The following is a 72,089-nucleotide window of genomic DNA, read 5'->3' as shown; positions in this document are numbered from 1 at the left end:
TATTGAAAGCTGTGAAACTGTGAAGGATATTGACACATCACACCTGCATTATTTAGCTAAGCAAGATATTGATAAACTGCTATCTCAATGGGCGCCAATATTTACAGACCAACCAGGTAGAACGACTAACCTAAAACACACAATCCAACTGTCTGATACGAAGCCCACAAAAGCCAAACCATATCCAGTTTCCTTACACCATGAAGAGATACTGAAAAAGGAAATTGAAACGCTGCTAAAAATGGGAATAACTGATGCATCCACATCTCCATACTCAGCTCCAGCAGTCCTAGTGAAACAAAAAGAAACAACCGGAAAGATGCGTCTATGTGTAGACTACCGGAATCTTAACGCCATAACAGTAAAAAAAATATATCCAAGTCGACCGGTGGCGTAGCATACGCCTCTATTTTGCAGGGCTGGCCTTAGGCGCCTGCAACGTATGCGACCGCAGTGGGCCCTGCACTATCATAGGGCCCTCTCTAATTCAAATTGTAGAAATTATTAAATTAAACCATTTTATAACTTAAAACAGATTTCCCGCGCAATCCTGTGGATTTACCAGGAGCACTTTCATAGGACCCGCACTTTCATAGGACCCGCGCTAACCAAGGTGCATACATTAATTAATTAAACCATTTTATAACTTAAAACAGATTTCCCGCCCCCTCCTGGCGATTTACCAGGAGCTCCTGGAAATCTCAAGAAATCGAAAAATATAAGAAAAAGTTCTTAAAATATACGTAAATATATACACAAAAATTATCATTTTGGGTGTCATTCAATATGGAAAACGCCAATCTTACGCGCGACATTATGCATTAGACGTAATTGTGTAATCTAGTGAAAGAAACTTCTCGCACCTCAAACTAATGAAGAATTACTTGAGGTCAACAATTCTCAAAGATAGAAACATTTGGTAATTCTTGCTATTGAGCTTGATCTATGCAGGAAACAGAATCATTATGATATACTGTATGACTTCAGGTCAGGTTTCAAAAATAACTTTTGTTTTCTGCACTATAAAATATCAGTAAATTTTAACATGCTACTAAAACAATATTTTTCTTTAGCATGTGAAAAAGGAACCTGGGGTTTAAACTGCAACGAGACATGCAGCAACAGTTGTTTTAATTCATCGTGTGACAACAGTAGCGGGTTGTGTGACACAGGATGCTATGGTTATAGTAATCCTCCGCACTGTACTAAAGGTAAGATACTTTGAAACATTAATATAGACCACTAGCGGTTTTAGAATTTTGAGGTGGGGAACGATTTTTTTTGCAAACCATAACACTAACGCCCACTAAACCCTAACCCTATGCATAAACGTGCATACAATATATATATATATATGCTGTGTCAGGTCTTTGTGAATTATTATTATAAATTAATGTGTTCATGTATTAATAAAGTATATATTGCGAAATGTGTCTAGGTATTACAGTTATTTTAGAATTAAATATCTCGATTTTTCTTGTTTTATTGATATTAATTACTAACTTGTAATAAATTTAGGCCCGAGCTCAGCCCGACAGTCATACCATACACATTCAGTTATGCATAAAGTAATAAACAATGTGTATGATGATTTTAAATAAACTTATGAATTTAATACAATGAATTATATACACTGAGTGGGTATGAATGCTAATAATGAGATGAGTTAACAATAAGGTATATAAATACTTGATATGAAATTATATGCTCTAATTCATCCCAAGTAATTGACTATTTCAATACAAATAATATAATCACTTAACTTCAATAACTCAATCAGTATGCCTATGTAATTGTCCAAATAACAACTAGCAATACGCGTTTAGCAATCTTCATCAATAGTCCACAGCGAAGGTCACAATACCATCAAAGGCTGGAACTTCATAATCCAACAACAGGTCTGAATATAGTCACTCGCAGTCTGGAACGGTACCCTTCGCCTTACCACCACACATCAGACAGAGATCCCCAAGATGAAAACTTAGTTCAATAGTCCAAGGCTAGAACCAATCTGAAGCCTGAAACTAAGACCTAAACTAAGACCCTGTAGAGAGATAAAAGAACGGAGTCTTCTAATTTTCTAGTCTACCAATAGAATAACAAATACGATCGAATCAGATAGAATAATTATTCAATGGGAAAATTAAACTCACCCTACACAGGGGTCAAGATAATCCAATTCAAGAATAATCTGAATATCAACCAAGACACAACAATAAGGCTATCCGGTATTGAAGTATATGCCGAAAATCAGAGCTCCCTCAAGAAAAACGTCTTGTCTCTAGACTACAAGATGGGAAAGAGATAGACAGACCGTTCGCTACGTCACTAGTAGCGTGTGAGTATTAGTCAAAAAATTGATGACCAGTAACCAAGGGACACAACCTGCTAAACAAAATACTTGGAGGAAAATAAACACAATGACGTCATCAAACGTGTTGAACTCGGCATTATTTACATTTGATTGTCCTGACTACCGTATGCAGTTACTTTAGTAACTGCGACATGCTGCTTATGCCTTATTTCATGTTTACTTATTTTACAAATAATAAAATTTGAGAATAGAGAGTGGTGCGACATAATATATAAATGGGTTTAAATAGCAACATGAAGCTTATATTATATAGATATTTAACTAATTTTGTTTACAAACTATGATTCCTCCATAAAAATAGGACCGACACCCAATTTTAAGGCTAGAATGGGGAGGGCAGCAGATGCAATCGCCCCCTCCCCTGACCCTACCGAATAGGCAAAGATACCAGAAGGGGAGCGACATAATATTAAAATTACATAGTAATTCAACTAATTTTGTTCACAATTTATGATTTCTCCATTAAAGTAGGACCGACACACACACACTCAAAGGGAAGGGCAGTGGGTGTATTTGCAGCACCCACCCCACCCAATCGGCCAACAGAGGAATGACATATTATAAAGATCCGTAATATTATCCATAACAAGTTTTAATCATATAAATATTTATATGATTCTGTTAGAAGGTTGTGATTTCTACAAAAATATGGACGGCCAACATACTAGAGTGGGGCGAAATAATCTAAAAATAGGTTGAAATATGAATAACTAGAATATATTATTAACATTAGTAATAAATTCGTATACAAATTGTGTAATTTTTATTCTAAAGCTCGTCTGAGTGTGGGGGGGGGGGGCGATCACCGGTACCCCCCCCCCTGAATCCGCCAGTGGTATAGACATGACTTTATTTTACAAAGTTTATATCAACTCACACTGTCCGTCTGTCTGGTAAAAAGTTTGAACATGTTATTTCTCCCATTTCCCATTCTCGGATCAAGCTGAAACTTAGCACAATTATTTATTGAACATGTGACAAGACAAGAAAAATTAAAAAAAATAATAAAACAATTATTTAATTATTTTCTTGAGATTAATTATTTTGTTAGATAGCAAAATAAGTGAAATAAATGCTACTTGATGAGAGATGTGAAGTTACAAATAGATTTAATCCCCTTTTTAAGTTTTGACACGTTTATTCTGTCACTTCTCATTGTCGGATCAAGTTGAAATTTTGCATAATTATTTATAGACGCTTACAATTAACGAATCAATCCAAAAATTAACCAACTAGTTAGTCATTTAGAACTAATTAATTAATTTTGTTTTATATATCGGAAACCATTTAATTTCAGTATAAGATAGTAATTAGCAGTTCTTTCTCTCTCTCTCTCTCTTTTTTGTTGCTTGTTTTGTGTGTGTTTAAAATATCAATTTTACACCAATAAAAACAACAACGATGAAGCAAACCAGGGCAGAGTACCAAAGGACTGGAAAGAAGCTAATGTCACCCCCCTATTTAAAAAAGGAGAAAAATCAGACCCAGAAAACTACAGATCAGTATCACTTACCAGCATCACATGTAAAATCCAAAAACACATAATATGTAGCAACATCATAAACCACTTAGACAAACATAATGTCCTCACCCCATACCAACATGGCTTTAGGAAATATAGATCATGTGCAACACAACTAATAGGACTATTTGATGATTTTTCAAAAGGTTTAGATAATAGTGAACAAATAGATGCTTTCTTACTAGATTTTTCCAAGGCTTTTGACAAAGTTCACCACCATAGTTTGCTTAAAAAATTAAAATATTTCGGCATTAATGGTCCACTGCATCAGTGGATTAACCCTCTATTGCGAACATTTTGAAATACATCTCTAAAAAATTTTTTTTACTGATTAATGTTATCATATAAGGTCTACAACATGGGTGAAACCATTTTTTTCGTGAAAAAATGTATAATTTTGACTTTGTAGCTTCGTAGCCAATTTGCAACATAGAGCATAAGTGGGTAATTTTATCATTTGTTGTAAAAATGTAACATACCACTAAAACAGAACAAAATATATATAAAAAATATTTCAAAAGCATATGAAATGGGTATATAATGAAAACATTTATTGTGTAACAAGAAACAATGATAGAATATCAATTTGTAAAAAAAAATGAAAATTATTATAAAATAATACTAATATAGTTGTTTATTCTACTGTAAACAGTTACAAACATGCCATCTTACTTACAGGCCCAAACACACACATTTATAATATTATTTTTAATACAAGAATACAAATATTATGCTAAAAGAAAACAACATTCAAAATTTTAAGAAAAAATTTAGCATTTAGAAACTTCCCAGAGAAACACACATTTCAATAAATCAAGCTTCATGAAAAGACATAAAACAATTGGACTTTTTTGTCAAGCATAAAAAAACATTGCATTTAATGCATTTGATAGTGGAAAACCCACTGCAGCCAGGCATTTTACAACGACCTCTGCTTTCTGGAAGAACGGGATAGTGGCCAACATTGTCTGTTCGTATGGGGTGGGGAGGAATAACAGCAACAGGACCTTTTTTTCTTTTGGCTTGCAATAGGTTTTCAACTTCAAAAGATGGACGGCCTCTCTTTTTCCCATTCTTTCCCTCCTTGTTTTGCTTTAACAAGCATAAAGAAATCTCTAATTTAAAAGCCAACAAAGCAAGCTTACTGGTATTGAAGTGGACCATTAATGCCGAAATATTTTAATTTTTTAAGCAAACTATGGTGGTGAACTTTGTCAAAAGCCTTGGAAAAATCTAGTAAGATAGCATTTATTTGTTCACTATTATCTAATCCTTTTGAAAAATCATCAATTAGTCCTATTAGTTGTGTTTCACATGATCTATATTTCCTAAAGCCATGTTGGTATGGTGTGAGGACATTATGTTTGTCTAAGTGGTTTATGATGTTGCTACATATTATGTGTTTTTGGATTTTACATGTGATGCTGGTAAGTGATACTGGTCTGTAGTTTCCTGGGTCAGATTTTTCTCCTTTTTTAAATAGGGGGGTGACATTAGCTTCTTTCCAGTCCTTTGGTACTCTGCCCTGGTTAAGTGAAGCCTGGAAGAGTATTTTGAACACTGGGGCTAGCTCATTGCTTAGTTCTTTGAGTAATCTAGCTGGAATTCCATCAGGTCCAGAAGCTTTATTTGGTTTGGTGTTGGCTAATAGTTTTTGAATTCCATTTTCTTGTACTACTATATCTTCTATGTTGTCTACTTGGTTCAAATTCAGTAATATGTCTTTGTCTCCTGGGGCTGAGAATGCTGATGCAAAGTATTTGTTTAGGATGTTTGCTTTAGTTTCATTATCATTATGTATTATGTTATGTTCATCTTTTAATGGCGCTATGCCTGTTGTTTCCATTTTCTTAGACTTAATGTATGACCATAGGTTTTTGTTGTTATCTTTAGATATTACATTGTTTATGTATTCACTCTTCAGCTGTCTGCTTACTTTTTGGGTTAAGTGTTTAATTTGTGTATACTTTTTGTAAACTCTTTCTGCATTAGTTTCTTTAAAGTTTCTATATATGTTTTCCTTCTGTTTACAAAGCTTCTTTAGTCTATTATTAAACCAGCATTTATTTATTTTGTTTGATTTGTATTTAGTTGGTATATGATTTTCTATAATGCTTTTAAGATGGTTTTTAATGAAATTCCAGAGGTCATCGACTGGTTGGTTAATGTCTTTTTCTAATAAGAATGTTTGTTGAAAGTTTAATGCAGCTTGGTGTAGTTGTGTTAGGTTACATTTATTCCAGAGTACATATATTTTATTAAAGTATGAAATGAATAGACTTTATTTTGTACCAGTTTATCTGTGGGGACAGGGCATTTGTCTTGGTGTAGACTGCTATTGAACAATGTATTTTTTTAAAATTATTATGTATAAAGTGTAAGTTAATAAGTAGATCTAGACTTTCTAGATCTAGAATCTATATATTTCTAGTATAAGAATCATCTAAAGGCTACATAGATGACATACATAGATGGCTTACCCAAGCGGAGATGGATTGTGTACAGATCTATATTCTAGACCTATTTTAGGTTCATTTATAAAATACTTTTTTTTTTCCAATTATGAAAGCTACATGTAGACAAATAGAAAATGAAATGTTTTCTGTATAATAGTGTTGATCTATAATTAGTAAAGATATATCTAGATCTAGTAAAGATATCGCTGTCTTGTTTACGTTTTATAAAATGAAAGTAGGTTTTTTAAAATGTGTATTCTCCAAACGTATATTTAAGAGAGTAAAATATTGAACTCTCAATGATTTAAATCTAAAAAAATAACGCAAAATTGAGTTTATTCAATTTATTATTAGCCAATATATGTTTTTAATTTTATTTAGAGCCGAAAGTTCCTGACCTCAATACGCGTTGCCTTGGTAAATACTGTAAACTGTAGGTGACAAAATGCAATAAAAATATGTTTAATAATCAAATCGAACGCGCGAATGTAATTGTTTATAAAACATTTTTAGTTAAATTTTATTTAGATTTAGGTCTAGATCTTGAATTTAAACCATTTGAATGCCACAGTAGTCTAGTCAATAAATAAAAACTTTGAGCCTATTATAGTAAAAGACTATACACTTCGTGTTGCCCTAGAAAATAGCCTACATTAGTAGATACAGTAGGGTATACTCAGTTATAGTGTTGACATAGAAACCGCGCCATGATGAATGAAAAATGTTTGTCAACACGACAAATGTATATGTGTGGCTATGTTGGTAAGAGGTCTAAATGCGCATAAGTAAATATGAAAAAAAAAAGTAAATTAAAAAAAAAAAAGATTTAAAATTAAACCTAATCGGTAGTTGTAGGGTAAAATAATTTAAAAACACAATGAAAAGTAAATTGTATTATGTTAGTAGTTTATAATTTTAAAAATATGCCTTTATAATGTGCAACATTATGACCTGTGACGTTAATTTCCTTCGTACCAGTACGCGCGAGTTCTGGAAAAGTGTGTCAATGCGGCTAAAACTATTTCCGCATTTAGAGCGAACGACTTTATGTAAAAAAATGTTTTGTAAACTCAATTTTGAAGGTTAATTTTCATTAAATAATTAAATGAATAGACACTAATTTGTATGTTTATGTGTAAAATTACAAAGTTATGTTTTCTTAAATAAGAGCTAATTTAGATCTAGCATCTCTGCGCATGTGTGACCTCTCCGTCTTTCATCATTTAGACACAGCATGTAAACAAAGCCTAGATCCATAAAATATTATAGCTGTAATAGAGTTAGTCTTTTTTTTTTTTTTTTGAGGGTCTTAAGTTTGTTTTAGGGCTACAATACATACACTTCGGTCTAAGTTAGTACCCAAGGAAATTTCTGCCAAATTTGATCAAAATTGGTCTAACGTTTTGATTTCTATTCGTCACATACATATATACGTACATACATACTGTTATAAACCTGGTGGTGGCACAGATGGAGGTAGTGGTGTGAGTGTAGTCAGCCGACGCAAATCGCCCCAGGCCAGCGCTAGACGAGCGGTCAACCGTGACGAGTTACGACGGTCGGCCGAGACGAGTGTCAACATGGTGGTTCGGGAAGGATCGACGTCGTGAACAGAGCTCAGAAGCGTCACGAGAGTTGTAGTCATCTGGCCACCTAGAAACGTAGAGCGGCGTTCTGTCCGGTTCGAGAAGGCCAGCAGGGACCCTATATAAGAGCGGAGGTGTCGCAGTCAAGACGGTCGAGAAAAGGGGCTCAATACAGCAAGGTTCAGAAAGGAGGTTCACGACAGAAGGTCCACTACAGCCCGGTCGACTACAGCACAGTTCAGCGGTGTGGTTCTGTACGGAGCATTACGACGGTTCAGTGCGGAGTACTGTCAAGTACAGTTCAGACGGCTGGCGTCTTGATCTTGGTCTGCGATCGAGTCCGACACAACGAGCCTAGTGTGTGAAGTCAGTCCTGAACTGTTGAACCTAGTGCAAGCCCGGAACGAGACGGAGAGGCCAGTGCAAGAGTTGAAACGGCGGTACGGTGTTATCGGAGAGATATTTGTGCAGTATTGGCTGTTCTTTATTCAACTATTAAAGTGTTACGTTACTTTGGAGCCCTGAGTTGTCAAGTTCTTTAAGTTGGTGGTGTATGGCGCAGTTTGCAGAGAGCCTGGATAGTGAGATTCGTAACAATACATGCATACATACATACGCCTTACATTCTACTTTATAAAGTAGATAAACTCTTTCAACTCGTCACTGAATTAGGTAGCGTAGAAGATACTACAATATCTGGTACTTTACCGTTCACTGTTCTTCGTTGCACTTAAACTCATATCAACTTGCATCAAGCCGTTTTGCGGTCTACTCTGCTGTTCCGAGTCTTACTAAAATCTATGTAAACAGAGCTTTACACGTCTTACTTCAACTGTATTGACTGTAACGGCTCAAGTCTAATGTAGTTAGTTGTATAGACTTTAATGACACTATTCCACCTCAGTTAACTCCACTCTAGTTAACTCCACTCTAGTTAACTTGCATCGAGTTGTACGCATCTCTTCTACTGTCTCGACGACTCTACTGACTTTTAACATGAACTCTCTGGTTTATATGTCCCTAATCGCTTCTCCAATGTTGCAGAAACAATGCTAGTACCTTCTGGAACATTACGTGACTCCCTTCTTTGTTTACACATGTACATTCCAGAGAACACTAGCCGCTGTGTTATCTCGCTGGGGCATATGTAGTGACCTCTACCTGTCACTGTTCATTTGTAACAATTTTTTTTAGTTTAACTCTATTTATTTTCTTAACACTTAAAAATAGTTTTATATACTAGCACGAACTATTTCACACTCTGTGGCATGTTTCATCTCTGTAAAAGATTCTGTCCCTTTGCAACTTCTTGTGTAACTAAAGAGGCATTTCCTTGATGCACATACGCGATCTAAGGTTGGGCATCTGTAATCACCACACAATTCTAATATTCACAAATGTTTCACTCCGAAATTCTTTTTAAGTAATAGATACAGCTAGCTTTAATATTTTTTTCAAAATGTTTCAGTCTGTAAAAAAGAATTCTGGGGTATAAACTGCAACAATGAGTGTAGTAATCGATGTCTGAACTCATCATGTGACAGTAATACTGGATTATGTAATCAAGGATGCTTGGGGTACATTGATCCACCGCATTGTATAAGTAAGTATTTATTTGATAGCTAATAGAATTTGTGTTATATACAATGTCTCTTATTAGCTTGTTAACATTTTATAGGTCGAACCTTAAACTTGCCTGAACACATTTGAAAAAAAGGCTCTAATAACATTTTTTAGCGATTTGCCAGTTAATGTATGTCTTTACGAACCAATCAGTTGCGTAGCTAGGGATTTGGAAGCCCGGGGGGGGCTTTAGTTTTCTTAGCCCTGTAATTTGACATTCAACATTGTGACATGAGATAATGGCGTAATATTCAATGTAAAAACAAATTTAAGACACACATGTAGGGGGCCCTATAAGTTGGAATTGTAAAGTTCGGACCCCCTCCTCCCACACTAGCTACGCCACTGAAATTGAATAACTAGCTTATTTCTTTTATTTAAAAAAAAGAAAAACTTGTGTTTCACAGTTATAATTTTCAAAATACAATTAGCTTAAAAATTAAATTTAGATTGCGTCCTTTTATCTTGAACGCACATATTCAGAACAGAGATAAATAAATAAGCAAACGTTTATGTAGAAATCACTAGCTGGATTAATAATAATAATAATAATAATAATAATCATCTTTATTGTTTGCAAAGAAAATGTGTCTTATAATTCGTGCATTACACCAAACAAAACATTATAATAATGTAATACGTAAAAATATACAGTACCAGCTGACCTAACCTCGCTCGGTTGAATAATTTCATAAGGAAGGATATATTCACTAAATTATTTTGGAGATAGTTTTGTAATAAAGAAAATGAATGATCTCGAAAAGACTACCAATTTGAATAGTTGCTTTTGTGTCCTGTTAGCTGTCCACCTTTCAGCTCAATAAAAAAAGATTTTCTTTGCCATACGTTCGTCCCCTATACGGGAAATGTGCCCTGCCAAGCGTAACTGTTTGACTATAAGAAGACCCTCTAAACTGTCTATTCCGGCATTCGCAACAACATCACTATTTGTAGGTTAGTCCTCTCACCGTATGTCCTTGATGGAGTGCTTCTGTAAAGTAACCATATCTTAGATCCGTATAGAAGGGTTGAGAGAACCACTGCTTGGTAGACACTGATTTTTGTAGGCAGGCGGAGCGATTATTTATTTCAGCACATTCGAAACTATACTTTTCAGATTTGTGAAATGGTCTACGACGTTAAAATAGTGGGGTCTCTATTCAAGGTGATCTTTTGCGCTGAATAGATTTTATTGGGTAACTTCTTGAACATGGCTTTGGTTTTTCTGAGGTTTAAAGTCAAACCAAAAGAAGCGACAGTGTACAAACAATTCGTTGACCATAGCGCTCAGTGAATGCTATAAAAATAAAAGTTAAACTTAAAAAAGGGTATTTACTATTAAAGCATTACAATGCTATTTATAAATATTCATCGTTTTTCTTTTGTACTTTAATAATGCACATAATGCACAGACTCTTTAATTAGAGCAACACCATTAGTAAAATCACTAAACTTAGAGATACTACAGGAAACAAAAAATAACAAGATTACAAAGAGAGTTTGTGTTGCACAAACTCAGAGGCGGCCCCCGTCGAAGTCGGATCCCTGTCGGATCTGCATATTCGCAAATAATATTCAAGAGATGATTTAATTTTGATGGTCAAAAGTAATAATGTTTCAAAGATTCATTTGCCGTAAATTTAAATTTAAATTAAATAAAAAAAATTAGATTAGTTTTAGTATATTAAAACATTGCAATATTGATCAAAACGTTTGGAAATGAAAATCTACACTTTTTTTTTACACTTTAAGTTTAGAAATTGAAATTCTACATCTTAATCTAGTCTATTTTAGTCTAAACTAGATCTAGAAATTCTAGATCTAGACTCTAAAATAATTTTAATTAGAATATAAATCCAGATCTAGATATACTGTAATAAAAATCTAGATCTAGTTTAAAAAATCTAGATTAGATCTAAATCAAGATATTCCTTTTTTAAACAAGAGTTACATAACGAGGCTTAATAAACATTACTATACCGAGTTCTTTTTCCTTTCATTTGAAGTATTAATTCCATATAACGTCAGAGGGAAAAAAAAACACAACGTCACACGGCCTAGCTAGACTAAAAATCGCATTCATCAATACGAGCCATTTATCGAGTGTTCATAGACATTGGTGCACCAAGTGCGTTCTTTAAGTATTTCATTTAAAGAATTCATTCCATATGACGTCAAAGGAAAAAAAACACTACGTCACACGACCTAGCTAGAATAAAAATCGCCTTCATCATTACGAGCCATTTATCGAGTGTTCATAGACATGTTTGTAAAATGTTTTACATGTTTCGGATGTTCCTTCAAAGTTGAAGATAATTACTTCCTAGTCCAAACCTCCCGCAGGACGACGGGGGATGGGAGTGGGCAGGGTTTGAACCCTGGACCATCGATAAATCTGAACGACAGTCCAGCGCGTAAACCGCACGACCAGGCAGCCACATTGGTGCACCGAGTGCGTTCTTTTAGCATTTCTTTTAAAGAATTCATTCCATATGACGTCAAAAGAAAAAAAAATACTACGTCACACGGCCTAGCTAGACTAAAAATCCCCTTCATCAATACGAGCCATTTATCGAGTGTTCATAGACATTGGTGCACCGAGTGCGTTCTTTAAGTATTTCATTTAAAGAATTCATTCCATATGACGTCAAAGGAAAAAAAACACTACGTCACACGACCTAGCTAGAATAAAAATCGCCTTCATCATTACGAGCCATTTATCGAGTGTTCATAGACATTGGTGCACCGAGTGCCTTCTTTTAACATTACATTTAAAGAGTCCATTCATATGACGTCAAAGAAAAAAAATTCCATTACCTCACAACAGGCTAGTACCGGTACCCTAAAAAATGTCTTTATTTACACGAGATATTTGACGAGGGTTCATATACATTGGTGCACTGAGTTCTAATAGAATTTATTTAAAGAGGATCAAAGCCGTATTGTTTTTGCATTTTGTCTGTCAGTTGGTCTGTCCGTCATCTTGATATAAAAAAAACAACAACTAAAAGTTATTAAAAATTAATTAACCTTTATTTTACGTTTCAAAACATCGCAATAATTTTTAGGTATGAACACAATTGAAAAGTTTATATAATAGATTGTTCCGGATGTTTGTATAAATAGTAAAAGACGTATGGCAATATTAATGTCCTAACGTAACCATTTTAGAAGTTACACAGCAAATAAATTCAAAGCTAATAATAGCCCAATACTTTTCGAAAAAGATGAAATGTAAATGACTCGAGTGAGCTGCGGTTTTCAAGATTTGGAGTTTTTACCCGATTGCTCATTTATGTCATTACACCAGGGGTGGGCAAATTACGACCCGCGGGCCACATGCGGCCCACCGGAATGTTCTATGCGGCCCGCGGACACCTACAGAAATCAGCTGTGCCCACAGATTATACATATAAAAATACAAATATTTAAAAAATAGCTAATTTTAAATATCTAAATAAATTATTGCAATTTCTGAGGCGAAAGAAACATTGTCTTTACATGTCATTCTAAAAACGTTTTAAGTAAACGAAGATTATTCTTATTAGCAATATTTCGAAAAATTCAGTTAAAGATTCAAACCCAAGTCAGTATTTTATTCAATGCTTTGAAGAACAGTGTTGAAAGTCTTGGGCTAGCTTGAAACAAGATGGCAAGTGTCAAGTGTAACAACTAATGGAGCCCGTGTTTTGACAGAGAAAAGCAGGTTTTTCATAAATTAAAGAGATATCTCAACCATAAACTTTAAACATGAAAGTTTACTCAAAGCTGAATTGAATTTATTTCGAGGGGTAAATTGCGAAAGAAAGCTTTATACCCAACTGTCTTTGTAACCTCCTATTCTTTTACTTTAGTACCCTGTAATTAAAGGTTTATCGTAGGGTAATCTTAGATATTAAGTCATTTTTTAAATTGCATGATCTGGATTGATCAAGGCATACGTGTATGACCTAATAATCTTCTTTCTTGAAGTAAGGTCTGTATTTTCTTAAAAGAAGATAAGGTTATTGTGTTTTATTTTTATAATAATTTTTTTTTGGAAAGTATTAATTAATTTAAATATTACGACACTCTTAATTTAGCATATAACATGTACAAAATAAATACATGTAAAAAATCGAAATGCAAAGAAAAATCAAATGACAGTTCTTAGAATTTAATATTTTCTCCAAGATATCTATCTATCTATCTATATATCTATCTATCTATCTATCTATCTATCTGTCTATCTATTTATCTATTTCTTTCTCTCTCTTTATATTTATATTTATATGGATTTTCCTATATCAAGTTTTAAAGAACATGATTTCTTTGTAGAAAGATTTAATAACCAAGATGATTCTCAGTGAAAAAAATAAATATAAATTATTGGCTCACATCATCAAGATTTAGAGTTAGTAGCACATTATACCACAATATAAAACATCCTTAAAGAAGAACTACTTGTACATGCGCCTAAAACTTTTTTTTTCTAGCATGTGAAGAAGCAACCTGGGGCTTAAACTGTAACGAGACATGCAGCAACCATTGTTTTAATTCATCATGTTACAACAGTAGTGGGTTGTGTGACAAAGGTTGCCATGGTTACAGTGATCCCCCGCACTGTACTAAAGGTAAGACAAATAGAATTACTAGCATAGACATTAAAAAAAAAAAAAAAAAAAAAAATTACATTGAAACGTGTATTCGAATAAAAACCAGTGGCGTAACTAGGTTGGGAGAAAGAGGGTGGGTCCGAATTCAAAAGTCCCCCTGGGTCACCCAAATGAAAATCTCTTTTTTTACATTTCGTATTAAATATTACGCCATTGCAATCTAATCTTGCTATTCTCGTGTAGTCGATTCTACTAGACAGCACTGATGCCTTTGCTGCACAGAAAGCAGGACTTGTGGCGATATTAATAAAGATTTGTCACTTGTGCATTATCTCCCCAATAAATAACGGTGTTATTTATTAAACGAGTCTGTCACATGTTTATCTTGATTTGAATATAGCACAATATTATTTTGTTTGATATATTTAAATATGTTGCGAAGTTTCTTCATTGATGGTGCTGAGAGGTACTAAAACAGTAGACCTTATTTGAAGTTGTCAACTGATAAGATGAATCACGCTTTACTTGAAGATGTCAGCTGATAAGATGAATTACTGTAACACCCCGGGGATTCTATCACTGGCGGATCTAGAACTTTGGAGTGGGGGGGGGGAGATTTTTTTCCAAACCCTAACCCTAACGCCCAGTAAACCCTAACCCTATGCATAGACGTGCGTACAACATATATATATATATATATATATATATATATATATATATATATGTATTCGATATATGAGAATAAAATAAGACTTTCTCAATCTTCGGCGAAAAATAAACAGAAAAAAAACAGTCATGTTGAGGCCTTTCTCTTGCAAGCTTGGGGGTCTGGGAAAGCGCTGTAAGTTTCCTCAGTGGAACCAAAAACGTTTTCTTGCATTTTTCACGGCAGAAACGCATTCTCCTGACATCTACAGCTTATTATTTATCAGTGGGGTTCGGGGCTTTGCCCCGACGCAAAAAGCGTTTTCTTGCATTTTTCACGGCTGAAACGCATTCTCCTGACATTTACAGCTTATTATTCATCATTGAGGTTCGGGGCGAAGCCTCAACGCTTAAAGCGTTTCTTTGGCATTCTTCACTGCAGTAACGCATTCTCCTCCTGACCTACAGCTCATTATTCATTCTATTATAAAGGACCTTTTGAATAATGTGGAAAAATATTCTAATATGAATTTATAGTCCCTTAATACATTGCAAATACAACCGATTTGTTCTTTGAAAAGATAAGATACCCAACGTATTTAGATTAAGGCTTTGAGGATCGCCGCCGAAAAAAAAAATTCGATTAATAATATTCAATAAAATGTAAGCATAAATTGTGAGTTATAGTCCTAAATTTATTTAACTAGAAAAATATGAGATAGAGTAAAGGTTGGAAAAAGTCGACAAGGAAAAGATTATTTGGCTTTTGAACTCATCTCAACCGTGACTGTTATATTGAAAAATTTTGTTTGAATTATAACTTTTCCAAAGCAAAGTCTTTCTTAAAATAGTTATGATAAATTCATGTGAAATTACACAAACTCTGTCTGGAAAGGGGAAGGGCGGTAAAATAAAGACAATTAATCCTCGCCCCTTTTTATAATTTCTGCTAATGATAGCATTTTACATTAAAGAATAGAGGTTGGGCGACTCGATATAAGAATTTACCCTATAGAATATATAAATTATATTAGTGACAGTTTTTTTTAAATTTTGTAATTTCTTACTATAATACAAAAAGAAAAAGTATTGGTTTGTCCGATGGGGAGAAGGTGATAGCATGTATCGCACTTCCACCTGTTTATATTATATAGATTTTGGACTTATTTTGTTCACATACTATGATTTCTCCATAGAAGTAGAACCGCCCCCCCACTCAAAGGGTTTAGATGGGAAGAGCAGTAGAGGTATTCGCTCCTCCCCTTCCAATCGCCAAAGATGAACGACATAATATAAAGACCGGTTAAAATATCAATAACAAGTTTTAATCATATAGATATTTAATTGATTCTGTTAGCAAGCTGTGATTTCTGCAAATAAATAGGACCGCCCCCCCACTTGAAAGTTTATGGTGGGGGGGGGGGGCGGATTGATGCCATCGCCCCCTCCCGACCCTACCAAATCGGCCAAAATACTAGAAGGGGGGGCGAAATAATCTAAAAATAGGTTGAAATATAAATCATTAGTATATATTATTAACATAAGTAATAAATTCATATACAAATTGTGTGAATTCTATACTAAAATTCGTCCGCCCCCCCCCCCGAGTGGGGGGGGTCGGCCGAGTGGGGGGGGGCGATCGCCCCTACCGCCCCCCCCCCCCCCTGGATCCGCCAGTGGATTCTATATCACTAGATCTAAATGCTATCTAGTAGATTGTATAAGTGAAAATCCTTTTATATTCAAATACAGTACTTTAACTATTAACTAGGAAACACAAAATGTATTGTACAGCATTTACAAAAGTAAACTGTATCTAATATAAAACATTAAAATTAACTACTAGATTCTAACTCAAAAGTGACACATCTTAACCCTATGAAAACTCCCGATTGACTGCCGAGATTTTACATTCTAAATCCCGCGTCTTTGTTCTCTACCTAGCGTCTGTTTTCTTATTTCCGGTGGCGTAAATAATCCAATCATAGTTTTCTATCACGTGACAAGCGGGTCTTTGGTTTGAGTGACAGATGTCAAAGACGTCATTGGAATCACCAGCGACCTAGCTTTGAATTTCAACCTCGACCAAAGTTTAATTTAAACAATTTGTCAAGCCATTACACCAATGTTACATGCCTAATTAAACCAAGCCTATGCTTTTCACAGTGCCAACTCCGTAGAGCATATAAGTGTAGACAAATCAATAGACACTGAAACATATAACACGTCATGTGTTATATTGCGTGAGGGACAATACTTAAATACTGTACATCTATTCCTTTAATAAAACAAGGAACTGGAGCAAAGTTTTAAATAAATATCTATTTTATACTTAAAGAAATATCTCTAGCATATAGATAAATAGCTTAGCGAGACACTGCAAAAAAATTTTGAAGTCGTTGGATCTTCCGTTTCAGATCAAGAAAAGTTAGACTCACAATGACATTTATTTTGAAGATAAAATAAGAACTCCAGAGTAAGACAACAGAACAACAGAAGAAAAAAAAAGAAGCCTTATTATTTTTGCCTCAGAAAAACTTTTGAAGAAATAGTCTTTTTTCTTGTATATGTTAGATACATTTTCTAAAAGAGAATGTTTTAGGAGATGCTTACTTATGGTATTCCTTCAGTGTGTCTGAAAGGATTCTGGGGCCTCAACTGCAACAATACATGCAGCAGCGGATGTTTTAATTCATCATGTGACACTATATCTGGACTGTGTGAGCAAGGCTGTATTGGGTATATTGATCCCCCGCACTGTAAGAGTAAGTTAATTGATGACAAAATAAAGAGAATATGCTTAACATTTACTAATTTAGGCTTCCACGCCCAATCTTGGATTAAATTGAAATTTTGCAATTTTTTTCTTATACATGAAAAAACAATAATTAATAAAAAAAAAACTTTTGGTAATTAATTTTTTTGTATGGTATCGAGCAAGGGAAAGAACTCGTACTTAACAGTTGACGTGGTATACGTTGAATTAGTCCCCTTGAAATGGTTTGAGCCATGAGTGAAATGTTTTTAATGCAGTTCAAAAGCGAAACATTCACGAGATACTACCTTATCCCCTCACCTTTATTTTCTGACTTGTCCAGACCATTTTAGAATCCTATGGAATTTAGAAAACTAAAAGCACAATATTGCGTGGGACAAAAACGTAAAAAAAATATTTGTAATTGCCAGGTATTCATTAAAGATGGGAACGTTTACGGGTATAAATCTTATAAATCCAAAATTATAAATCACAGTCTTTATCTAAATTTGAACCCAAGAAGGGAAACATTTTAACATTCACTGTGCAAATAATTGTCCCATAATAATTTTTTTAACCTTATGTTTATCTTCATTGTATGTGTGTTTTTGTGTGTTTGAGTGTGCTTTAGCATTTCTTGGAATATAACTTGTATCATTTCAGTTTATCATAATAGAAAACGTTTTAGATAATTCGAATTTATTTTATTTTCAACTATTTGTAATTGGATCCTGACATTATTTTTATATTTAACTTCAAGCTTGTAACTATAGTTACTGGGGTTTAAACTGTAGCAACACATGCAGCGACCGATGCCTTAACTCATCTTGTGAGAGTACTTCAGGATTGTGTGATCAAGGCTGTGCAGGTTACATTAACCCGCCAATCTGTACAAGTAAGTACAATAAAGTTGTCTTTCTATGAATGTCATAATGCGTTATGATATGTCTGCATCCTTCAAGACAGGGCGCCGCGAGGATTGTAGCCACCTGCGTGCGAAATTAAAAATGCCGCCCACCCATTTTTTTGTTCAAATAAAACTGAGCTGGACACTTCTTAATTCAAAAGTGCCCTTTGATTTAAATCCACCTTTTATAGACCATTCCATTTTTTGCTTTCATATTCGCACCGTTGTTGTACACCTCAAGTACAACTTTAAACCATGCACTTGGAACAATTTCGGATTTTACATGCCTACAGATATATGGCATCTTGGTTTTTTGTGATGAACATTAAAAACTAAATTTGTTATGACTTGTCTGACTTGTCATGACTGCTCAGTAATGCTCCTGTATTTTTGACGATTATAATTGATGAGCTGCGATTGTTATATTACAATGAACAGCGTAAATGATCTGTATACGATTTCTTGATAACTTTAACTCCTCAACAGTCTTACATGGCCTGGACGTTGGTATGTTAACGTGTTTGTTATTGTACGTTAAAGCATGATCCAAAAAAAAAAAAGCTCGAAATACAAAAGCCATTGACACTAGAACTTTTTCAACGTTCCATAAACTTTCATAATAATTATCACGATTGTATTTTGGAGAGATGTGCATTGTATCCACAATCATCTGCCAGCAAATTTATCCAACAAATGAAGCAAGCATAACCATTGTCCGCAGGTGGTCGATTTAGATTTAGATTTTCGTTTGTCCTCAGCAGTGGATTTTCGCTTGGTCTAAAATGTGTATCCCTCGGCCTTCGTGAGTGACCTCCACCGTTCTCCTTCTGATGCCGCATGCAGCCAGGTGCTCTCTTCTATGTCAGCCAAAGAAAGTTGACGCCTAAGCTGGTCTTTAAAGTGTTTCCGTGGGGCGCTTCTGTTACGTCGACCACCTTTTAGCTTACCAAAAAAGACTGCCTTTGGCATACGTTCGTCTCCCATACGGGAAACGTGCCCTGCCCAGCGACTCTGCCGGACCATAGGAAGTCCCTCTATACTGTCCATACCGGCGTTTGCTAGGACATCACTGTTTGTATTGCGGTCTTGCAACCGTATGTCCATGATGGAGTGCAAGTTTCTTTGGTGGAAGCGCTCAAGAATTTTTAGTTGTTTTGTGTATAGTGTCCATGTCTTAGAGCCATATAGAAGGGTTGAGAAAACCACCGCCTGGTAGACATTGATTTTTGTAGGCAGGCGGAGCGGTTTGTTCCGCCAAACTCTCGCCTGAAGGCGCCCGAAAACGCTATTGGCCCTGGCTAGACGGTTATCAACTTTCCTTGAAAGTGAGGAGTCATTTGACACTATACTACCTATATATGTGAAGTGGTCTACCAAGTAAAAGGGCTTCCCGTTTACGGTGATCCTGGGGCTGATTATGTATTATTGGGTGACTTATGGAACATGAATTCTGTTTTCCCGAGGTTTATAGATAGACCGAAAGTGGCGTTCTAGAGATCATGTTAATTGTGAGCTAGCATTGCGCAATCATCATCATAGTGAAGCTCCGTTATGACCATCTCCTTTGTTTGTGTCGGCCTAACAATACAATATTATCGTCAACACTTTATCACATACACGCCTTTTCTTTTTGCATTAGTTGAGATAGGGTTGTCGTTGTAAATATAGTGCAGTTTTAAGCTGAAAATATGAAACCTGCTTTTTTTTATCCGCCTGAGTGGGCCGATTTGGTGGCCGATTTTTTAGTTTGAATTTTTTCCACACAAACTACTATTGTAACCTTATTTTGTTACTACTTGTATAATTCCCAGCGTTACCTGAAGATGAAACTTTGTCTGAAGAAGTCATTATCACTGTTGCAGTGATTGTAGTATTAACTAAGCTTATCGCTTTCACTCTGTGTGCCATTTTACTGAAAATAAAAGGTATGACTTTATTTATTAATTTTATTTCCAAATGTATTATTTTTTGTTTAATGTTAAAAAAAAATCCTACAGCTTAACTACGCTTACATAATTTTAGTGTGTAATTTGCTTTTTTTTATATAGAAGAGGTATTTTTAGCTTTAAACTCCTCTGGAGGGGAGTTTAAACTCAAAACCACTTTGACTACACTCATAGAATTTGCTTTGATTTTAATATTAGAGAGGTATTTTTTTACATTCAAATCGCGCTGAAGGGGGGTTTAAACTCAAAACTGACTCAAAAACCATTTAGCTACGCTCATAACATTTTGATTGCATAATTTGGTTTTTTATTTTACTAAAGAGGGAGGAGGAGTTAAACTCAAAGCCCATTTGGCTACGCTCATTGAATTTTGAGTGTGTAATTTGCTTTTTTTATATTGAAGAGGGGGTTTCTTGTAAATTTTTGGAGGGGGGTTTAAAATCAAAATCTTCCTTAACTGTGCTCTTGGAATTTGGAGATTGTCGTTTGCATTTTTTTTTTTGCTTTTATTTGATAGAAGAGGTGGATATAACTGCAAAAAAACTCTGGTAGGGGGTTTAAACTCAAAACCCTTGGTAGGTGGTTTCAAACTCAAAACTCCCTGGTAAAGGGGCTTAAACTCACAACCCCCTTAGCTGTGCTGTGGCAAATAATGGTTTAGTATTAAAATCTCACCTAAAATAAACAAAATCAAAACAAAAAATCAGTCACTAAATTGCGATCCCCTTCGTGTGGAGGTGGGGGTTGGGGGATTTTATTTCGGAGCGCGGTTTTTAGAAAGCTTTTATCAACTCAAACTGCCCGTTTGGAGAAAAGCTTGTACACTTTATTTCTCTCACACCCAATCTATTAATTCTAAAATTTTGCGCAATTATTTCTTTTACCTGACAACAGTAGAATTAATTACATATATCAACCAATTATCTTGTTATGTTGAATAATGGAAGAATACCTTACTTGACATATGTGGTGGTATACGTTGAATTAGTCCCCTTGACGACTCTGCAACAATTAGTGAACTAACTGATACAATTACATTTAATATAAGCTTTGTGTTTTTAAACTAACTTTTGTAAAATTTTTTTTTATTTATTATATTGTGTTACTTAATCTCGTTCTTCTTTGAAGAGGTGTTGAATATGAAGTAATTCTTCAAAGCAAATGCCTCAGTACCAATTTTATACCATTTTGTTTCAACTCTTAGATTCCAGTTGTATAGTTAGCACTGTTTTCAACACTCTATAAACTCAGACCTTAAATTCACATTTTTATATTGGGCTTGGTGACTGATTGGTAGCTTAGCTTACGAACCGGGAGATCTCTAGTTTCAATCCCGGTTAAGACTAAGATCTTAAACTACTGGATTTTTAGGACGACCCTTAGTCAAATTAGGTTACCTGAAGTAAAAGCAGTATTTCGTTTTGGGGATCCGCTAAGTCTCTTTTAAGTCGGCTATAGAAACATCAGACATAATAATAATCCTTATTATTAATAAGGAAATTTTTACAATTTGTGCATTACACAAAACAAAATATGATAACTATAGAAAACCAAAATATACATTGACACCAGACTCACTCATAATTTACATGTGAAAATTTATATTCGATAGTTGCAATGTCTTTAAAAATCATTCTGATGTGTTTCTTTTAGTGTTGCTGTTTTTCATTACTGATTTTTCTCAGTCTATATATTTATAATTAGCATCAACTAATAAAAAGGTAGATATATATAGATATCTATCTATGTATATCTATCTATCTATCTATATCTATATCTATCTATCAACCCCCCCCCTCCCGAAATGAAATCCCCCCCCTGGGGGGGGGGGGTAGACGGACTTTAGTTACTGATTTTTTGCTTTGATTTTTTAATTTTAGGTGTGATTTTAATACTAAACCATCACTTGCCCCAGCGCAGCCAAGAGGGTTTTGAGTTTAAAATCCCCTACCAGGGGGTTTTGAGTTTAAAACCTCCTACCTGGGGGGTTTGAGTTTAAAATACCCTACCATTGTGTTTTGAGCTCAAAACCCCTATCAAAACCCCCTACCAGGGGGGTTTGAGTTTAAAACCTCCTACCAGGGGTTTTTGTAGTTAAATCCCTCTCTTCTAAAAACAAAACATAACAAAAAAAAAGCAAACGACGATCCCCAAATTCCAAGAGCACAGTTAAGGAAGATTCAAAAAGCAAATTACACACTCAAAATTCTATGAGCGTAGCCAAAGGGTTTTGAGTTCAAACCTCCCCCCACTTCATTAGGGTTTGAAGCTAAAAAATACCTCTTCAATATAAAAAAAAAAGGAAATTACGCACACAAAATGTTATGAGCGTAGGTAAATGGGTTTAGATTAAGTTTTGAGTTTAAACCCCCATTCAGCGGTGTTTGAAGTTAAAAATACTTCTTCAATATGAAAAAAAAAAAAAAGTAAATTATGCACTTAAAATGTTATTAGCGTAGCTAAATGGGTTTTGACTCAGTTTTGAGTTTAAACCCCTCTCAGCGTGGTTTGAAGGTAAAAAATACCCCTTTAATATTAAAAACAAAGCAAATTATACACTTAAAATTCTATGAGTGTAATCAAAGGGGTTTTGAGTTTAAACTCCTCTCCAGTGGAGTTTGAAGCTAAAAAAATAACTCTTCAAAAAAAAAAAAAGCAAATTACGCACTCAAAATGCTATGAGAGTTGCCAAAAGGGGTTTTGAGTTTAAACCCCCTTTCAGCGGAGTTTCATGCTAAAAATAATATTAAAAAAAGCAAATTACACACTACAATTATTTAAGCGTAGCCAAGTCAATTGGGGGTTTTGAGTTTAAACCCCTCTCTTACAGATGGCTTTTCTTAAAAGTTTAAAACCTCTCCAGATGGTTTTGAGTTTAAAATTCTATGACCGTAGCTAAATGGGGTTTTGAATTAAAAAAAAACACAAAAAAAAACCCGAGGGATTGTTTAAAATCCACAACAGATGATTTTGACTATAAAAATTCCCTTTTCGATATAAAATCTAAAGCAAACTACAGTCACCTAATTCCAAGAGCGTATTTAAGAGAGATTACACATTTCTACCAGTGGCGGGGCTCCATTAATAAAGTGCATTGAATAGACATCTGCCGAAATTGAAAAAGACTAAATGTGGCTCAACAAAGATGGCTAAGACAGATTTTAGGAGTCAGTTATAGAGGTCGGGCCTAATCAAGGAAATCCTATTCCAAATTGGGAGTCGACACCTTAGTAAGGTTGTGACAGAGCGTCGTATGAGGTTTGCAGAACATGTTTTTCGACAAAATGAATTACGCATACTAAGGGCTGCGATGACATCTTAGTACAACTTGGCACCAGTAAGAATAGATTTTAGGTTTTTAAAATAAAACATTTTAATAGCAGGAAAATTTACTGTAGATACCTCAGAATATTCATTTTGTTGGCTTTCAATACCAGAAATAGTGCTTGGCGGCGGGGCTTGGCCCCGCGCTGGGGGAGATCCATGCGCTTCCCAAAACCCTTGTTGACAATGGCAGGATGTCTACAATTTTTCACTAACTCCAGGAAGAAACATTTTAGGGCACAAAAAATGTCTCCCGAAAGAATGAAGGGTCAGAAAGTAATAAAGATCATGTACACACACAAACATACAAACAATTTTTTATTTCGCGGGAGGGGGGGGGGGCGCCCCCCACCCCCCAATCCCCCCCCCACCCCCGAAAAAAAATCCTGGCTACGCCCATGATATATATAGATATAGAAATAGATATAGATATAGATATAGATAGATTGATATTGAGTTATTTACACATATATAACATTTAACGTAAATCTAAATATTTTACAGGAAAATTATGCTTCAAGCCTATTGCTACTTTGTAAGTTGAAAAAAAATCTGTATTAAACATAATTTTGTATTACACATTTCTAATAATTAAAAAAAAAATTTGTATACACGTTATTTCGGAAAAAAAATTGTAATTGAAATGTTATTTGATTTTGATTAATTATAATAAAAATGGACAAAATATGTGTATACAATACTAGTAACTTTTTTAAAGTTAAAAACAAAAACTAAACATTTTAGGGAGCGTGGTAGAGGGGTTGATTACGTTTAAACTTTAAGTTGGCTTGGCTACCTATAAATAGGCTAGAGGTTTGACACCCGATTCGAGCAGAGTTGTGTTTACTGAGCGAATAAATGAAGCATGGAAAACCTTCTCTTAGATATCCCCTCCACCCACTGATCTACAAATTAGATTGTACCGTAGCGCTCTGTCAGTAGTGCTATATAAAAGCTACAGTTATTATTATTATCATTTTATACACTTGCACAGGTAACCTGCTAAACTAGCCCAAAAACCTTATTAAGAGCCCAGCCGGGGTGATGTCTCGCTAAACACTCAGTTTTCGAACCTGGAATCCCGGGTTTAAATTTCGGTGAAGACAGGGATGTTTTAATTCTGGGATTTTTTGGGCGCCCATGAGTCAACCCTACTATAATGGGTGCCTGACTTTATTTTGGGACTATAAAGACAGTTGGTCATTGTGCTGTCTATATGACACTTTGCTCCTTAACATCATCTGCTCTATAGATTGCAAGGTCCAAGGAGGAACTTTACTTTTAAAGATTGCAGACAATATCCTTTCTTCGCTACTATAGGAAGCTATACGACAGATGAAATACAACTTGTAGCTTAACCAGTAATTTACCTTAACCAATTAAGCCTAACATTTCAAACAACATCCATCTACAAAGATCAACAACGAAAAGGCATCTCTTTAAAATGAATTTTTGAGTTATAAGTTATACATTCTGCATTTTTAACATCCAGTCCACCTATTCCGAAAGCATTTTTCTGTTTCCCTGCTCTTCAATACCCGCGGACGCTTAATTTATCTACATCAAAAGCCATCTACTACATTGGGCAGATAAAATGTAAAAAAAAAATGTTTTGTCTTTTTCGTTCGATTCTAGATTGCAGATTAAGACATCTTGGCATAGAAGTTCTGCGTTTAACCTCTCAATGTTTCCTATATGCGTCTATCGAACTTTAATCTACTGTGGTTCAACCATGCAACAGTACATTTTTTAAATTCTTGTAAAACATGGAAAAACAAGCAAGTTTAGGAATTTAATGCACGTTGCAGATTTGATGATCTTTGAGGTCAAATTTAGCGTTAAATTCCGTGATGTGCTTTACATTTAATGACTACTAAAAGTTGATAAACGCTCCGTAAATACATTTCAAATGCGTGATAAAAAAGTAGAGCGCTTTTTTGTCAACTCTTTAATTGAAACCATTCATTGACTTTTTAAACACATGATACAAATTTATCTTTTCATTTATTCTTCATAGGAATGCAAGCCAAGAGTACATAACTCCTATGCATGTTACAGATGAACATCTAGATATTACATATTGTACTATACCGGAACGCGAGACACAGTTTAGTGACTCTGTTACACCTATACAGGAACAGGTTGGAAATATTACAGAAAGTGAAGCAAGGAATACTGATTACATAACACCTATAGATGGTATAGAAACACCCTCCAATCTTACATATTGTACTATATCAGAAAATGATACAAGTAACAATGATTACATAACACCATTATCCATTATCAATGAACAGTCAAGTACTATTTCAGAAAGTGATACTGTGAACAGTGATTACATAACGCCATTATCCGTTATCAATGAACAGTCAGGTACTATTTCATAGAGTAAGATATGGAACAGTGATAACATAACCCCCTTTAGATTTGATGAACGATCAACTGGAAACCTAACCCTAACCTGTAGAAATAATAATTTATAAAGGATGTACTATTACAGAATGTGTACACGAACACCTTACCAGAAAACAATATAGGAGACAGTACATTAAAAAAATAGCTAACAATTGTTCTAAAAAAAAAAAAAAGTCCGATCTTAAATTCAGATATTTTAAACATAATTTTACAATGACATACAAACATGACGAAATTTCAAAGCACACACATTATAGACCAAACAATATTGCAAAAACCTATCCAGAAATATTTTTTTAGCCTCACATATTTATTTCATTTTATTTGTAAACTATATGCAGGGCCGTATTTAGGGAAAGGCCAAGCGAGGAGACTGTCACAGGAACTCCAGAAATGAGAGGCCCCTACAATATATATAAGTCCTAAAATATAATTTCGACGTATCAGTAATTTTTACTTTTTTAAAAACTTGTTTTCTCTTTTTTTTTATTATGTATGTTTCATAATTCTGTTATGTTGACCATTTTTTTGCGCAATTTTACCGACAATGCTTTAAATATTGGTTGGTAACACTAACCTAGTTAAGAACTGCCCGCTTGTAACCTGCTAGTAATATTTTTATATGCCTTTGTAGTTACGGCAGCTCGTCAACCCATGTGCTTACTATCAACTAATGCAAAAATTTACATGCTTTTATTGCAATTAGTATATTAAATAATGTTTGTGAAAAAAAAAGAAGAAAAAAAATTGAATATGCAATTTCTTCCTCTATTTATTCTATCTATCTATCTATCTATCTATCTATCTATCTATCTATCTATCTATCTATCTATCTATCTATCTATTATTAAGCGCTTCCGCAGTGATGAGTACTTGAAATAGGAACAAGCTCCAATGGAGGTAACACCGAACTCAATGCTGGAACATGAACACCGACGAAAGGCCAATAATCGATAAATGTAGTCGACTCTAGTGTTAAACAACAAACACTTTTAATGCTCAAGAAGGGAACAGTCGAATGTCATCTATTACTACCGTCTATATAATGCTTATTATTCCTACTGTGATAAGACAAACATCTTGTTTTAGCTTCTCCTACAGTGTTCTTACTTTTTAAAGTTATATGACGTCATCGTCGTTACGTAAAACTTTACCCTATTCCCGAAATAAATAACTTATTCCTAATCGTTCCATAACACTATCTCTCTCTCTCTCTCTCTCTCTGTCTATCTGTCTCTATCTCTCTGTCTATCTGTCTCTATCTCTGTCTGTCTGTCTGTCTGTCTCTTTCTCTTTATATTTATATATATATATATATATATATATATATATATATATATATATATATATATATATATATATATCCGCCGGAACGGTTTTCACTAACAGTAGAAGGGGAATATGCGTGTAACTGGCGCAATTTAGGCAATTTCGTGCCCATAATCCCTCAAGGGTTATTCTCCCTTCATATCTCAAGAGCTTGGGCATCCGCAGGAGATGCAAGGTGGTGCACTTGCACACTCACCCCCCCCCCCTCAGGATTCTGAGTAGCTAAAACTTAGCCATTTTTTTTGCCCCATCAGATAAATTAAATCTAAGAAGAAACTCAACAAGTAGTGCTTTCACTGGCGACTAAAGTACAGTTGTAGTAGACTAGCCTAGGCTCATCAGGAATCGATGGCTGACCATGTATGTGCACCCTTCTGAGTTCTGAGTAGCCTAATGTTATAATTATTATTATAATAAAGTAGAATAGGCTAATCTGTAGTTCACGTCAGACCCTGTGCGCTTTATCTTCTTTTTTGAAATAACGTCTGTATTATATAAGATAAGATAAGATTAAAGGCTTGCAATTCAATATTCTATAGCACGTTTGTCGTGACGATTTGTTTTCATGTGTACATTATTAATAAATATTATTATATTTAATAAAGGCCTAGAATATGATAAAAGATTTGTTGTTGTTATTCTTGTTTGTTATTTTTGTCTTGGAGGAACAATCCTTACCAGCTTACTTTCGATTTGATATATGTGAAAGTCTCTTTAAACAAGATTGAAGAGAGTAGTCATTGATAGTGCTCGATAAAGTAGTAGGTTAAACACGTCCACCTGAGATATAAGAGAGTTCTTCCCATTCCATCCGAGTGAAAACGTTAATTTGGGATCATTAAAGAACACAGCTTTACATTCGTATCCTGATTCGTTATTTTCTTATCTAACATCTCGCTTTTCAAGCAATAATAAAGCTAAATTAAACCTCTTTTTGTCTACATCCTAAAACAATCCTAGAATTGCAACATGTACAGTAAATAGTTTTTTTTTTTTTTTACATGTTGTTGTTTTTTATTTATTTCATGAAACAGGTATTTACTGTGAACTTAATATCGTATAGGTATGGAGGGCTAGAAGCACCAGTTCTTTTCTTTAATATTATTAATTGAAGCAACGAATTTGAGCCATAGGTGTCAGCTTGCACACACACACACACACCCCTGCAAAATATCCTGCGGGTGCCCATGCTCATGAGCTATATTTTTTTTTTACAATTAAATCATTAAAAATAAGGTCTATTTACTGTTAGGAAGGGAAGGGCTTTGAGTGTCAACTCTGAGAAAAAATCATGAGCCGGCGACCCTTAGGCTGCTTGCAGCACTCAATGCTACATCCTGGCAGAGCCTGTGATGCCGCTGACCCCAAAATTTATTGGCTCTTTTCTCTGCGTGTAGAGGAAAGAACTGATGCGTGGGATACATCCTTCCGACCACAGGTAATGCCTAGGCCTTCATCTCGTTTCTATGACATGATCCATATTCACTTCGCGACGGAAGAAGGCCATATTTGACGTTACGTTTTTCTTTTTTTAAGTGCATCAAATTCGTGCCGGAAAATAAAAATAGAAGAACAACACCAATTAAATTTAAATTGTCGCCACATTTGATTATACTTTTGTAAAAGTTGTGTTTTCGGGGGAAAAGTAGAGGAAGCGTTGAATTGAAAACGATTGATAAGACGCTGGACATATCTCCATTTTATAGTTATTACTAATGATTGTATTTTTTATTAGGGAGCGGGACTCTATATAATACTGAAAAATAAAAATTGCATATATAACTTCCATTACTGACATTTTTTTTAGACATTTTGTAATTTTCTGCCTTTTTCGCAATAGATGCCATAATGCACTCTGTTGATGTTTCATTAACAATTTTTTGCACATTCTTTTAATCGAGATCCATTTTTAAAAGTGAAAAGTAAATTAGCCATAAAATTAGCCATAAAATTAATTATAATTTTAAACATTTCTATCCTCAAAATTGTTAGAAAAAAAATTGTTATTACTATTTTAGTATTTTAACAATTTAAAAAAAAAAATCTAGTTCATTTCTATTACAAACCATTGTAACTCTTATTATCTTTTACATATAAATATAGACTTTTACGGGCAAAGTATTCAGCACCGTTTTGTTGAGACGGCTTCAGCAGTCTGTAGATGAAAGGCTCAGAGAAGAACAAGCAGGTTTCCGAAGAGGCAGATCATGTACAGAGCAGATTTTCTTTCTACGAAAAATCATAGAACAAAGTCTTGAGTACCAACAACGGCTAACGATCAGTTTCGTGGACTTAAAAAAAAAAGCGTTTGATAGTATCCACCGAGAATCACTATGGAAAATAGTTAGAGAATACGGCATCCCAGAAAACTTCGTCCAGATCCTACGACACCTTTACAGTCAGTCTAGTTGCTGTATTAAAACAGAAGAGGGAACAACAGAGTTTTTTACAATCGAGACAGGTGTGAGACAGGGGTGCATCTTATCTCCCTTCCTTTTCCTCCTAGCTATAGCAAATTAATATTAAGCCGAAAAAAAAATGTAGTTTTTACGGTTTCTTATTATTGCTGTAATAGAGGCGACGCCGTATTGTTATGATGTTCTGGAGAAGAAAAAAATTTCCTGAACTATATATCGTTTGGGAACATTGTTTTAAATAATATTTCCCTAACAAACACTATATTATAGTTTAGTATAATCAGATTAATAGGTTTACTGCTAGGTTATGTGTTAGGTTTAGAATAAGAATAGGTATAGAATTAGGGTTAGGTTTAGGGTTTGGTTAAGGTTTAGTGCTAGGTTTAGGGTTAGGGTTATTGCTAGGTTTATGTTTAGGGTAAGTGCTAGGGTTAGGGCTAGGTTTAGTGGTTACGGTTAGGGTTTAGGCAAACACTAAACTTAACCCTAATTCTAAACCTAATCTTAAACCTAGCACTAAACCTATTTTAAACCTAACCCTAATTCTGAACCTAATCATAAACCTAGCACTAAATATAATCTTAAAACTAGCACTATACCTATTCTAAACCTAACCCTAATTCTAAACCTAATCTTAAATCTAGTACTAAACGTATTCTTAAACCTAGCCCTAAACGTATTCTAAACCTAACCCTAAACCAATATCTAAACTTACCCTAGTTCTAAACATTATTCTTAACCTAACCCTAAACCTAATTCTAACCCTAACCCTAAACTTATCCTAAACCTAATCCTAAACCTAGCCTTAACCCTAATTCTATACCTAATCCTAAACTAAACCTAATTCTAACCCTAACCCTAAAGCTAGCACTAAATATAAATTTTGATCATACTAAATTTCATCAAACTAATATATAGTTCGGTGATACTTGCTCTTAGTTTATTGTTTTTTTTTTAACTTCTGGAATGGAGAGTTACCTTCTCTTAAGAACGTCATAAACAAATTGGCATATTTTTATTTAAGGTTATGTTTAGTGCTAGGTTTAAGATTAGGTTTAGAACTTGAAAACTAATTTTTTTCGGCTTAATATTTATTTGCGATGGTACAGCTTTGGAGGGTAGGTTAATGAGCCTATTGTCTACAGCAAGACCACAGAAAGAACCGGATCAGGCGTGGGCGGCATAATATTGCCTATTACCCACTTCCTAGCCTGAGTTGCTTTACAACACGATCAGAAGCTAAAATATTTGTTTCCTAAAAGAAAGAAAATCAAACTTCTAAAGCTCTTAAATGTTAATTTTATCGTTAATGACAAATTCTACAAAGTTTTAACATTATTCGAGAATTAAAGGTTGGATATTAACGTGCAGAAGATTCTACCCTGACAGACAGAAAAAGTGAGTTAGTAAAAATGTGTAAAGGAACACGTTTATAAATAATTACTCGTCATGTCCAAGCGTAATGCATTTTAAAAGCTACCGTTATCGCCGATAAATACCTCATGAATATGTCAAATATTTTGACAATCTGTTTGAGTTTAATTAAATTTGACAACTAGAACCAAGTACTTGGCTTAAACTCATAAACAGGCAAACTAAAAATCCGCTCATTGTGACTTATTTGCGTCTTCTCTTACAAATTCCACACTTGATTATCGGGAAGTGTTATACTGTAAAACAAAGCTCTGCCATCAGAGGAGAGTAATGTCGACACAAACTGTTTCTTTTTTGTTTCTTTTGAAGGACTTGCCCATTTCAAAATGCATTTTAGAAATAGACAGTTTTATAGACTTTTAACAAGAAAAATATTTTAAAATATATTTAAAAAAAAAAGACAATACCTCCTTCATTAAACTTCAAATATAATAAATAATAAAAAAACAATAATTTAAAAAGTATTTGCTTTAATTCAGGTAACGAGCCCATGACAAATTATTGCCATGAAGTTATTCGGCCGCATTTTTTTTAATCAGCCAGAGGAAGACATACTTTGTGCGATTATTTATTATGATTATTATATGAACACCTGGGTCTAACACTAGACCACAAGTTTCGATTTAGAACTCATATGATCTAGTCCAGATCTACTTCTAAATCTAGATCTGAAGTGGCTGAGTGGTCGTGTGATATGCCGCTGGACTGTCGTTCGGGCTTGTCCCTGGCTCAACCCTGCCCGCAGGCATTCCCCAGTTTTTCTTGTAGATAAAAATAAAAGTGAATCTAATAAACGTCCAATAAAATTGAACCGACATAAGAATTTAGTTTTATCGTATAATTACGGTAGAACGGCTGACTACCCCACGTTGGCCTTATTTCAGCGATATTCATCAACTGTTAAATATCTAGGAAAATCGGAAGAGCATTATTCGAAATCAGCGTCCACGCTCCATGAAGGAGTGAGTTGAATAGAAATGATTTTTAAAAAAAGATTGTTACGAATTATATATTATAAGCGCAAAATACCACTCACTGACTTATTTATGTCGTAAACTAGCAAAAAGATTTGCATAAGATTTCGTAAACATGTTCCTTTTACATAGCCTAATTGTATAAAAAATAGATTTAGAATCTATTTGTTTTTAATTTTGAGAAAGAGAAAGAAATTATAATTATTTCGCCAGTGTACTCGTCTAGTCAATACTACTATACTCTGTAGCACTGTCTTCTCTCTATATTTAAAAGTGGAAAAATAATCGATCACCATCAATAGAACGCAGTCTCAAACTTTATGGTAATATTACAAGGTCTTCGTGGCTCTCAAAGATCTTTCTTTAAAGAACAGTACCAGGAAAAAAGAATAGGCAGGCATAGAAAACAGTGAGAAGACATCATAAAAGAATGGACGGGTCCTTCATTAAAAGAAGGCAAAAGGCTGAGAGTAATGAAAAAAAAAAGGTCGACAAATCTTGTGTTGTGCCCAAACGGTACTACAGATAAAGACAGTGTTTCCCAAAGTGCCCAGTTTGAAGGGGATGCTTCTCCTTTTCAATGACGATAATTAATCTTCTTTATAATATAACATTAATGTACATATATATATATATATATATATATATATATATATATATAGTTCGTCCATCGTGGTTCGATGATGACCAATTTGTCATCCAGGGGGCTGAGGGCTTTGCACTGGGGTTTTATACCTCCTCATGTGGCTGGTGAGACCTTTGTGAGCCCGGAATGTTCGGCCGCACACTGGGCAGGTTATTCCAGCTGGAGTTAGTGTTGTTTGCCTTGCTTTTCTTTTCTGGCGTTTTTCTTCTGCCAGCGTTGTTCTTTTATATATATATATTATTTTTATATATTTTTTCGATTATTATTTTCGAAAATTTTTTTTTTGGGGGGGGGGGGGGGCGAGTGGTAGTTAGAATTACGAAAATTATTGAAGGGGTACGCATGCCCAAGTTCGGGAAACACTGGGATAGAGTGACCACAGAAAAAATGTAATGTGAGTAAATATGGGAAGACAATTGCTTTTCTTAAAGGCATTTTTGGTTACCTTACACAGGAAAAGTGTGATGTGCGATGCCTATTACGATGCATTTCTTGTCACATGATTTAAGGATGCAAATCAAATAATAAAATTAACTAAAGGATATGTATCTAGAATTCAAGAACTAAAAAGTTATGGGGAGGCGCGATGCATTGAAGGTTGACGGGGTGTCATTATAACAATAAAAAAATAGTATATAACATTGTGTGTAGGACTGGGCCCGTCAGAAAGGAAACATAGAATATATTAAATGTTTTGATATTAAGCTTAGAAGCCAAAGAAAAGTTAAAAATTGTAATGTCACACAAGTACCAAAGACGGAGGATATGCTCCCGTCCCTTCAGCTTGGCGCCTTCGTGGAAATATCCTCCCGGGGAAGCGGAAAGGCGAAGAACGAGAGCAAACATGGCTACCAGTGAGCTATAACAGATATGCTCTAGTGAGTGTACTTGCAAGTGGTGAGGATTTGAGAAAGACTTACTAAACCGCCCAAACCCAATGCTCCGTTCACCAGCAGGGGCAATACGGGCGGTGATGGTCCTCCCACGGAACGAAATGGCACATCATAAGTATATGGAGTGCCCCCCTGTGGGCTCGGCCTTCGGCCTCGCATGGGTTGAGGGAATGTATATCGTGGCTTAAGGTACACCGTGTCCTAAGAATTAACTGAAGTGAATACATGATTATCTAGTTTATAGGGGCATCCAGACAGAGGGGTCGAGGAAGAGCCCAATTCCTCATCCTGGCCACGGGATAAAATCTAAGGCTCATCTCGAACCTTGTGGACATCTCATAGAGTATTATTAAAAAATAGTTGTCTTTTTGGATCATGGTTTCAGAAAAAAGTACTCTCTCAAGACTCTGCCCTTAAACGTGAAAAACTTTCTTATTTTGGCTAAGCCATGGCCGTTAATTTTTTTTCTCAGGCTACATACTGTTTATATTTCGATGAAAACGATCCTTTTTTTAAAAGTATTTATTGTTTATTTATTTATTATGTGGAGGTGGCAGTATTGTGTGTTTTCTATCTCCATACAAGGATTAAAGCCAACCATACTGTTATTATGTCTTTTTCTTTCTTACGCTGAAGTTACATGATTGTTTTTATAAATGTGGCAACAACAAGTGAGTGGACTATAGCCGCACTGAGCATGCTATAAGCTTGAAAGATGGGATATCTAATAACAATTTAAAAAATGGAGTGAATTGCATGCTTCTCACGGCACTGTTGTAAAACTGATCGTATCCTGATAACACCCAATCAAATGATATACACTTCCTTGTTCTATAGCCATCATTTCACTTATGCATTTGTAACATTAACATTTTTACTTGCTGTTCAAAGTTATTTGTTTCATTGTATTTAAATGCAAAAAGAAAAATGATACGGCATTATAATGCTAGCATTGTTCTTTTGGTTTGTGTAAGTATTTGTTTGGCAAATAATATGTCAGGTGAGTTTCTTTTTTCGTATTATAATAATTTAAATTTGACGTGTTTGTCTTAATCAAGGCAATAATTTGAAACTTAATTTTTTTTTTACATAGTCACGAGAAATATTTTGAAATAGGCTGACAATTGACAAGGTGTCCTGTAGCAAGCACAACGACCAACCTCTTCAAATTTTTTTTTTCACAACGTATATCCGTTTCTTGTTAGAGTTACATGGATTAAATGGTATTTTAAAAACTAGAATCCCTTTCTTCACTAAGAATCAAACCCAATACGTATGTGTCTTAGTGCTCAGCAACGCCCTCATATAATATGAAATTAAGAGTAAGTAGACCTATAAAACTTTATTTAAAATTATTTTTTACCATCATCAAACTCCAGCAGGGGCACAGTGAGTCAATGTTTGTCCATAGTCTTGGGAAAAATTAGCAAACTGAACATTGGCCTGCCCTGCACTATTCTATAATTGCTTGCTCTGGCCAAGACAACCTGCACCAAGGGGAGCCTTGTGCGCTTCCAGACTCCGCTGACATTTTGAAACTTGTCTCATCACTTAAACCACTTTTCCATTTCTATTTTTTTTGGGGGGATTGTAGCGAGAGCATGATAAAAACTCACAGCCTGCTCTGTGTGTGTGTGTGTGTGGGGGGGGGGTGCCCTCCCTTGTGGGCCAAGGAGTCTGCAATGGTGTTGCCTCTATGACTTGGTACCCACTAAAAAAATGTCATTTTATTTCTTGTATAAATCAAACAGCTAATAAAATTTTGTAAAGTTATATGAAAATCAAAGATTTCAACTTAGTCTTAGAAAAGCCTTTAAAAATTACACATTTACTGTAAAATAAAGAAATACAAAGCATTTCGCAATAATTGCATACTAGGATATTGTCAACTATGCATTGATCGTTCCTATATGAGATTCTATATTTCAATTCTTTTAAGTACAAGTAAATATTCCTGTATTCGTGCTGTCTGTATTCAATCATACAATGAACTGGCCCCATATATTATTTTTGGTCAAATTTTACCACATGAAATTTTACCTTAGTCGGGAGAATATAGTATTGCCAACCGCCTAGTGACCAGCGGTCAGTGCCCAGCTGCTACTGCCCTGCTACTGCTTCTGCGCTGTGCCTACTGTTCAGTATCCAGTACCAATTTTCAAAAAACCAGTGTTTACTGCCAACTACAAAATACCTATAGCTTTCCCATTTAAAATTTCGTAACCGACGGTAACCTCACAAGAGCAAGCGTGGTCTCTTTACAAGCTAGAGGCAGACTTACTGAGCTACAGTCTTACACGTTCTACACAGCTGATTCTAGCTGTTCACCTGCTAATCCTTCTATGAGTTGATTCATTAGTACTACAAGAACAATGTCTCACAACAACTGATATATATGCACATATACATCTATATCTATATCTATATCTATCTATCTATCTATCCATCTCTCTCTCTCTCTCTCTCTCTCTCTCTCTCTCACTCACTCACTCACTCACTCACATAATCTTCAAATTCAAAAACAAAATTTAATAAAATGCTCAGAAAGACACAAAGATAAAGGCACAGTCCTCGTTCCATATGCTAGGACAAATATTTACAAATACTCCTTCTTTCCTAGCGCTATTACAGCATGGAATGGGTTGCCTGGGGTAGCCAGGAAAACCAGTGACTTGACGGAGCTTACGTCATTGGTTAATATGCATGAATAAATGCATGACGTGTAGGACGTAATCATCGTTTTTGAAGTAACGTCTGTAACATATACGATAAGATAAGATACACTACAGCCACTACACAACAAGCTGCGTATTGCACAAACTATTTCACTTGTCACAAGGATAGGTCCAAAACTTTCAATAATACACTAATATTAAATAAAACATATTTTAGAAAGGAGGAATATTATAATTCTGCTTTTCGGAATATTTTTTAGCCAATAAATGTGAAGAAGGTTGGTTTGGACCTGAATGTCGATACAAATGTCGCTGTCAAGAATCATGTACCTCTGAAGGTGAATGTCTTGGTCTTTGCAACGTTGGTTGGTTTGGTTACAAGTGTCAATATCGTAAGTGTTAAGTAACATGGTATTGGCCAAAAATATTTAAAAGAATTTTTAAAAAAAGTTATTTCTATTAACATCAGAATTGATCAATAGAGAATAAGCCTTTAAAAAAAGTAAAGTTCATCTATCAGATGATGTTAAGATCATCTGTTTCTTTAGCCAACTGTTAACAAGCATGGTTTCTTGTGGCCAGCACAACGACTTTACTTTCCACAACTAAAGTCAGGTACCCATTTGTCTTGGGTCAACTCATTGGTGTCCTAAGACACCCGAAATCAAAATCCCAGTCTTCGACGAGGTTTGAGCACAGGACCCGAGGTTCGGAAGCCAAGTGCTTAACCACACAGACTCCGCCCCCTCCCTCACCACTAAAAATAGTCACAGACAGTATATATTGCCAACAATTTGATCTGAAACAAAATTCCCAATTCAGACCTAGCGATCTATTGGGCAGATGGTGTAAATGTCATCTGTTTCTATTGCTGACGGCTAAAGGTAGTGTCATGTGGCAAGCACAGCGATCAACGGCTTTTAATTTTCGCAACTATAATCATGTACCCTACAGAGCTGGGAAGAGTCATGGGAATGTTAAAAATCCCGAAATTAAAAATCCCAGTCTTTATCGAGATTCAAAGCTGAGAACATAATTTCGGAAGCCGTTTATTACGTTTTGTATATATTTTTTCCTCCCAATTCCCATTCAAACATTTAGTTGATGAAAATACATGAAAAAAAAACCCTACAAATTAGTGGTAATAAATTAATTTTATTGTATATATGAAAAGGGAACTTATTCTTGCATTATTGAGACATATAGCAGTGATTTTCTGTTGTTCCCCTTGAAAAGTTTTTTGTTTTTGTTTATTAATTTTTGCCTCTCTCTCTCTCTCTCTCTGTAACCTTAAATATTCTTATCTATCTTCGTATATATCTAAAATACATACATTTTGTTACTCAGGTCTTATTCATTACAAGGTAAAAACCTATCAATCCCAAATTGATCTCACAACTATATTAAATGACAATAATGAGACAACGTGCATTGGAATCGAGGCTGAACCGATTTGTATAAATTTAACTCGTATATATTATAACCCATGGATTCGATTGTTTATACAGAAACCAGGTAAAAATGTGGAATGATTAGTGACAAAGTTTTAAATTTAAACATATTTCTTAAATAAGTTCAGATTTTTTTGTGATGTAAAATTTAACAGGTAACCGTAGACCTAGGCACATTGAAAGTGGATTTAGTGAAAGTTTGCTTTGTTTTACCACATTCGTCATAATATTTTTTTTTTTGTATAATTCGTAAAGATTGCAGAATATTTTAACGTGTTTGACGACAACTAGGTTGGACATTGCCTCAGAGGTCAAATCTGTCCAGTATTTATGTGTGTTCAGTATAAGTGTTTATCGCGAATCATTTATTTCAATAGTTTGACTAAAAAAAATATACTAAAAATATATTATTGTAAATATTGACAGGTTAAATAAATAAATAGCTTTAGGTTAACCGCATTACACAGTAGTATTACAAATGTAAATATTCTTTAGTGCCAAATATGTCTAATCAGTACCAGGTGAATAATTTGTTAATGACGCATAGGGGATATTATTTCCCGAGTTCATTTTAAATATATTTTTTTAAAGACAAATATGAGCAATAAGAAAACGACTACCTTTTAAGAAATCTGTAGAGCTGCTGCTTCTTTAGAGGCTCCTGTAAGGGGAAAAGTCGCTATTAGCTTTCTGTGTCTGTCCGTCCGTCCCGTTTAGATCTCAGAAACTAGATAAGAAAAGAATTCTAAATCTAGAGTTCTGGATCCAGAGCTAGAATAGTTTTATTATTGATTACGCGTCATTGTAATGTAATTACATTAAACGATAGAAACGACCACGGATTGATTATTGCTGATCCATGGGTGAATTAGATAACACAAACTCTTTGTAATCTTGTTTTTTTTTTTTTATTATTTTATTGGTTCTAAATTTTATAGTACATACAGATGTGAATAGAAAGTTTCTTAAGTGTTGCTCCAGTCAGGAAAAACCGAAGCTCACGTCCAGTAGATTTTTATTGCAGCTATGGTGTTAAACTATCGAACTTGTTTTAATAAATATTTTTAGTTAATTAGATAGTTCTATAGAAAAATAACTTATGTTTATAGACATTAAAAAAGAAGATATAACTAATTAAAAATTTAGCTTGTTTATATCTACAGATTTATTATACGATTTAGAAATCTCTTTTCTGGACAATAACTCAGTAACTGTAAATGCAGCATCAGTGGAAAGAATTTTATTCCAAGATAATGTTGTAGACATTCACATTTCGGTAGATGATTATTTTATAAACTACATTATACTTGAGGGTAAAGCAATCCAACGACTTTGCTCTCTTTGGGTCATTGAAGGTAAGTCTTCATACATATATGAAATCATTATTGAAAAGTAATAGAAGAGTAAATGTGTAAAGTGTGAAAATAATTCAATCTTCAAACATGGATTTATTTATAAAATAATACGTAAGACCTGTCCTTTTGCCCAAAGAAAAAGGAGGAATGCAGTACTTCTCGTTGCTAAACAGTCCCTACGGCGAACTACATAATTAGCCCCAGACACAGTTGTTATCCGCTTGTGGATCCTTTCACTCGTATTAGGCAAAGCGGGATAGAACACCTAAAAAAAAGCTATAGAGCATTGGATATATACTAGCTACTACCTTGCTTTGAGAGCTAAAAAGATAAAATAATCTTAAAAACTTTTAAATAGATAATTCTCAATGTAGTGTTGCATGTAATATGCCTGCGTCCAATAGGGATGAAGTTCCAAGCCTTTGATCCGTGCACAAAAAACTTTTGAGTGAGAAATGAGAAATGTTGCACCAATAAAAGCATTTAATGCATTGAGCGCAGGGATCTCTATGGGATTATTGGAGTGATCAGTCACTAAGGTACAACGGCATTTTTTGTTGGAAATACACTGAAAACAAAGTGTAGTAGTATTGTAGTTAATTCTTGCTTTCCCAGGAAGACAATGAAGTGTGTGCTAAAGAGCAATAGAAGAATCTTGTCTAGTTTTTCTTAGGATTATTCCTAAAGCGTTGTTCTAAATTCACTGCAGTGTCATCGGGTGAACTTTGTATACTTGCAATTTGTAACAATTAGTAAAATATATATGAAAAGCTTGCTATTTAGATGAAACACACGTAATGGCTACACTGTAATCGATAGTACATTATGCTTATAGATATTAAATAAAAAAAGTGAGATTTAAAAAAAACATATTTTGTTCTAATTTGTTTTTTAGCTTTATTAAAACATAGTTTCGAGAATTAAGGAAGAAGTCAAGATTTAGAATTAGTGTCCAAGTGTAATCTTTAGAAGTATATATTTGTTCCAAGTAAAATATAACAAGTAATCCACTTTTTTTTCTCTTCTTATACACATTGAGATAGTAAACAAAACGCGAGACAGTCAGTATTCCGTGCACGTTAAACGTGGTACTAAAAACTAATACATTGTGGGGTCACCTCTGTTGACCATCTTTGTAAAAAAAATTATTATTTTATACATACTAGTCAATTCACTTTTTATATTGTTAGGTCAGAATGTGGCGACAAAACAGAATGTCCATTATAGTAATTCAAGTATAAGTCAAATTGACACAAACCTACCACAGTATCCTCAAGCTTCAGATGGAGTTTATACCTGTAACGAAAATGACACAAGAAATGCTGCGGCTTACTGGGAGATTGTATTGATCTCTTCATTTATTCTCAAGCAGTATTATTTTTATTTTAATGATGTTCTTGGTAAGAATATTATCTTTAAATTACATTTAAAAATTAATTTTAATAAAAGAGTCAAATAAAATGTGGATCTTGTAAATCACATTTTTTCTAAAGATATATTTTTTTTTGTTAAATATATATTAAAAGCCAATGGGAAATTTAAGTCTGTTGGTGCAAAGTGTCACACAAGTAAAAATAACAGCGACCAATTTATTCTACAAAAGAAATAAAAAGTAATTCTATACAATAGTAATATTTTTTAAATACAAAAAAATAAATCTTCTATTTATTACAAATAACAATGCATTACAAGAAATATAAGATTTCCACATTACATGCGAAGTTTATATTAGAAAGTTGGTTTTTATTCTATGATTCAATAGCAAATAGAAAAAATATGAATGTTTTTGTTTAGAAATTTAAATATTTAATTTAATTGTACTATAAAAAAAAAAGAAATCCTCAGACACAGTTATTTTTAATTAATTTTTAATTTAAATTAACAGGAACTGCAAACGTGACTTGTTAGAATAATCTTAATAACTTATTTCAACAACTGACTAGGAAAACTACTAAACTTCAAGTCATTTTACAAACTCCACATCACTTTAACTCAGTAACTCTTGATGCCTCATTGCAACCTTTTTTCCTTTCAGACCTAAGTCATGTTCTTTATTTACACTTTAACGCTACGTAGTCATAAAAATTAACCAAAGTATTTTAGGGTACAATAAGTTTAACTATTTTGCCTCTTGCAGTATAATTGTGAATGGAGTATAATAAACAGAGACAACTGTGTGACTTATGAACTATGTTCGAGCTCTAATCTTCATTACGTTGTCTTCTTTACTATTGTGATGTTCATAATGAATACCTTCTGTCGAATTAGTTTTTAGTATTAAGTATTAGTATTTCACAGGAGGCGCGGTGGCTGAGTGGTAAAGCGCTTGGCTTCCGAACCGGGGACCGGGGTTCGAATCCTGGTGAAGACTGTGATTTTTAATTTCGGGATCTTCGGGGGCCTCTGAGTCCACATGACACCCTCGTTAACCGTAGGCCGCAGAAACAGATGATCTTTACATTATCTGCCATATAGACCACGGTCTGAAAGGGGAACTTTACTTTACTTATTAGTATTTCACACTGGTTGAGACGTCATGAATTCAGAAACAAGGTTCGGGTAGCCTCCCTCTGCTTCAGCCATCCTATCAATGAGAAATGCAACCCCATTTAGGATAATTTATACTTCTATATCCTAAAATGACATGCGATTTTTGCTCATTAAAAGCTTGTTGTTTACATATGCTGATCATTACTCATCTTTTCGATTTCTAATTAGAGTCTAAAAATTGAAATGAATTAGTCATGTAAAAAATCATTCACTTTAATTCCGTATTTTTATGTAAGCATAGTATTATTATTATTATTTCAATTTCAGGGGAAACAAGATATCTCACGCTTCAAAGATTCAACAACTACAGACACATATACGACACATTCAATTATTTTCATGTGAATTACTATTATAGCTATTATGGTGTTGTTACAAGGACTGATACACTAACAAAAGCGTTTACTTTCTTAGTGACCAACGCATCTACCTATAAAAACCTTGCACTTTTACTCTGTGAAGTAGAAGCTATCACCGGTGAGGGACTTTTTTCAAATAAAAGATTTTCTTGTTTTTTTTTTGTAAACTTTTTTTCATCTATATTTTTATTTTGCAGTTTTTTTTTTTTTTTTTTGTTTAGCACTTTCTATTCTTTTTTTTTTGTCTCTATTCCTCAATAAGTAATTATCATACTGGTTTTTTGTTTTTACAGGTATGTCAAAATTAACGTTTCCATTGTTAATATATATCCTAAATGTCAATTGCGGAAATCATTTTATGTTTGGTGGTCGAGAGTCTAAGTACGCTTTTGAACTTGGCTTTACTACTTATAAAGGGGGCTCGAGGTTCAACACCCGACTCGAGCAGAATATTGTTTACTGAGTGCCTTAAGGCAGCAAGGAAAAAAACGTTCTCCGAGATTCCCCCCCCCCCCCCCCAACTTACCCAAACTGGTCCACAAGTACATGGGAGTCTGGCAGCACAAGCGCCACCCAAATCAGGAGGACCCGTGGTGGAGGCTAAAAAGGTCGGAACAATCGATAATAGTGCAGTGGTGCACGGGACACTGCCCCATTGGTGCTTACTTTGCCCGGTTCCGGACAAATTTTGATACCCGTTGCCGACACTGCGGGGAATCAGAAGAGACGGTGGTGCACGTCTTGCAAGAGTGTCCGCAGCTCCGCGAGTTGCGGGGAGACGTATCCAGTAGTACACTAAATTTGTACGGAAGCTATGAGGCACTACGCCGAACAGTAGAGTTCATTACCAGGACACTACGGGAGACCTAGGTCTCCCTGCCTTGTAACCAATCGGAGTTAATCTCAGCTCCACAAATAAGATTAAACCTATAAGCATGAAAGTTGCGCCATATTAAAGCTATACTTATTATTGTTACCTTAATTATTCATTTATTACTATGTTTAAATTCAGTAGACTATTTGCACTTCACCAACTATGCACTCATTTAGTAACAAAAAATAATGTATGGACGAAATATCTCTATAACCAAAACTGCTAATGGTACTGAAGCCGTTAATGTGCACATTAACTAGATGGAATGTGAAATCAAAACTTTAACGAATTTTTATAATTAATCTTCACAATATCTAGATAACGGATTACTCCCTATAATGATAATACATATGTGTGTGTATATATATATATACCTGACTAATTTAAGAATGTAGAGAAGGAACCTGGGGTGTACAGTGTACAAACACTTGTAATGAAAAATGCCCAGACTTGTGCCGTTTTGATGATGGACTGTGCAGTAATGGTTGCTTTGGATATAGTGACCCACCCAAGTGTACACAAGGTAAATTATGAAAACAAACATTCATTATATATATTTTTTAATTGCATTGTCCATTTTTTTCTTCTTCAAATTATTCACCGAGGTTGTTTTTTTTTTTTTTAAACATGGACCTAAAGTTTGGAAAGCCTGCCTGATCTAAACCAACCACACGTTTTTTCGTCCATCTTGTTCTTTAATTAAGCTACCTTTAGACTTCGACCCCTAAGCTCTTGTTTATGTTTCATTATTATGAGTTAGTCCAACACTCTCTGACTCTCTTCAGTTGATATGTAGCAGTATATCACACGTGTTGGTGTAGATTTACAGGAGCAACTCCAAGAGAAAAGGAACAATTACATAGGTTTAATAATTAACCAATACTTTTTAAAAAATGAATAATGGTTAGGTCTGAGCTGATGTGTCGAAATATGTAGGTCACAGCTGGGTCGTAGTTCCGAAAAAAATCTGCATTCCTCATTAATCCTCGGACTCGAAGACAAGCCTTATTATACAAAGGCCCAATCAGAAAGATCTATATAATTACAGTTAAGAAAAGCATTTTCTCCGATTGTCGATTTAAAAAAAACAAAATAAAACAATAATATCAGCGGATGTGTATGTGCATTCCACATTAAAGAGAGAAAGTGAAGAACAAAACTCAACTTTTCGAGATACTTTAATATAGTTTATACAAGCGGTATAGTTCGGGTATTACTGATCTAGTAGATTGGATTTAGATCTATGCCAAACATGGAGATCGTTATTTTCATATTTCATTTATTTTGTCAAAAAAAAAAAAAAATTAGATTGTGAAAACAGGCTTCTCAGATAAACCAACATATTACTACCAAATATAAAATGTGAAAACCGCTCATACATACTCACTACTTGTAATTATAGAAGTTCCATTAATGTATTTACAACTGTTTTCCGCGGAACACTAGTTCTTTGTGAGGCCTGAATAGGTGTTCCACGAACTGCTGGAATAATTAACTAGCAGACCTGCACGTGCATTAATCTCTCAAAATGAAGCAATGCGTTCCGCTAAATATTCGGAATGTGCTAAGTCTTCCGATAAATTTTGGGAAACACTGTATTAGATTGATATGCATTTTGTATCTCTCTAGAATGTGAACCAGGAACCTGGGGTTTAAACTGCACTAAGACATGCAGCAATCAATGTTTTCTTTCATTGTGTGACAGTGTAACTGGAGTCTGTGATTTTTTTGATTACATTGATCTCCCGCATTACACTTCAGGTAGGATCCTGCAAACCATGATGTTTTTATTGGTCTTTTATTTATGTAGTAATTTACGTTCAATATAGTGCATTTGTTTATTATCAAAAGTCCATTGACTTACTTCGTTCTTGTGTTGTGACTGTTTGCATTATCAAATCCTTCCACTTGTCCTTAACAATGAGGCTTCGGCCCATTCTGACATGTCCAGCCATATTTTCTTTTAACCACAATTTCTTTATTTTCCCCTTGTTTATTTGTCTTTAGAATATTTGAAAAAAGATGGCGTGTAATTAAATATCAAAGTAAGCTCATTACACATTTAATTTAAATTAAAGTTTAAAGTAAGATGATGAATTATATTTTTTGTCCTTAAAATAAAAAAAAAAACCTGCTAAAACCCGAGGACTACGACCGATTCCCAATTTAAATGAAATTAATAGTGATTATTATTCTTTGGCTGATAAAATGGCGGTAATCCCAGGTCAATACCCGATTATGCATATACAAGACTATTTAGTGAAGAGTGTCTTTATAACGCTTGTATGGACTTCACTGGGAGCGCTTTTCCCCGTACACAAAACTGAAAGTCTACAGTGCTGTAGTTCTCAGGTCATTTTTATATGCATCAGAGTCCTGGACCCTATAGATACGCCACACCAAAAAGTTAAACTTCTTCAACTTCGATGGGCGGGACATGTAGTCCCATGTCAGTGCTATTCTATGTTCTGGAGGAATATCATCTGGCTTCGTTGTGACGATACTTTCAGTAGGCACTGCCTCCCTCTTCTGAGTGACATTTTATTACTATGACAGCTGCTTCATTATGAGTATTACTCCTCGGCTTTGGAGTCGGATATTTCGGTGCTAAAATGTTTTGGCTATACACATCTTCCTTCATTGTGTGTTTTGAGAAATGTTTCAACTTAGGTGTCTCTTTGTTTTGTAAGTATGACTGTTTAAATGCATTTTTAGAACAAAAGTTTGTTTTTTTTTTGTCCATTTGGTTTTGACTTTAGGCTTTTTGTTTAATTATTGTTATGGCTTTAACGTTTTAATGTTAGGCGGGTTTCAATAATGCCCAACAAGAAAATAAAGCGACTTAGTCTAAGGTATCAAACCTCGCAATTGGTATTCATCAATTCAAAACATTTGTATATTTTTTAGGGACGATGAGGGAGAATGCATACTATATATACCTTAACTATTATATATTGGAAAAAATGGATTGTGTTTTTTGTTTGTTTGTTTGTTTTTATGTCAACGTCATACATGTTAGAGCTAAAATGTGCAGAGCCTTTGCGATAACCGCTGTTTAATAAAGTTAATTATAATTATATTAGTGCAGAAATTAATATTTCTTATACATACGTGGTACCGTCGCGTCTCTAAAATAACTGAAGGCTACACTCGATACAATTACACAAGTGCAAGTGCTCAACAAATTAGTGCAGATTTAAAAATGAAAAACTGCAAAGTATTTCACAAATGTGATTTAAGATCAGCTTTTTGCAACAATCAATGATGAAAATTGATCATTTCTTTTAATAAAGTAATTTAACAGATTTGCTAGTACAATATTTAGATAGGAATGTAATTAGCATTAAGGTATTAAAAAGGAAAAGGAAACAACAACAATAATCTGTAGACTTGTACAGATCATCACTAGCTATTTCCCAAACTGTCTGGTTACAATGCTATATTCCGCATATTGACCGGTAATTATGAACTGATAATGGCTGTTCTCGAAATGGCTGGCCAGATTGGGAATTGACTGATTTCGGAATATAGCCGTAACATATAGATATAAAAGCTAGGACATGCAGAATATTGAAGTAAAATTCACAAGCTCCATTTTCACAAATATTACATCGTTTTTTAAGGTCCCCCCCCCCCAAAAGAAAATATAAGCCCTGATAGGCTACCATTATTAGACACTGCTTTTAACAATTCACTGCAAAACCAATTTGTCACCACTGTATCAGCTTCATAACTACTATTATGATGTCCAGACTAAAACTACATTAATTATGCCCTAGTAATTAGGACGTTTTAATTTATCTACTTGAGCAAGGAGCTTTTAACAATGTGTGTTTGTGGGACACAGAGTGTGTGAGTGTCTTTTTTGATGCTTTATTACAGTGGTATTAGAAGGGCGATAACAATATTGAAAACGCCAGGGAAAAATTAGTAATTATTAAAAAAAGCGTATACTTTTTCCCATTATTTGGATTTACAAATACGTCTGCTGTTGTTTTTAAGGCTTTCCACTAGTAAATGTGACAGACGTTAAGCTTGCATTCAGAATCATTCAAAGTCAACAGCAACATTAATGTTCATATTATCTCTTCGCCATTATGAGATCAATGTTTTAAAGCGTTTCACTTAAACGAACATTGGCATAGCTTCTCCTTCCCTTCATTACAATCAGAACATTTAATTACTCATTTATTACCGCTCATTCCCTTCCAGGTCTTCCTCTCTTAGCGCTCTATCCTATAATGTTTTTTTCCGTCAGCTCTCTATCTCCCTCAGCGCTATTTAACTCAGCTCTCTTCCTCACTTTCTTGCATTAATCTCTCTCCCGAAGCTCCCTTTCCCTAACCTCTCTCTAAGCTCTCTCTCTCTCTCTCTCTCTCTCTCTCTGCCTATGCTCTCTTGCTCTCTTCTCAAGCTGATGCCTTATTCCCTAAGATGTCTTATGACGTTATATCTCTCATTTCCGAGTCCCCTGGTCACTTCGTGTTTAACCTCTCTCTGGACTTAGAAAAAATGGTCTACCCATCTTTACTTTTACTAAGTATCCCTTTCAGACCTGGTGGTCTATAGGGCAGATGATGTAAATGTCATCTGTTTCTGTGACCTACGGTTAACAAGGATTAACCAGGATGTCATGTGGCCAGCACAATGACCTACCGCCTTTACTTTTCCCCAACTAATGTACATATTCCCGAAAATAAAGATCCTAGTCTTCACCAGGATTCGAACCCAGGACCCCTTGTTCGGAAGTCAAGCTCTTTACCGCTCAGCTACTGCGCCACTAATTAACCTGGAGCTATTTCCTGGACATTTCTCAAGCTCCTCTCAAGAGCTAATTCTGATAATATTTCACATCAGGTCGCTGACAAGCTTGGCTCTAGACAAACACGTTTTCTCTGGCACTGTTTTTTTTTTTTTTCATTTTTTTTAATCCAGTGTTTAAGTCTTTCGTGTTTATATTTAGAAACTGTAAGTACATTTTTCTTATTATAATTATATTTAATTTATTGGGCAATGTTTTTTGACCCTTGAGAAATGACCATCCATTATTTTCTACTAATTTTTGATAAAATTGGTTCTCTATTATGAAAGAGAGAATTAGTTTGTACATAATTGGAGTCAATTTATTTTCTTATTCTTTTGATGAGCGTTTTATACATCATGGCCAGCACATTCGATTGTGACTAAAATTAGAAATTATCTTCTTTAAAATTTATCAATTAATTTTTCGAACTATCAAAGAAATAGTGAATTAGTTATTAGGCAGATGATGTTATGCCTAATGCATGTAATAAGAAATCTTCATATAGGTATGCTCCCCTTAGCAAGGAAATGAAACAGTTATTAGTTTGTATATATTTATATTATATTATGCTTGCAGATATTATTAAATTGAATTTAACCATATTAAGTCATAACATTTGACTTTTTAAATATATTTCATTAACAATATGTATAGAATTTCTTCATGGTACAGACTTCAGAAAAGTAAGGGCAAATTTATTTCATATAAACATGTATCATTGACCTTTTTTATCTCCCTTTCTTCCGTTTGATTAGATTTACTGTGTATAAATAATTTGGCCCTATCCCTGTAATTAGTCCCAGTCGTTATTATATTGGTAACCTCCCTTTGATTTAATTACAACTGTTCATTTCAAATAATTGTTTCACACTGATTAGATAGTGCACCCTTTGCTTTATTTAATTATTTCTTTTTTTTTTCCATAATAGTCATCTTAACTTACTTTATGATCAATTATTGTCATTGTGTTTATGCAATGTATTGAGCTTTTCTTAAAAAAAACAAAAAAAAAAAACTGACTAAGCACATTGATTGTTTTAGGTCTACGAACATTGTCCAAGAGAGGTGTGATAATCTTTCCAATAGGATTTGCATCTTTTAGAATGTAGTTCCAGGTTATTAGTGCATAGAACTTTTATGTTTATTAAACTATCCCTTGCTGTTGTAAGTGGCATTCTCAATTCAAACAATCCTACATGATATATCGGCATGAGACGGTACTTCCCAAGACAACTTTACACAATCGATTTTCTTTTCTTTTTATTACACTTTGAAGGTAATTTTATACATTTCTAGCACACACTTATGTGATTTATTTTTAGAAAACTTATTTCAGCTCACTCCATCTGTCTGTTTATTTTTGTACGAATAATTTCTCCCACTTCCTGGTCTCGGGTGAAGTTGAAAAAGTACACTATTCATTATTCTAAATAAATATTGATTCAATTCAAAATAAAAAGGCAATTAATTAGTAAGTGGCTATTAACTAATGTAGCTTAATATACAAAAGAGAAGTAAATATTACAATTTTGAGATATATGGCTGTTAGTGTAAAGTTATTTCCATTATGTACTTTTGTATAATAGGTATCTTTATATTGTACTTGTTTTTAAATTACATTTACATAATTATTGTTCGTTTTTTTTTTTAGTTTCACTTGCATGGATCGAACTTCCAAAGTCAAGTAATGTTCAATGAAACTTCGCTACCAACTCCGAGCGTTGACCTAGAGATCCACGTCGTACACGGGGGGATGATTTCAGACCCTGCTGACCTTATTCTTATAAAGACCATCATCCGGAAGAAAGTAAGCTTCTGTTATGTGGGCGTATGTCTGCATTATAGATGTTACCGTCAAAGGTAGTTTATACAATCAGAAAAAAACGTCAGGCAAAGTACGAAACAAATTGCCTAGGCAATCAGTAGAATGATTTGAACTGTTTTAGGCAATGAGTTAAAATGTTTGTAAAATGTTTTACATTTTTCGGATGTTCCTTCAGAGTTGAAGATAATTACTTCCTAGTCCAAACCTCCCGCAGGACGACGGGGGATGGGAGCGGGCAGGGTTTGAACCCTGGACCATCGATAAATCTGAACGACAGTCCAGCACGCAAACCGCACGACCAGGCAGCCATCCGTGAACAGTTGATTCGAACTAGTTTATTAAAAATGTAAATGTCTCAGATTATTATTATTTTTTTTTTGCCATAAATCTAAATCATTTAGTCTTGTTCTTTCAAGTGTGAAGTATGTTGAATTACGACTGTCTAAGTGGGCATGTTTTGTAGAACTTAAATGTGTTAAGTAAAAAGTTGATACTAAAGATGTTTCAAATTGTGTTTTGTCAAAGACGAAAGAAGATAAGTGTAATATGTAATCGAGGCAAATACGACTAAGAAGAACCTATTGAATATATATTGATTAACATCATTGATAAAAATTATATGATGAATGTGGAAAACACTAGATATTAATTTGTTATATAAATTAAGACTTCAATGGTTTTTGTCTAAAAGTTTAACACAAATTACTCCAAAAAAGCCTATGCCCGATTATTATAAACTTGTCTTGAAATTGATCTTCATTATCAACTCAGTAGACTATTTAAAAAAAATAAAAGATAGTATTTAAAATAAATATAATAAGGTATGTTCTCTATCATTTTTAATTTGGGATCAGGTTAATCTGATTGACTTTAAAAGTCCCATCCACATGGTTTGAAATTATCTGATAAGTCCCAATGCTTTTCTCAACAATATATAATGTATAAGTAAAAAAGACCAAGATATATTGAAAATGAAAATGAATACAAACAGAAATAATACGAGTGAATGGCTACACTCTTAAAACGGCAGGTGGCGAACTGTTACCTATATTAGGACAGGTACGGCTTAATTTTGAAATAGGAAGTCAACCATTTAGTCATGATTTTCTGATCGCCAATGTTGTCGACGATTGCATCCTTGGTCTGGATTTTATGCAGGAATTCGGTTTATCTCTAAACATTGGAAGGGAACTGTACAATATGGACACATAGAGTTCCCATTGCTTGATGATGGTGTGGAAGGCATTCAGGTGAAACGAATCGAACATACGACCATACCAAAATGGTCTAATCTGTCAGTAAACAAGTATCATAAAAGGGACAAACTGAAGTGAAACAAACTGGAAGGCCAGCTACATCCTAGAAGAGCGGAGATTGAAACATCAACCAATCATTGTTGTGGCTATACGGGTAGTTACAAGGAAAGTGTTGGTGGTGGCAGCGCCGTCGATGATCATAATGACAAATCAGATGCGTCTAGCTTTCAAGATAAAGAAAGTGGCAACGTTTTCAACGATAAGCGCAGACCCGAAAAGAAAACGCTAGATGAAGAAACAAGAGGAGTGACCTATAAGCAGAGTGAAACTATTGCTTTCGATGTCCTTGATATGAGTGCTTCAATGGACATGACCAAATCAGACAACGTTGGGTCTGTGTCCAATACTCCTGTTTGGCTACCAGTACTAACTGCAGACAGAAATTTAATAAGAACTGTACGGGCGGCACCTCGAATGAACAATGCAAATACCAGAAAAACCATCAACAGGTCTGGACTTGACCAACGTGTGTACGTCTGCCTTCACAAAGCAGAGTAAAAGATGAATCAATTTCAGCAGAAACTGGACACTGATAATGTGGTTAATGGACATGTGTAGAAAGGCCTACCCTCTGGAGATGGCTGAAAATGACAGTGTGTTTATGACCTGGCCTCCAGTGGGACTATAACTTTCTTGACAGAACTTCATCTTCACTGACGATTCTTCAGCCCTGTCGAAAATCTGGTCATGTTCGGGACGAACATAACTAAGGAGGGGGCAGTGTTATGACTCTACATTGCGCACTGTCATTTGGCGCGACATTGTGTACCAGAGGACACGACAGAGAACAGAAGAAGGAAGATGGCCGATGATTAGCGATGTAAACAAGAAGGCATGAGATGTGATTCTAAGTTTGCCTCTAGATGTACTTTATAATTTATTATTAAACGTTCTGTTTTATAGTACTTTCGTTGAGGTTAATTGCTAAGTTATAGCAATATTATAGCATTCCATTATAAAAGACAATAATGCGTTTGACTCTTTCAGTTTTAAAGGGAACATATAAAGATTTTAAATATACTAATTTAGCATATCATTTATTTGAGTTTCTACATTGATGATCTTATTTTTCAGTCTATAATAAGGTTGAAGTACCTTCGGTAGAAGAACAAACTTACCACCAGTTACCGTTCAGTGCAAAAGAGAAAGGTAAAAATTTCATTTTTAACAGCATTTTATATATCATATCTTAAAGAAGTACATACCATATTTTAAAAAAGTATCATAGCCAATGAGATAGTGATGACTGGCAAAGGAAGATATGAGTCATCACCTTAAAACTCAGCCGACAAGGTTTAGTAGACATGAGAGCCAGAGAAGGAAATTAATTCATGTCTACAATAATAAGAAAAAAATATTGTTATAAACCTGGTGGTGGCACAGATGGGGGTAGTGGTGTTAGTGTAGTCAGCCAACGCAAATCGCCTTATGCCAGCGCTAGACGAGCGGTCAACCGTGACGAGTTACGACGATCGGCCGAGACGAGTGTCAACAAGAGGGTTCGGGAAGAATCGCCGTCTTGAACAGAGCTCATTAGCGTCACGAGAGTTGTAGTCATCTGACCACCTAGAAACGTCGAGCGGCGTTCTGTCTAGTTCTAGAAGGCCAGTAGGGACCCTATATAAAGAGCGGAGGTGACGCAGTCAAGACAGTTCAGAAAGCGGGTTCACGACAGGAATTCAGAACACGGTCGACTACAGCACAGTTCAACGGTGTGGTTCTGTACGGAGCATTACGACGGTTCAGTGCGGAGTACTGTCAAGTACAGTTGAGACGAACGGCGTCTTGATCTTGGTCTGTGATCGAGTCCGACACAACGAGCCCAAGTGTGTGAAGTCAGTCCCGAACTGTTGAACCCATTGCAAGCCCGGAACGAGACGGAGAGACCAGTGCAAGACTTGATACGGCGGAACGGTGTTATTGGAGAGATATTTGTTATCGCAGAGCTATTTGTACTGTTTTACGTGCTGCCAATAGTACAGTATTGGCTGTTATTTATGGACATTAAACCTTTACGTTATTTTGGAGCCCTGACTTGTCCAGTTCTTTAAGTTGGTGGTGTATGGTGCAGTTTGCAGAGAGCCTCGATAATGAGATTCGTAACAATATAATAATATCGTTAAATAATTACTTAAATGAAAAAAAACAACAACATTAAATGTGTCCAGATAAGTTCAAAGTTCAAAACTAAATCTCGAAATGTGAATGTCCACACTCGGGACACAAGTTAACTAGGATCGGTGACTAGGCTGTTTACGTCATTAAGCTATCACGCATGCGCATGCCCCCCCCCCCTCTCCTCCTTTCATTTTTTTTTTCTGTTATATTCTAATAAAAGTATGAAGTTTAAATTTTGTTAGTAATCACAAGAATTTTAAAAGAAAATACCATTTAATTATGTATGGAAACCAAAAGGTAAATCACATTCCTTTTTTTAAGAAGCTTTAATATCCTGTCAGCCCGAACATCCAGAAGGACAGCGAAAGAGAGGCGTAAATAGCCTAAAAATGCAGATAAAAACTTCTTCGATTATCCTTTATTTTGTTGGACACTTTGGTGCACTATATATCATCTATTGACCATCTCTCTTTATTCGTTTCTGTCTGTAATATTGAAAAATATGTATGTATTCCCACCGCAGTTAATAACGGTTTCAATTTCAAGAGGTGTGTATAGCCCTACCACTCCTCCTCAGTCACAAATTTTGTTTTTAAAACGTAGTATTTTGTAATATTTATTTTATTTTTCTTTGTTTGTCTTTCAGATTTAAACTCTAAGGCAGATAATAAACGCAGTACGATAAAAGGAAATCACAAACGACTAAAATACCTAGATACCAGAAAAATTCAAGACTCGCTCGTATCACATCCACCAGTTTTGAACGTTTATGTGAATTCAAAAGACTTAGAATCTGAGAGAAGAAATACTTCGCCTGTAGAATTGAAAGAGAAGGGGCAAAGAGACATTAATAATGGTACTGTTTATTTTTTTCAAGTTTTTTTTTTTCTCTGTAGATAACCAATAGAAATATACACTTTTTTTTTCAACCTTCAAATGTATTCTCTAACAGAAGTACTTCTCTTTATCAAGCTCTGGTCATCAGGTCTTTTTATGATTATGATTTTTGTTTTTAATATGGTACCATACTTAACAATGTATCAGAATCATGACAGTTTTATTTGCGACATAGCATTAATGTCTTTCAGAATCTCATATTCTGGAATGTTCCATAATGGGTTTAATTAAATAGATTATTAAATATATATATAAAAATAAATCGTATAACAGTCTCCATGCCGTGTATATAGGCAAAATGTACCTTAAAATAAAATAAATAAATAAAGCAAATATGCCAATCGTTTGTTTGAATACAAATTATCTACATTTAGTAAGATTTGATACACATTTGTGTTTATTGCCCTGGCTGTAAATGGTACTTCTTCGATGATATTTCCAACTATACTTGAAAAAAAGCCACAGAGTGTTCACTCTTTCTATTATCGACAAGGTCCGACGATGATAATGTAGTTCTCACATATTGAATTTTTAAAAATCAGAATACAGACTTTAATTTCAGATAGACTTAAATTAGAAAGTAAAAGGTAAAAAAAACAACAACAACAAAAAAACTAAAAGATATTGTACCAAAAAAAAGTGGAAATTAAAAAATATGAAAATGTTAAACATTACCGAAAGTCAGATGACAATGTGTAGAAAAAGGTAGAAAAATACTTTTAATTTTCTTATTGTATCTTTTTTTTAGTTTATAGCAGCCTTGAAAATCAACCACTTGACAATCGCACGTATGAAGCTCTTAAGCCAAGACATTTGTAGGTAAACTTTTTTAAAAAAATCACATCTTTTAAATTGTCCATATAAATACAAAAAAAAATTAGAGAACACTAACATCTTCATAAATTACGTCCAGAAAAAAATCAGAATAGATTTATGAATTCATGTATGTAAGTAAAAAAAAAGTTTCTCTTTCAAACCTTGCAATCTATTGGGCAGATGATGTTAAGGTCATCTGTTTCTATGGCCAACGGTTAACAAGCAGGGTGTCATGTGGTCGAGAGGCCAAGTGCCAATGGCTTGGCTACCTAGAAGGGGGCTTGTGGTTCGACCCACGACTCGGGAGAGTTGTGTTTACTGAGCGCCTAAAGGCAGCAGGGAAAACCAACTCTTAGATACCCCCTTCCCCCCCCCAACTGGTCCAAAAATGAGATTGGACCAAAAGCGCTCTGAGCATTCTATAAGCACGAAAGTAGCGCTATATAAAAGCTATAATAATAATTATGACCAACTGCCTTTACTTCTCCTAAATAAAGTCTGATATCCATAAGAGTAGGGTGGACTCAGGGGCGCCCTAAAAATCCCGAAATTCCAAATTCCATTCTTTAACGAGATTCGAACACAGGACCCCAGGTTCAGAAGTTGAAGCTTAACCACTCAGCCACCTCGCCTCCGAATTCATATATACGGTTATTTTATTCTCCTCAAACTTTGACAGAGTACATACAATCGTATCTACCATAAATTTGTCGTTGCTAGAAGTGTAAATGGATGTAATCAATCCACTATCTAAAAAAAAAAGGGCTGCTATCTCCCACAGCGTAATATAGCCTCTGACAACAAAACCAACTCCTGGCCTCAAATATTAAGTCCAGCGGAACTGTTTTCACTAATAGAAAAAGAGTGAAATAAAAAAAAAAAAACTGATGCATAAATCAGTAATTTTCCGGGAGGAGAGGATTGTTAACCTTGGCTGGCTAACCACCTAGAAGAAGAAAAACTTTAAAATTCAAACCTCTGCTGCCTTCCAGTTTTAGTCCAAACAAAGGAAAGATTTCTGGAGTAAACCCTGATGAAAAAAATTTAATATAATAACAATTATGGAACCATAATCTTTAAATACAAAAATTACATTTAATAAAATACTCAGAAAGACACAAAGATAAATACACATTCCTCGTTCCATATGCTTGGACAAATGTGTACAAATGCTCCTTCTTCTTCCCTAGTGCTATTAGAGCATGGAATGGGTTGCCTGATCTAGCCAGGAGAACCAGTGACTTGGCAGAATTTAGGTCATAGGTTAATATGCATGACTGAATGCATGACACGTAGGACTTAATTATCTTCTTTTTTTTTAAATTAACATACATATTATATAAAATAAGATAATAAGTTTGGTATAATGTTATATTAAAATATTATAGCATATACTATTCATTTTAGGGTTAGGGATTTTCAGTTCTATGTTTTCAAAAAGCACTGAAATTTCTTACATTGATAAGGAAATTTATACATAGATTATATAGCTTCAAGATGGGTTCACTTTACGTAACCAGAGGTAGACTTTTACTAGTTTTTTAAACCATGTTTTATTATCATTAATATTATTTCTTTATCAGTATTATTTTTGTCTTCAGTATATAAGTTTAATTTGAAAAAAAGACAAAGATGAAATCATCGATATCTCATGGATGTTGCCTTGATGGTCTAACGTACTACAAGACAGACGAAGTCGTGTCCGTCAAATATATTTCAGCCTTAATATTTTACAACAATCAGGCTATAATGTTCAAGAGATCTGGTGGAATGATCATTTATTAACTTTTATACAATACATACATATCTCTTAATAAAATTATTTGATTGTTTATAATATTGTGTTTTCTCTTTATTGCTACAAAGCTTCTATCAACTTATTTTTCTGTCTGGTAAAACGTTTGCACATGTTATTTCTCTGACACCCAATCACGGATTAACCTGAAATAAGCAAATTATCTCTTTTACCTGTCAACACAATAAACAATTAAAAACAATTAACCCATTAGTTAATTATCTATTGGTAATTAATTATTTTACTTGATATCTCGAACTAATGAACGAAATTATACTTCGTCTGAAGTGGTAGTATAAGCTGAATTAATCCCTTTAATAGGTCGCCGCTTTAAAGTAGGTCTGAGACAAACAAAAGATAACTACACAATTTTCTATAATATCTTCTATGTTCACAAGCACCGCACTAGCAGAGTAGTTAGTATGTCGGCTTAAGGATGCTTGAGCCAGGAGTTAGAATTCAGGTCCTTCCCCATTTTTTTTTTAAATTTTATAAATGCTGTTCAAAAGCGATTATGGTTAAATTCACACAGATGTCGCTTTCTTTCTTCCCCCACCCAATTTTGCTCAAGTGATCCAGTGGTCCAGATACGTGAAAAGATCACAGCGTATTGAAAACATTAAAACCATGAAAAATCGCTAAATAACGCTAAAGAAAAAATAATTTATAAACATATTTGTAATTGCTGTTAGACGTCCAAGCTCTGAGTAGTGTAGATATATATCAAACGAAAGAACACAAGGTTGAAAGCCAACATTATAAAGATATAAACATTGCCGGATCCAAAAAAAAAAAAAAAGATAACACCGTGTTCTGAGCCCCTGTCTTGAACCTTCTGTCGTGAACCGTCTTGACTGCGACACCTCCGCTCTTATATAGGGTCCCTACTGGCCTTCTCGAACCGGACAGAACGCCGCTCGACGTTTCTAGGTGGTCAGATGACTACAACTCTCGTGACGCTCCTGAGCTCTGTTCACGACGGCGATCCTTCCCGAACCTTCCTGTTGAGACTCGACTCGGCCGACCGTCGTAGCTCGTCACGGTTGACCGCTCGTTTAGCGCTGGCCTGGTGCGATTTGCGTCGGCTGACTACACACACACCACTACCCCCATCTGTGCCACCATCAGGTTTATAACAGTATTAATTATTTGAAATTTGGCTTCATTCCTATCTTCATTGCCCATGTGTCTATTAGGCAACAAAGTAATGATACTATGAAACCATCTAAGCTGGAGAAGCATTTAAGACAATGATAATAATGACAATATCTTCGATTCCGAAGATTAAGGATGAGTGCATTGTTTCACATGAATATGCAAACCCTTTTGCGACCTACATATTTTCCCGTACCTCATGCAGACAAAGCAGTTGTCCGCCAATGGTCTATTTAAGTTTTCTTTTCGACTTCTATTCCGATTTCCATTTAAGGTCTGAGAATACTCTGAAGTTTGATCCAGTAATGGGGGAACAACTTCGACGTATTACCAATGCAGAAATTCATCATCGCTACCTGGGAAAGAAGATTCATAACAAAGTTATTACTGTAGTAGCTGATGCTGTTGTGAATACTATCCTTCAAGACATCAAGAATGCTGTGATATTGGATTGTACTCCAGACATAAGTCACAACGAGCAGATGTTATCGGTATCTCTCAGATTAGATTTAATGTGAAAGAGCTTGTGGTTGTGTATGAACGTTTTAAGTTTCTTCCTGTTGTTTCTTCTTGTGATAGCAAAAAGAAGTTGGCTGGAAACATGGATGTTGTTGCAATCTTTCCAGCCAAAAGTCAAAGGAAAAGGCAGTATGATAAATCTGTGGAAAGCTTCACACATCGAAAATCTGAAGATGGCTACAGGAAAAAATGCTTTAACAGAATTGTGAACACTGCAATTTACTCCTTGCAGCTGAGATTTGAACTGTAACTGTGGCATCTTGTGAAAGAAGTTTCTCGTGTCTTAAACTAATCAAGAATTACTTCAGGTCAACAATTCACGAAGAGAGATTAAACAATGTGGCAGGCAATTATTGCAATTATGTAGGAAACAGAATTTTGATGATCTACTGTATGACTTAGCCACACACAAGGCTCGTAAAGTAAAGTTAATTTGATCGTCATTTTGTACTTAGTTAAAAATGTATAAAATGCAAAGACTTTATTTTTTAATACAAAATCTTAATTGTCACTTATTATCCTTATCCCTACCCAAAATAGGCCCCGCGCAATCCGTTTCGCATAGGGCCCCACAATTGCTAGGACCGGTCCTGTCTGTGAGTACACTTATGTTATTAGTAAGTTGATCCGCCGCTGGAGGTTGAGACAGATGCATCGGATATCGCTATATCCGCTACATTATCCCAAAACAAAAGACCAGTTGCCTTCGTCTCCAGAACACTATCTCTTAGCGAGAGACGTCAATCCTCCGTAGAGAAAGAAGCAATGGCTATTGTGGAATCAATCAAGAAATGGAGACATTTTCTATTAGGGTCGCATTTCAAACTCACCACGGATCAAAGGTCCGTATCATTCATGTTAAACCCTCGTCATCACGGTAAAATTAAAAACGACAAAATTCAGAGGTGGAGAATAGAACTATCAATGTACAGTTTCGATGTGTGTTACCGGCCGGGGGCTGACAACTTGGCCGCCGATGCTCTTTCTCGTGGATTCTGTGCAAGTACAACCACCCCTGTGTCTTTGAAAGAACTTCACAACACTCTTTGTCATCCTGGCAAAGTGCAAATGCTCCATTTCGTCCGGTCAAAGAATCTTCCGTATGCAGTTGAAGAAATAAGAACTGTAGTAAACAATTGCCCCATTTGTGCAGAGATAAAACCTCAGTTTAAAAAGTCATTTTTTTTATTTTCTTTAGTTTTTTTTTAGTGTAACGTTTTTAATTGAGGCTATGAGCTATAGGTATAAATTTGGTTTCCTTGGTCTTAGAAGCTCGAGTTTGTTGATGGTCTATTTTGTTGATGAGTATATATTATATGTTAATGGTGCATGCGAGTCCATATGACATAACAACAGAATGAATCAAGAATATACTTAATAACGCAGGCTGATAACTTCAACAATTTAATAAACAATAAAAAGGGCACAGTCCTCTGTCGTCGCTAGCCTAGCGTCGTCCTCCTAGGCGTCTTGTCCGTTATCCTTCTTGTTCGTAATCCTACTCTGTTCTTACTCGTCACATTACTTAGGAAAAACCCGATTCACATCAACTTCTAAGCATCTTGTGTCATTACAAGTTATATCCAAATAAATAAAAAAAAATAAGCTGTTTGAACGTTTTGAAAAATTTGTTTTGGATCCCTAATGATTGTCTGTCACTTTTTTCCACGTTACATTATTTTACTTTATTTGACCTGCATTTTTTTAATTAGATGAATAATGAGTTACTGCTATTGTTGATTAAAATATTTTTTGACAGTCTATATAAGTTTATTCTTCACTTCAATATCCCAAGATAATTATTTCAAACTTAAACAATCTAACTACAAATTTGCTCATTTTAGCTTGCTATTGTTTCCTTAAACAAAATTCACATATCTTGTATCTACGTTGCACCAGGAAGTGATATACTTTCAAACATAATTGCCACAACTGAGTAGACTTATGTTGATACATTCGGTTCAATTTGTTACCATTGAAGTGCTATTCCAATTAAAAATTATGTTCATCGTAAAGCAGGATATGACTTTTCTTTTTCTGTCCAATATTTTTTGTATGAGAACTTCTTTTTTAAAAGGCACTAAATAAAAGATATATAAATAAACAATTGACAAAAATGAGACTTAGCATTTGGGTAACAAGTTTAAGAAGTACAGAAAAGCAGGACCAGTGCAGTTATCGAGATTAAAATTTTAATCTCCCAACACACACACATCGGAGTTCAATGTTCACAATCTCTGATTGGAACAGATCCAAGTGGCTCAGAAACTGGGAACGTTGTTACATGGTACGAGACATAGGGACACACTTTAAGTGTTTAAATTGGTTGGTACAGTGGTGGCGTCTAGACAGAATGGATAAAGGTCATAGTTGCACGATTCATTATAGGTCATTGACCGATTGACCTTTAATGCACGATGTAGACACACTGCCCTCTTGAAACAGAAACGATGCAACTCAATTTTTCACGGAAAGCGCTCGAGTTCATATGAGAAAAAAATGTGAGAGAGGAACTCTGTTTTTTACAGTGACAAGGGAACCTGAAAAAAACAAAAACAAAGCTGCCTTCTTAAAACGTGTTCACTAGAGAAAGAACTTCGCAACAATCTTCACTTCAGCGTAGAAATATGTTTTAGTACATTCATATTATTATTTTTAGACTGAATACAAACTCATGCCCTGTGTGTTAATCTTAAGATATTAAAAACAAAACGCTGAAGATTTTTCAATGCAACCAAAAACAAGACTACAAAAAGAATTTGTATTATCACACAAACTCAGAGGCAGCCCCCATCCAAGTCACCAATGGATCAATGGACCAGGAATATTTAATACATAGATTTGTTTTAATTGTTTAAATTAATAAAGTTGTAAAAAAATCTGTTGGCGTTTTTTTATCTACTTAAAAGCAAACAGGACAACACTTCGGCTTTACTGATCACCTAAAAACAGAATGGGAACCTCCCAGACAGAGCCGTTGCACCTGGTGCGATAGCTCAGGGTGTCATCCCTTCCCATCAACTTTCTTCAAATATGTTCCAATAAACACTATTATTAGTTATATCTATTTGTTGAAAAAATTAGTGAGCTTATTACTACTATTATTGATTTTTACTCAAATGTAAAATGAATGTCAAATATAATATAAAACCAACTGTTTTAAAATTTATACAAATGTTATTGTAAATTTTACAATAATATTTAATTAAAATTAGAACCAGACGTAACATCATATGAACAGGTTTTCTCTGTTATACTTTAAGACAGAAATGGTATAACGTTGTGCTGTGTAATTTATAATTAAATTACCATCTAGATGTGTCTAGGCATATTTGGGCATATATTTAGAGATTTTAAAATATGTATCTTTTTCGATGTGTCTGCTTTTACCAAGATACAATTTTTTTCAACTCTGTTGTAATCTCCAAAATGGTTTCACTCTTTGCGACCGCTCCACTCGCACCCCTAGTGACGCTACTGCTCCCATATGCGTACCTCTCCCCAAAATTTTCGATTAATATATTGGAGTAGACGGGCTATGAAATAAAAAAAATTGCCCGCACAACTATCTGGTTTCTTATGCTAACTGCATAGTGCACTATTTCCCACAAGTAGGCCTACTAACCCTGATCCCTCTATCTACTAGGTATATAATAAATCTAGAATATAGAATATATCTAGAATTTATACCTATAATACATTTCTAGATTAGTTCTAGATGTAGTCTAGATATCTAAGTTCAGATCTAGAGTCTAGACAAGGTCTAGACTTAGAATCTAGACTAGGTCTAGATCAAGATCTAAAACTAATTCTAGAATCCAAATTAGATCTAGAATCTAGACTAGACCTAGAATCTAGATGAATAATTTAGATCTAGAATAGAAATCGTATGACTTTACACGTTAAATCTTAAAATTACTAGACATTAAGTTAGGCCATTATTATTATTTTTAGGGCCCCCCTAAAAAAAAAAAAATCTAGCCCAATAGGGCACCCTGTTAGGCAACCATTTTTAGACACTGCTTTAACTATTCACTACACAGCCAATTTATCACTACTGTATCAGCTTCATAACTACAATTAAGATGTCTAATCTTAAAGTGAAGACATCAATTATTCCCTAGTAATTAGGAAGTTTATCTACTTGAGCAAAGAGATTTTAAAAATGTCTTAAGTGACACTACCTATGACGCCTTCTTACAGTGGTATTAAAAGGGCGATACAAATTTTAAAACGTCAGGGAAAACTTATTAATTAAAACAAAACGTATAATTGTTTCCCATTATTTGAACTTAAACATAAGTCTGCTCTTTTTTTTATGCTTCATAATAGTATGCTTTTTAATGATATAATCATCTGCGCTATAAATTACAATGCCAGAAAGGGGAATTTACCTTTTTATTTTTTTACTTACTATAATAGTAAATATGACAGACTTTAAGCTTGTATTTAGAATCATTCAAAGTGAATAGCAAATTAATGCTCTTATTATCTTTCTGCCATTATTAGGTCTTTGTTATAAAGCGATTGTATGAACTTTGGCAAAGCTTCCCCTATCCTTCATTAAAATCAGAAAATTTCACTCCGTAATTATTACCGCTCACTTCCTTCCAGTTCTCTCTCCATCAGCTCTCTCTCCCCCACATCTCTCTCTCCCCCACATCTCTATCTCCTCCACAGCTCTCTTCCCCTCAGCTCTCTCTCTTCCTAAGCTCTTTCTCTCCCTCAGCTCTTTCATCTCTCTCCCTCAGCTCTTTCTCCACTCAGCTCTCTATCCCTCACCTCCCTCTCTTTCTCTACCTCAGCTCTTTCTCCATCAGCTTTCTCTATCCCTCAGCCCTCTTTCCCTAAGCTCTTTTTCCCTCACCTCTCTCTCTCAGCTCTTTTTCCGTCAGTTCTTTCTCCCTCACCTATCTCTTCATCACCTCTTTCTCCCTCACCTCTCTCACTCAGATCTCTATCCCTCAGCTCTCTATTCCCCAGATCTCTCTCTTCCTCACCTCTCTCTCTCAGCTCTCTTTCCGTCCGCTTTCTTTCCGTCAGCTCTCTCTCTTTCTCTCTCATTCAGCTCTCTATCCCTCAGCTCTTATTTCGTCAGCTCTCTATCTCTCTCATTCAGCTCTCTCTCTCTCTAAGCTCTCTCATCCTCACCTCTCTCCCTTAGCTCGCTCTCTCCCTCACCTATTTTTCCCTCAGCTTTCTCTCCGTCAACTCTTTTCCCGTCAGCTTTTCTCTGTCTCATTCGGGTCTCTCCTTGTCCCTCAGCTCTCTTTCCCTCAACTCTCTCTCTTTTCCCGTCAGCTCTTTCTCTCTCTCCTTCAGCTCCCTCTCCCTCAGCTCCCTCTCCCTCAGCTCCCTCTCCCTCAGCTCCCTCTCCCTCAGCTTTCTCTTCCACAGCTCTCTCTCCCTCAGCTCCCTCTCCCTCAGCGCCCTCTCCCTCAGCTCCCTCAGCTCTCTCGTCCACAGCTCTCTCTCCCTTAGCTCTCTCGCTCCCAGCTCCCTCTCCCCCACCTCTCTCTCTCTTTCCCTCAGCTTTCTCTTCATTAGCTCTCTCTCCATCAGCTCTATCTCCCCCAGCTCCCTCTCCACCACCTCTCTCTCTCTTCCTCAGCTCTCTTTCTCCCCTAGCTCTCTATCTCCTTCAGCTCTATCTCACTCAGTTCTCTCTCCCTCAGCGTTCTCCCCCTAATCTTGATCCCTAAGCTCTCTCTCCCTCAGCTCTCTCTCACCTAAGCTGACGACGTAATTTCCCTAAGATGTCTTAAGACATATTATCTATCATTTCCGAGTTCCCTAGACATCATTTTGTTTGTGGTAGAAACATAACCTTTCCCTCCTAAACCTCTTCATTATTACCTCTACACCCTCCGCCATATTTACTTTTACTTTTGCCTCTAACTATCTAACCTAGAGCCATTCCCTGGACAGCTTTCAAGTCGATTGCGACTCTAGCTCCTCTCAAGAGCTAATACTGATTATACTTCACACTGGGACGCTGCCAAGTTTGGCTTACGACAAACACGTTCTTGGCTATGTTTTTTTTTAATTATTTTTTGTTTGTTGTCATTTCTTTCAAGGCTTTCATGTTCATATTTAGAAACTGTGAGTAATTTTTTAAAATTGTTTTAAAATTTCATTTGTTATTATACAGACTACAGAATATTCCTTTATTGCTTATATATTTACAAACAAAAACGTGTTCCTAATATTTTGTTAGCCTCTTTTTGAATGCATTACAAATGCCCATTGCAAATCATTGTTCAACACTGATTAAATAGAACACCCTATGCTTTATTTTTATTTTATTTTTTTCCCATTAGTAATCTTCACTTATTTTATGGTCAATTACTGTCTGTCATTGTGTTTATGTCAAGTAATGAACTTTTCTGATCTAACTCATTAATTGCTTTTAGGTCTACGAACATTGTCCAAGAGAGATGTGCTAATCTGTCTCTTAGAAGTGTCTTTTTCAGCCTGTGGTCCCAGGTATCTGTCTAGTGTAGTGTTTCCCAAACTTTTGACCTATGCGTACCTCTTTTATAATTTTGTAACGCTGAGTATTCCTTGCCCCCCTCCCAAAAAAAAAAAAAAAGATTTATTTCAATAACAACAGTCAATCCGACATCATGATATTTTAATCCATTCAAAGTTCTGATGCAAAGGCTACTTTTTTTTTCTAAAAGCGAAATATTTAATTTTGTAAATCAACTATTCAAGCAGTTTTTTCATAAAAAATACACCATTTTTACAACTATACACTATAAGATTAACAAACACAGGAGTAAGTAAGATGACTACTTACCATACTTTTAACTCATTTAGGCAAAAGGTTTTAGAATTTTTTTTTATTTACAAAGAGAAAAATATATTTAATATGCATATAAGTGGAACATAATTTAAAACAATAATTAATAGGTAGTTTTTCATATTATCGCTTGAACTGCAGCGTGGCTATGCATCCATAGGACATTTAAGTAAAGGAATGTTGTTTTTTTTACGGATTTTTTTTTGAGACTTTGAATAAGAGATTGACCCTTTGCAAAACAATTAGATCATTGAGATAATCATTAAATACAATTAGATCAATTAGATAATCATTATATGACACCAGTTAGGCCAGGTTCATATTTGGCTTCACCTTCCCTTTCACCTATCCCTAGGTCTGCTGGACCGTCGGGGCACCACACAGGATCTATCAATCTTATTTCTCCATTCTTCTCTGTCATTAGCCTTTGATACATTTAATTCTGATATTCTTGCTGAACATATTGAAACCTGCCTTTTTACCTGCCTTTTTACCTGCCTGGGTGAACCACTTCAGGGGCCGATTTTGAGTTTATGTTTCCACACAAACTGTCTTTGTAATCTTGTTTGTTATTGGCACGCTTTTTTTACAGAGCTGATGCCATGTTTTTTTCACTGTCCATAGTGTTCTTGGTCACCATCTCTACACATAGTGCGGTCTTAGGCTATGTCTTCCCAATAGTCAGTATCAATCTTCACTTCTTTGAGGACCAGTTTGATTACATCAAATTAGCGGAGATAGGGGAGGCTAGTTTTTATCTTGAGCCAAACAGCTCTAAAGCTATGGGGTAAACTTTGAAGAAGCGATAGTTTTCCATGCGGCGAACATGACTTACTTATGACTTACTGAATGTCTGAATTCTACGTGGTTCTATTGTAATAGAGTTTATTCTTAAGTGTTGTATCAAATGCAAAGAAATTGCATAGCTTTTTCATAAATATTTCAAAAAAAATTCACAAGGGTCCAATGGTTTACTTTTCAAACAACAACAGTATAAAATAGTAGCCATATCACAAGTTCTACAAGAAATAGGCTTTGGTGAAATCGGATATCCAAATAGCGCCACATTAAAAAAATTTAAAGACATACTATTGGACAGACATTCAGCACAAAAACAACAGCGAATTTTTAAACGAGGGCTACACACACAAAAAGCCGGTTTTATATAATTCATATTACAAAATTTCTATATGATAGAAATGTAACATTTTTTTTCAGCCAACATGTGTTAATCAGATTTGTTAAAAGAGAAAAAATACATCTACAATTGACAAAGAGGTAGTAGGACTGACTCACTTTACTGCATCAACCTATAGATGCAAACTGAGCGCTTCTAATAAAGCTATAAATAAAAGTCACCTTAATATTTTTATTATGTCTGTGTCAGCAGGGCTTGATTTAAGGGGGGACAAGCGGGGGCCACAGCCCATGGGATTCTGCAAGAAAGGGGGCCCCTAGAATAGAGAAAAAATGCATATTTCAACTTTATGTTGCTTCTCAAAACATTGTTAGTAATTTTATTTAAAAAATCTTACAGTTGGCAACATTGTCTGATTATATTTATATTGTGTCCGCTTTAGTTGTTCGTACTCTCGTAATATACTCCGAATTTAGAACATTGCGTAAACCCTGATATGTACATTTTTTTTATATTAAATGTGCATATTGTTCCCCTTTCAGACCTTGTAGTCTATAAGGCAGATGATGTAAAGGTAATCTGATTCTGTGGCCTACGGTTAACGAGGGTGTCATGTGGCCTACACAACGACCAAACGCCTTTACTGTTCCCGAACTAATGTCAGATACCCATTAGAACTGGGTGGACTAAGAGGCGCCCGAAGATCCCGAAATTAAAAATCCCATTCTTTACCAGGATTTGAACTCCGGACCCCAGTTCGGAAGCCAAGCGCTTTACCGCTCAGCCACCGTGCCTCCAAAAAAAATATGCATATTTAATGACATACTGTCAGATATTAGTATTTTTATTAAGTAGAATTTTTATTTTAAAAAAATTGGAAAAGTGTAGGGACATCCTCAAAAATTCTGACACGGGGCCTCAACATGCTTAAATCCAGCCCTGTGTGTGTGCGTTAGGGTATTTGCGTGTGTGAGTTGCTTGTTTAAATTCTTGAGGGTGGAGTATGTAAAAAAAAATGAAATGTAAATAAAAAAATGACAACAGAGGAAACAGTGTCAGTTTAAGTAATCATTGAGACGTGGCTCTGTGACAATACGAAGGAAGCACTACTTAGAAATGAGAGTTCCATGTGCAAGACAGTATGACATAAATGGGAGAGAAAAATGATTTTTCGCAACCTGTTACTCTTTTGGTGACCTATATGGCTTATTTCATTAGAGAGGCAGCTGGCTTTTCACCAATAATTATAATTTAAAATATTTTTACCTTGACGAGCATGCATTTATTTATTAACACATTAGTTTGACAACAGGTTTACACTTTATTATTAACATATTACTCTACATCATAACTTCAATACTTATATTGCAGACACATAGGCCACAGTGGGGTGCCGAATTCTAGCCAATTTATTGCGCCATCTAATCAATGAACTTCAAAGTAGCAACTGAACAAATTCCACTTAAGTACAGATGCAATAATAAGTTAATATTGTAGTAGACTAGCCTAGGTTTAGAAATTGATGAAAGACCATGTATGCGAACACCTCTAAAGAGTCATATTTTAGCCACTTTTTTACACCTTCAAATCAATTAACTTCTTTTAAGAAGCAACTTAATAAGTTGTGCTTTCTCTGAATTAATGTTATAATGATAAGCTATAATTGTAATAAGCTAGAATAGTCTAATCAGGATTAGATGCCCGACATTGTACGCTTTTATTTTAGGCTTCCAATTCTTTGTACTGTGAATGATTGTATGTTACCTTAGTTTTAACAATGAAGACTGTGTTCACATGTTTATCTTTTTTGTTTTGTTTTTTGTTTAATTTTATGAAACATGTATTTACAGCGCTCTTAATACCGTAGAGAGATAGGGGGTTGGAAGGAAGCACTAGTTATTTTGTTTAATATTCTATGTAACAAGAGAGTAGAAGCCACAACTTTGAAGCAAAGTTGGCAACTTGCAACCCCCCCCCCTCCATGAAAAAATTATGTAAAGTTTATTAGCAAATCTTTAGATCTACTTGTTAGTCTACATAACTATGTTAAAAGACCATCGTTTCTTCCTTTTGGTGACATGTCGTAACGTTATTTCTAGTCTGGTAATCCTGAGTCGTCAATGAAGCATATTAGTGTTTTTTCACTTTTCTGTTTCAATTGGTGCTACCCTATTCACTTCGCCCAGGGTGTGACAAGTCAAAAACTCGCTGTCAGAGTCACTCAAATTTATCACAGCATTAATTATTATTTTTCATTATTTATTTATTTTATTTTAATTATTTCCCCATCCTACCCCTAAATTCTCCACCCGCACCACCTCTTAAGCCCCAGGCTAGACTTAGTTGACCACATTGGAGATAGCTAGGCCGCGTATTTCGATTTATCTTCCCTTGACCGGGGCAAAGATACGCACAGACTCTTTGATCTCATCGACAGGATGTCTGACAGCCGCAGTGGACACCACCTTGTGTGGAATGCAAGTCACTCCTCCCCCCCCCTTTCTCCTATGCCTCTCTTTGATCTAGGAGACCCCGAGGACAAACACGCCCATTGACCTCCCAATGTGCGAATCCCAGCTCTTGTCGGACTTCACCCACGTGTAAGCTAATTCTTAGCCTAGGACATTTCCTGTGTCCGCCCACATTTTCCGGGCTTATATAAAGTAAATCCAAATCAAATTAGACCCTCTTATTTCTTATTCTATCTGAGCAATCGAGTCTGGACTACTTCACTTATTCTCCCTCCTAGAGGAATACCTGGTGGTAAGCCGAACTTAATCACAAGTTCCATCTTAATTACTCTGTGTATATTTCCATTGGAGTTTATCATGTGTATTTTGCTTAGTTCATTTATATTTAATCAGTGCATTGTGTATTTCTCACTGGCGTAAGTAGAAAACATAAACATGTCCTATATATTTATTTGTGTACTGCATTACCCTGTTAATGCTACGTTGCTCAATTGATAGTTGACGCAACCATGTATATATTTGTACATCTTATTTTATTTCCTTTATCTCGGCTGGTCGCCTTGATAATTCTACTAGCGGACTGACACTGCGTCTAGTGAAGAGATATGAATTATTCCCCCCCCCCCTTTTGTGTAAGGAATAATCTCCCCTGTAGTCATTTCACTCTTACGAGAGTTGCGCCCTCTCCATTCAAGCGCGCTCCATTGTTCTCGACCCACGGTCATATGCAAACAAAGCGTCTCGGTCGCTGACCACCGCCCAACTCACCCCCCCCCCCCTTTTCTTTCTCTATCCACCTGTGTTTATTTGAGATTATTACTTCCCCTTCTATGTACATTTTTATATTATTACTTTCCCTCTTATGTACATTTTTATATTGCTATTATCAGCCATCTATTTCCCAAATCCCCTTTGTCATCATCTCCCCATTATGCTCTAAAGCAATTTCACCAATCTGACGAATGCACCTCAGTCGAGGGCATCGATAAGATGCATGAGAGACATGTCCTAACTTGTCTTTATTTATCCGCAGCCTCCCTCAGGTGTCTGCCTTTGTGCTTAGTGCTATTCAGCACTGCACTTATTTATCGGATCACGCACTTGCCTATTTAGTCCTTGGATCAACGATCTATTTACCTGCATCTGTGCTTAGTGCTATTCAGTACTGCACTTGCCTACTGAGATCTACTCAACTCTACTTCTTGGCGCTATCGGCATTGCCCGCCTATTCGACAGCCCATCTGTCAACATATTAGGTGCGACGTCCCTATGGACTCAGATCTGTGCGAGACGTCATAGCTACGCCAAACCCTCTGCAACTCACTGGACTCATCCTGACAACTACGCTGCCCACGGCAGATCAGCTCTGCCCGCAGTACCCTTGTGCCCACGGTAGCAGGCCACCTGCCCTACTGTGCCCACTACAGATATCAGGACTTTGGATTGAAACTCCACAAGAACTGAATCACCGGCGTCCCTCTATCCGCTAGAGCGCCACCTCCAGCTGCAGAACCTCAAGCCAGGACACAGCCAGCTGCGACATCAACAGGACAACCAGCTAAGTTCAGAAGACAAAGTGACATGCTCTCTTATTAAGTGCAAGAGTGATGATAAAAATACAATCCTAATTAGAGATAGATGCGAACCCTCCCCCTTTTTATTCTTATATGTATATTTATGTAAATAAATATTCTTCTTTTTAAACTTTTGTATCTATCTTTCATTGCTTGTCTCGTTGCGTGTCTGCTCCCGATTTATATGCTGATAGGTTGGTGTGTGATTGCTTTCAAAAATAATCATCCCCTAGACAACAAACGCGCCAAACACACATCACATTACTCCACCTGTCACACAGGGTCACCCTATTGACTTCACCTAGGGTCTCAATATTCACTTTACCTAGTGTCTTCCTATTCACTTCACCCAGGGTCACCCTATTCACTTCACCTAGGGCCTCTCTATTCACTTCACCTAGTGTCTCCCTATTCACTTCGCCCAGAGTCTCCCTATTCACTTTGCCCAGGGTCACCCTATTCACTTTGCTAAGGGTCTCCCTATTCACTTCACTAAGGGTCTCCCTATTCACTTTGCTAAGGGTCTCCCTATTCACTTCACTAAGGGTCTCCCTATTCACTTTGCTAAGGGTCGCCCATTTCACTTTGCTAAGGGTCTCCCTATTCACTTCACTAAGGGTCTCCCTATTCACTTCACTAAGGGTCTCCCTATTCACTTTGCTAAGGGTCTCCCTATTCACTTCACTAAGGGTCTCCCTATTCACTTCACTAAGGGTCTCCCTATTCACTTCGCTAAGGGTCTCCCTATTCACTTCGCTAAGGGTCTCCCTATTCACTTCACTAAGGGTCTCCCTATTCACTTTGCTAAGGGTATCCCTATTCACTTTGCCCAAGGTATCCCTAAGCACTTCACTAAGGGTCTCCCTATTTACTTCACTAAGGGTCTACCTATTCACTTTGCTAGGGGTCTCCCTATTCACTTCACCCAGTGCCTTCCTATTCACTTCGCCAAGTGCCTCCCTATTCACTTCACCCAGTGCCTTCCTATTCACTTCGCCAAGTGCCTCCCTATTCACTTCACCCAGTGCCTCTCTATTCACTTCTCCAAGTGTCTCCCTATTCACTTCGCCAAGTGCCTTCCTATTCACTTCGCCAAGTGCCTTCCTATTCACTTCGCCCAGGGTATCCCTATTCACTTCGCCCAGTGCCTCCCTATTCACTTCGCCCAGTGTATCCCTATTCACTTCGCCATGTGCTTCCATATACCGGCCCTGGCTACATAAATGACGTATACGTTCTAGAATGTTTCTAACAGCTAACATTGACAATGACAAATCCATCAACCCAAAGAGACTATTTTCTGTTTATACAATTGCTTATTTACACTGAGTTAACAGACCTATAAATAGCGTTCGAGAAGATTCTAAAACGAAACCAACACCAACTTTATATAAACACATTTTTATCCCCTCATTGAAATCTCCGAGGATTAAGTGGAGAAGTTTTATAGGGCAAACAATTTGTGGACATATGAGGGGATGGGGGTTTCTGTTTTGGACGTTGCTCAGCAGAGACAACTCTGCTCGTGTATAGATTCGAACTCGAGCCTCCTTGATAGAAAACCGTTGTGTATCCACGATTACACATCTTAGGGCAGAATGGTCAACCTTTTTTTTTTTGGATATAATGTTCTTATTAATGATTTTTTTTTAAAAGCTATACTGTATATAATTGGGAAGAAAAATTGGTGGGGGGTCAAGATAGTTTTTTATGTGCATTATCTTGTTTTTTTCAGTGAGTGACTCAAAAAG

At 35.4% G+C, this 72,089-nt stretch overlaps 3 protein-coding genes across 6 annotated transcripts; all 3 read left to right on the top strand.

Annotated features, from left to right (window-relative positions):
• Positions 1-34,647: 34,647 nt before the first annotated feature.
• Positions 34,648-45,809, top strand: LOC129926192 (uncharacterized). Of its 2 annotated transcripts, XM_056028603.1 has the most exons (8): positions 34,650-34,841; positions 36,777-36,908; positions 37,864-38,031; positions 39,131-39,322; positions 40,513-40,722; positions 42,140-42,349; positions 43,494-43,628; positions 44,735-45,809. In XM_056028603.1, the coding sequence occupies exons 1-8, from the start codon at positions 34,769-34,771 to the stop codon at positions 44,932-44,934; spliced, it is 1,320 nt and encodes a 439-aa protein (XP_055884578.1). In that variant the 5' UTR covers positions 34,650-34,768; the 3' UTR covers positions 44,935-45,809. The 2 variants fall into 2 exon arrangements, with proteins under 2 accessions (XP_055884579.1, XP_055884578.1); XM_056028604.1 differs by lacking the exon at positions 37,864-38,031 and having other exon boundaries at positions 34,648-34,841.
• Positions 45,810-48,746: 2,937 nt separating this feature from the next.
• On the top strand, positions 48,747-56,676 carry LOC106060422 (uncharacterized). 3 transcript variants are annotated; one of them, XR_008777844.1, is made up of 5 exons: positions 48,747-49,716; positions 52,125-52,199; positions 53,815-54,024; positions 54,814-54,884; positions 56,483-56,676. XR_008777844.1 is itself a non-coding variant. In XM_056028608.1 (5 exons), exons 1-5 carry the CDS (start codon positions 51,885-51,887, stop codon positions 56,487-56,489), a joined length of 390 nt encoding a protein of 129 aa, XP_055884583.1. In that variant the 5' UTR covers positions 51,847-51,884; the 3' UTR covers positions 56,490-56,676. The 3 variants fall into 3 exon arrangements, 2 of the variants coding, with proteins under 2 accessions (XP_055884583.1, XP_055884584.1); XM_056028608.1 differs by lacking the exon at positions 48,747-49,716 and adding an exon at positions 51,847-51,915 and having other exon boundaries at positions 54,814-54,880; XM_056028609.1 differs by lacking the exon at positions 48,747-49,716 and adding an exon at positions 51,847-51,915.
• Positions 56,677-58,136: 1,460 nt separating this feature from the next.
• LOC129926215 (uncharacterized) lies at positions 58,137-71,561 on the top strand. The gene is made up of 2 exons (XM_056028748.1): positions 58,137-58,322; positions 70,764-71,561. The coding sequence occupies exons 1-2, from the start codon at positions 58,137-58,139 to the stop codon at positions 71,559-71,561; spliced, it is 984 nt and encodes a 327-aa protein (XP_055884723.1).
• Positions 71,562-72,089: the final 528 nt, after the last annotated feature.

The sequence above is a fragment of the Biomphalaria glabrata genome, chromosome 5 (assembly GCF_947242115.1).
Source record: "Biomphalaria glabrata chromosome 5, xgBioGlab47.1, whole genome shotgun sequence".
NCBI classification, from domain to species: Eukaryota; Metazoa; Mollusca; class Gastropoda; family Planorbidae; genus Biomphalaria; species Biomphalaria glabrata.
The sequence above is the reverse complement of the archived record's forward strand: the minus strand, read 5'-3'. Positions and strand labels throughout refer to the sequence as shown.

Coding starts and splice junctions, on each gene's coding strand:
- LOC129926215 (XM_056028748.1), top strand. CDS start 58,137: ATGGGGGAACAACTTCGACGTATTACCAATGCAGAAATTCATCATCGC. Junction 58,323..70,763: donor ACAACGAGCAGATGTTATCG/GTATCTCTCAGA, acceptor CACTTCGCCCAG/AGTCTCCCTATTCACTTTGC.
- LOC106060422 (XM_056028608.1), top strand. CDS start 51,885: ATGAGATGTGATTCTAAGTTTGCCTCTAGAT. Junction 51,916..52,124: donor TTCTAAGTTTGCCTCTAGAT/GTACTTTATAAT, acceptor CTTATTTTTCAG/TCTATAATAAGGTTGAAGTA. Junction 52,200..53,814: donor GTTCAGTGCAAAAGAGAAAG/GTAAAAATTTCA, acceptor TTTGTCTTTCAG/ATTTAAACTCTAAGGCAGAT.
- LOC129926192 (XM_056028603.1), top strand. CDS start 34,769: ATGATACGGCATTATAATGCTAGCATTGTTCTTTTGGTTTGTGTAAGT. Junction 36,909..37,863: donor TGGTTACAAGTGTCAATATC/GTAAGTGTTAAG, acceptor TTTGTTACTCAG/GTCTTATTCATTACAAGGTA. Junction 38,032..39,130: donor ATTGTTTATACAGAAACCAG/GTAAAAATGTGG, acceptor TTATATCTACAG/ATTTATTATACGATTTAGAA.